Source organism: Talpa europaea (assembly GCF_964194135.1).
Source record: "Talpa europaea genome assembly, chromosome: 6".
Taxonomy (NCBI): Eukaryota; Metazoa; Chordata; class Mammalia; order Eulipotyphla; family Talpidae; genus Talpa; species Talpa europaea.
The window spans coordinates 75,587,019-75,659,107 of NC_140072.1; the positions used below are offsets into that span (position 1 = coordinate 75,587,019).

General features: G+C 39.7%; 1 protein-coding gene across 1 annotated transcript; it reads left to right on the forward strand.

Moving 5' to 3' along the window:
* Positions 1-4,368: 4,368 nt before the first annotated feature.
* On the forward strand, positions 4,369-34,070 carry FGF9 (fibroblast growth factor 9; the record flags this gene model as incomplete). Its single annotated transcript, XM_084235685.1, has 3 exons — positions 4,369-4,645; positions 14,232-14,335; positions 33,825-34,070. 3 exons carry the CDS (start codon positions 4,369-4,371, stop codon positions 34,068-34,070), a joined length of 627 nt encoding a protein of 208 aa, XP_084091811.1.
* Positions 34,071-72,089: the final 38,019 nt, after the last annotated feature.

Consider the following 72,089-nt stretch of genomic DNA (forward strand, 5'->3'; position numbering starts at 1 on the left):
AATAAATTTCAGGTACAATATTTCTATCCACTTATAAGTGGAGTTCAAATTTAGTCCATGGGGTCAGAACAAACTTCAACCTTCCCAAACCACTATCCTCTCTCCTACACTGTGTACAGTTTCCAAATGAAAGCCAATAAGTAAATGGAAGGGTTGTAAGTTTGGGTGGGGTTAATGCGGACACTGGAGATGGAGGGATAGAGGCCTGGTTGTACCTTTACTGTTGGAAGAAAGGGCAGAAAGAATTCTGTGGTGATTTGCATTTGGTGATCCTAGGAAACTGAAGAGGAGACATATGTTAATAAACAAATCTAGGGAGGTAAACAGGGTACCTTTTTCAAATGTCCACCTTAAATTTGGGGGGAAATTATAGCTTACAGGTCATTTTTACATACATGTATCACAAACTCTTTCACATCAATTCACCATAGCCCACGAGGGAAGGACCTGCAATCACAAGGTATAGGTGGGGGGATTGGGAAGGTGGGTCCAGGTCTGCTGACTTCTGTTGTAGTACTAATTCCTCTTCATCTTTCTTTCTACTTCCCTAGTCATTTATTCCCGTCTGGGTCTAAGCACCAAATTGTCAGTACAAAAGACAGATGACAAGCTGGAAGAAGGAAAAAAAAAAAAAGAGAGAGAGAGAGAGAGAAAGAGAGAGAATAAAATACTTTGAGACGAGATAGCCAAAGAGAAATTTGGGACTGAAATCAGTAATAGTATTTGCTGAAGGCCCATGGGTAGAAATCCCTGGGGAACAATATTAGGACAACTATAATAGCTTCTATGTCTTGTGGCCATTGTATGTTGCCTATTTTATATGCATTTTTCCTTTTTTCTCAACAATCTCCCAAGGTAGGTGTTTTGAGCCAATTACACCACCTGTCTCTAGAATCAAGGTCTCACTCCTCTTGGAGCTTCACATCTATATAATCTATTAATTGAAGAGTACTAGGAAAACATACCCTGGACATAGGCTTTCATGATCATGGTTGAGTTATGAGGCAATCTTGAGGACAACACTCATAGCCAGGGGGTGGGTCCAGAGAACTGTGATGTGATCAGTGACAATGTTTAAAAGGACAGTGTTTCTATTTGAGTAATTAAAAAAAAAACAAAAAACAACCATGATCAAACAGAAGCAGGGAGCGAATCCTGATTAAATTAAAGGGGGCAGGAAAATCGCCAAAGCTTCCCACAGCTACATTTAGGGATGCAGATGAAAAGAGATGGACTAAGGCAACTGCAGCGGAAAAGAGATGTCCAGGAGGAGGCTGCTTTTAATCGGTAAAGTGCTCTATCAGCTACTGAGCCCTCTCTCCCACAGCCGCAGAGCTTTTTAAAGTGACAGTCACGGGGCTGCAGGATTCGGAAGCGGAAATGGTCTTTGCTCATTGGCTGACAGTCTAAATTCAGACCAAAAGAATGTGGTTGGAGACAGCGGGTGGAAATTGTCCCAATCCGGTCTTCAGTGGAAATGTCCACGTGCTGCTCGTCTCTTTTTCTCGCCTCCCTCCCCCGCCAGTTTCTCCTTCAGGTTTTATAAAAAAGTAACCCAACCCGCCGCAATGTACCCAAGTGGTCCAGGAACGCCCCTGCTTAACCCTTCTGACCGTGTCCTTGGTGAACGCGAACTAGTTCTAGTGGTCTTCTTCTAGTGGTCTAGTGGTCTTCTTCCCCTTCTAGTGTCTCCCACTGAGCCCTTAATATTAACGTACCCTGTGGGTGATGGGACCGCTGCAGATTCCACAGGGCAGGGCTCTGGAGCTTCATAAACACGTGAGCAGGACGCACGGAGTCAGCCCTCGGACACCCAATGACCTGGGACTGCGGCAAAGGGGTGTGGGAAGGGAAAGAAAGGAGGTTCACCTCGTCCCTCTCCCCCCAGCCTCCAGCCCGAGCTCGCCTTCCACCGAGGGCGGAGTGGGGGTGGGGGGTGGCCGGGGAAGGTCGCTCCAGGTCGCCAGCACCCCCTGCGCCCAAGAAATCTGCAAATTCATTGCTCCTTTTCACCTTGCAGCCAAACCCTCCCGTCCCGAGTAGGTCCAGCCCCAGTTCTTCGCCTCCGGTCTCCAGCTGACTACTAAAGTAGATCAGACTTAACCCTCCCTCCTCCCCAAAAAGCTATGATTCCCTTTTCCACCGCAGAGGTACAGTCTCGGCTTCCGACTTCGCTTTTCACTCGCACGTCCTGCAGTACGGAGCTGTGCTCAAGTCTCGGCAACTTTCTCCATCTTGACCCGAGAGTCAGGCCACTTCTAAGACAATGTGAACAAAGAGACGCCGGGGAGAGAGGGCCCGCCGGCGGGCCGCGGGGCTAGCGGGTGTGCAGGGGCCGCGGCGCTCGGTGCCCGGCGCCGCAGGGGACCCGGGGTCCCGGTGCGGGCGGCAGGTCCCGGGCGTGGAACTAGCCGCCGCCGGACTCCGGGGCGGAACTGGCCCTGCGGCCTTTCTCCGTGTGGGGCGGCGGGTTTATTTGTCCCGGTCTCTGGCTGGGACCGAAGGCCACCGGCAGGGAACAGAAACCCGAGCCCAGGTGCTGGAGCTCAGGCGTCCACGCGTGGCCGCCCCCGGCGGAGCAGAAAGAAGTGGCCGCTACCCTGGGACGTCCCCCACCCCCGCGCCTGGCGTGGGGCTCCCCGGGCTCCGCGGCAGACTTCGGGCTGTGGAAGGAGACGCCGGCACTCGCCTTTTGTTCGTCAAGCCGAAGGAGAACGAGGGTTGGCACGGATCGCTCTGCATAGCGGGAGCCCACTGGGGTGGTCGCCGTCACTCTGGTTCTTCCCGGACGCGCGCGCGAGCAGAACTCAGAGTCCGCAGCTGTTCCCCGGCCTGTCCCCACCCCTCCCCCAGCACCGGCATCCGCACAGCGGCTGGCCGAACCCCGACTTCGGGGCGGGACCTAAGCACAGCCACAACCCAAAGATACCCATCAGTAAGGCCAGGACGGAACCCGAAAGGTGGCCGCATCCGTTTCAGCGTCCGCGCGCGAATATGGGGGGTGGGGGGACGGGAGAAGTGGGGGGGACAGGCGCCAGGGGGGGAGGGGGAGGGGGAGGGAGAATGAGCGTTCACATCTGCACATCCACCCGTTCTACCTGCAGCACAGTCTGGGCGTCTGTGTCGGGCAAAAGGAAAGAGAAAGTGCCACGTCCCGTACACGCTTTCGGCAACCCTCCTCCAAGTCTCAACTAAGTTTATTTCGCAACGCAGCATCCCAGAGCTCTGTGAAAACTAGATGCCAATTTCAGTTTGCACCTCCATCAGTGCATCCAACAAGATTCTAGGTTCCCCGCTACCATTTCGCAGAACTCCGTGTCTCGGGAGAATGTGGGCTTGTACCTCCTGCCTCTCGCGGGGCACCTTTCTTTGTGGAGAAGCGGCGCCCAGGCTGCTCCCCGGGAGGTCCCGCGCTCTGGCACGCGGCGCCCGGTCTGCCGCAGCGCGTCTCCCCGAGGGCGGGCGCTAGGACCGCGGGGAGCGCGGGCGGCCCGGCGCTACCTTAAACCCAGCCCAATGCCGCTGCCTGCGCCACTCTGCGCGCCGGCGGGGGCTGCGCAGGAGGAGCGCTCCGCCGGCTACAACGCTCCGCGAGCCGGCGCGGCAACACCTGTTCGCGGCAGCCCGGGAGGCACGCGAGCTCCGGGACGCGGCTCTCCTCGCTCGCCGCTCGCCGTCGTGCTAAGCCAATGGACATCTGCGGAGCCTCTGGAGAAATCTGGATACTAGCTTTGGACGCCTAAAGTTTTTTCTTCTTTTTGTTTTATTATTGTTATTATTATTTCTTTTTGGAGGGGGGATCGGGAGGCGAGATTTGTCGCTGCCACCATCGTGAGGTTTTTTTCCCCTTGAAGGATTCATGCTGATGTCTGCAGAGTCGGTTAGAGTAAAAACAGCGCATGCCTTCCTGGAGTCAGGATCCGTAAATTCTGACGTAGCCCGTGCATCTTAAAATCCCTATAATAACGCCTAGGCATTTAAGTTGCTATGGTCATTCTGATCTCAAACCAAATGGAGAAACTACGGATTTTTTTTCCTTATTACGGTCGGATGGGATGAAGACCTTCCTGCCTGCTAAGAGCTGGGGATCTATGTATAGAGATACATAGATATGTTTATCAATATGTCAGTGTGTGAGTATAAAGTGGTGGTTTCTTAGACTATCAGTGGTTTGACCTTGAACCTGCGCCAGTGAAGCAGCAGATTACTTTTATTTATACATTTAATGGATTGAAGAAAGGAACCTTTTTTTTTTTCTCTCTCTGCAACTGCAGTAAGGGAGGGGAGTTGGATATACCTCGCCTAATATCTCCTGGGTTGACACCATCATTATTGTTTATTCTTGTGCTCCAAAAGCCAAGTCCTCCAATGGCTCCCTTAGGTGAAGTTGGGAACTATTTCGGTGTGCAGGATGCGGTACCATTTGGGAATGTGCCGGTGTTGCCGGTGGACAGCCCGGTTTTGTTAAGTGACCACCTGGGTCAGTCCGAAGCAGGGGGCCTTCCCAGGGGACCCGCAGTCACGGACTTGGATCATTTAAAGGGGATTCTCAGGCGGAGACAGCTATACTGCAGGACTGGATTTCACTTAGAAATCTTCCCCAATGGTACTATCCAGGGAACCAGGAAAGACCACAGCAGATTTGGTAGGTATATCATTAACCCTTTAGTGTCCATGTAGTGACATATTCGGATTATAACTATCAAGGAGGTGGTGGCTGGGCGGGGAATGCGGGAAGGGATCGCTTCTTCTTTCTGTGTCTGTGTCTGTCTCTGTGTCTTGCCAGCTTGGAAAAAAAAAAAAAAAAAAGCCTCCGGAATTGCAGATCTGCTCTGGCACTGATGTAAGTCTATATTGAAAGGCTTTTTATTTTTTAAAAGGAGGGCACGGCTTATAAATATAACACAATTTCCTAGTTCTTTTGCATCAGATACACGGGAAGATCAGGTTTTGGAAGTTTCTTTTGAATGAACTGATTGCGAGATTTTAAAGCTTTAATCATTAACTACTGAGAACTTACAAATGCATTTTCCTGAAGCAATGGTTATCATCTCGTTTCCTGAAGGCAGTGGTTATCATCTGGTGCCCAAATGAAGTTTTTGTCCTTCCTTTCTCCCTAGTAAGTATATTGCTTGCCTTGTAAATTAAGCGTATTGTTTATTCCCACCTTAAGGGTCCGAAAGTCCAGCAGTAAAGGTTGCTGACTGACTGTTCTGGTAGGAGGAGGGCTAAAGTCATATTTTAGACTCCTTAAGCAGCAGGAGGGGGGTTGGTGGTGGCGGAGGAAATTACTTGAGAAGGGGCAGACGACTCATTAGGGGCGTTTGTCTTCTCAGTTATTAAGTTTTTTTTTTTTTTTTAAACCTGTGCGCTGTAATTTCTGTAGCATTCAGTTCTGTGCGGGTTTCCTGGATGGCTCTCTAGTGTGACCGTTTGAGCGTGTGCGCGTGCAAAAGCTGCGGGCTAATTTTAAAGGGCATTCCGAGGATTTTATTTCCCGAAGAGGGTATTTGTGACTCAGCACCGAGGGCTGCAAACCTGAGGGTGGTGACTCCGTCCACTTTAATGCCGCACACACAAGCCTGCTGGGCCACCCTGAGCCCACAGCACAAAGTCAGCGGAGCGCCATCCCAATGGGGGGTACTTTGTGTTTAACTGTTTTTTTTTTTTTTAACTTACCAAATAAATAAGTAAAGTAAAAGCGCCAGTTTGGGTAACCAGACTGTTGGAAGGAGTTAACTTCTCAGTGAATCCACCTGACAACACTTAAACTAGGTCGTAAAAACCAAAGTCCTGCGGTGATTTTTCTTCCTCATACTTTCATGCCAGATGTTAAACACAACCTAAACTATCAGGGAAACTTCGTGGGGCTTCAGATGATACCAGAAGGTGAGGAGGATTCAGGCCAGGGATGGGGATGGTCCCAGAAACTCGAGGCCCAGGATTTTCTCCCATTGCTCACATGACCCAAGTTGAATTTAGTACTGAAAAATTTTCCGGTTGTTTTCGCCGTCTTTTTTTTTTTTTTAAAGTTCTAGTTCTTTGCTTTGCAATTATTTAGTGGGAATCTAACTCGCCCTTCCCCGCAGAAGTAGATGCAGTCGGTTGTGCAAAGCGAAGACTAAACTTTGCTGAAGTGCTGTTCTTTCCGGCCGCTTTAAGGGCCGCCGCCGAGCCTAGCGTTCAGCTCCAGAACAACAGGCGGTGGGCGGTCGTGGGTGGGAGAGCGGCCGCGTCTCGGGCCCCCGGCGGCCGCCAGCTGGGCCTCGCGGCCGCGCCTTCCGAAGGCGGCGGCGTGGGCGGGCGGCCTACGTGCACCTCGCGGCCAGAACCCCAATCTTCCCGCGGCCGGCAGGTGCCGGCTCGGCGCCCCAGCGCCACGGCACCCTCGGCAGCCGCCCGGTCACCTCCGCGCGGTCCTAAAGGGCCCCGTGTCTGTCTCCCTCGGCCCGCCCGGCTCGGGTGTTCACTTCGGTGCCGAGGGCGCCGCTGGAGTCGGGGGGCGTGGGGGGAGGGGGAGGGAGGGCGGTGGCTGACCTGTTGGACCAATTAAGGAATCCTTTTTCTTTTTCTTCTTTTCTTTCTTTCTTTCTTTTTTTTTTTTTGGCCCAAGTTTAGCCCCCTTGCTTTCTCTTTGTGTGTGTGTGTGTGGCTCCGGCCGAGGTGACAGCCGACGCCCGGGGCAGCGCGGTCTTTTGGGGTGTGGGAGCCGCTGGGGGCGCGCGCCCGGGAGGCAGAGTCGGCAGCGGGCACCCGGGACGGGCTGCAGGTCGGACCCCTGACTTTCCCGCTCAGTCTTGCACCTTCTCCCTCTCTCTGAAGCAGGCAGCCGGGGCTCGGGAATCCGATGGGCTCTGCTCCGCCCGGGAGGTGCGTGGCAGACCCCGACCCGGCGAGGCCGGAGCCGCGGGGAAGGGGTGGGGGACAAAGGGCCGCGGAGGCGGGCGCGGGGGAGGCGGGCGGGGGGGAGCCGTGCTATTGTTAGCTGCCTCCGCTCGCGGAGCTCGAGGCCTGAGGTCTCGCTTTCCAGAGCGGAGTAAACCGCGCCGGCCTCTCCGGGGTGCGCGCCGGTGCGCGGTGGGGACTCAACGCTCAAGGGTCAGGGGCGGCTTCATTGTGTGAATGAGCCGAGCCCCGTCTTTGAGAGAGCACCTCAAAACCCCCAGCGCGGCACGACCGAGCTCAAGGAGATGATGGGATGTTCCAGTCCGGGCTCCTCCACGCGCCCCCGCCCCCCTTGGACTGTGTTTTTTTTTTTTTTTTTTTTTTTTTGTAATGCAGTCACCTTTAGGATAGGACGTTTGCTACCCGCAATCGAGTCAGTAAAAATCCAGTAACTCTGCCACCAGAGCGGACGATGATGCAGGGTGGGATGGTGGGGACCACGAGGGTGGGCCCAAGGGGCGCGTGCTTGGGTCTGCAGAGGGGGGCTTCTGGTACAGCCCCCCGTTAGAGACCACGAAACAAAATCTAGACCTCGCTCCCTCTCCTACCCCCCCAACCTGCGGGTTGGAGAAAGGTGTCGCCAAGGAAGTGACACCTCTGCTCCTTGGGCTCGCTAGGCACTGTCGCCCGGGTCGGTAGGTTAAGTGCTGGGTGGGAGGCGATCTAGGGGAGGAGGGCGAAAGCCTCGGCCAGGCTGAGGTTTGGGAGCGCCCAGCTTTGAGCTTGAGGGTCGCCCAGGAGTCGGTCACGGGGGACGGGGGAAGGGCGCGCCTGGCGCTCCGCTGAGCCGCTCGCCCTCCTCCGGCTGGGGCTGAGTGGGTGGCTTGTGCGCAGTGGGGGTGGGGAAGGAGGGTGAGGCAGGAGGGGTTATTTAAGTCTTTCATCCAGTTGCAGTGAGAAGCGGCCCCCGGGGTGACAGCAGTGCCACGGTCTCCCGCTGTTCCCGCTGCCGCAGGTCCCAATATTAGCAACCTCTGCAGCGCGAGTGAGTGCGGGGCGCCTCCTCCCCGGCTTTCGCAGCCCCGCCCGAAAGGAGGCATCGGCGGCGCTAGGACCCGGCGGCGCTGGGGGAGGCGGGGGAGGGCGGGCTCAGGTCGCAGGCGGAGGGGCTGGGGCTGCGGCTGCTCCTCGCACCTGGCGCGCCGGCTCCGGCCCCTTCTCCTTCAGTCCCTGGCCTTTCAGAACCGCGGCGTCCCTGCCATTGCCCCGGCTCCTCCCTGGAGATTCCGAGTACATCCTTGGGTTCTCTTCCGAGTCTCTAGAAAAGAGTAGCTGTGGGTAGGGGGTGGGAGGGGTTTACACCTTGATGCAAAATGAAGGTGAAATTTCTACCTGACATGAAAGGGCACAAGGAAATGTGCTGGAAAAATGATTCTTGCCGCCCCCATGCAGCCGCAGGTGACTGCAGCTGCTGGCAAGCGGCAAGCTTGGCGGTGACAAAGCAGCGGCAGTGCAGGGGACCTGGGGGGTGGGGGAGCCTCAGCGTTCCAGCAGGAGCTGCAGTGATGGCAACTTCGGTGGGACCTTCAGGGAGCCCTTTGTTTTTCCCTTTGGGGGTGGTAGTGTGGAGGTAAGATTCAGTATGGAACTGGGGTAGTGTCTCTGGATAATAGACTGGAGAAGCGAGATGTTTCGTTCATATTTTTTTCTCTTTGAAGCACTAGCTACATGGAAAAATAGAAGATCAATTGAGGAAATGGTAATATAGAATAGTAAAAAAGTGAACATTGGGCCTGATCTGCTGTTTAACTTGGCATGGGGAAAACTAAGGGATTGGCTCTGGGCTTGGTGGAAGATGAAGTACTTCTCCGCTGGCGTGCCTTTAGGCCTGGGGTCGTATATCTGAAGGGCAGGACTTCAACGGGATCCCAGATTTGCACCCAGACTGGGGTGTCCATTCATCGGGGCTAGATGTTAGGGGGAAGTTGTACTAGAGGGGAGAAGTTTGATAGATAATATGATTTTTTTTAAATGGAAGTTCATAAGTCTTTTTTTCCACAAAATAATCTGTTGTGTGTATCTGGCTTTTCAATATCTCACTAAGGGAAAGGAGCTGTGTAAGGAGCTGTTTTTAAAATTGGTTCAGATTCTTGAAAAATCGCTGGGCTTATAACTCTCATTTAGTTAGTCATTTCCTAAGTGAACGCAGATTTGCTTGAGTTGCTCTAGACTGGCACTTAACTCAGATGCAGACTCTGAGATGACTGATTTGTCATCCCTGGGGTGGGATCCTTTGGGTAAGCAGGGCCCTCTGTTGGGGGGGCGGTTAATCTATTTTAGAATGTCTCATGACATGCCTCACTCCACAGTCTGCACACATCCTTGTCTTCTGAAGAATGCAGCTCTGTTAAGTGTTGGGGGCTTTTAAGCTAAAGGGTTGTTTAACATGGATAGGAGTAGCACAGCTTTGCCCCCCTACTTTCCATGGCTGACCTTGTTATGGTATTGGACATGAGGCCTAATACAGAAGGGCTCTTAAGAGATTGACCAGCTTTGGGTGAATGGTTCATTTGAACAGAGCTCTAGGGCTGAACACTCATACCTGGTGAGTTTGGAACATTTTCCTGAAGTGGTCCCAGGAACTGACCTGGCCTCTAGTGAACCAGGGAAGACCCTGAAATTTATCGTATGCTGCAGGCCCCAGTAAACACATTCTTGTTAGAAACTGTAGGTTGCTGTGAAAGTGCAAAGCTCAATGAAACTAGTCACTGACTCCAGGACACCCATGTTACTGAATTACTGTGGGCCTTCCTGATTGAGGATGCTCAGGGTGTGTCTGTTCAAGAAGAGAGACCGGCTACCATGACACACATGTGAGGCCACAGTTTTAATTTACAACCCAACATTCCCTCTCTGCTTTTCATTTCCTTCCTTCCTTCCTTCCTTCCTTCCTTCCTTCCTTCCTTCCTTCCTTCCTTCCTTCCTTCCTTCCTTCCTTCCTTTTTCCTTCTTTCTCTTTTCCCATTGATTATTAAACATTTAAATGTTTGTATACACAGAAGCCTTCTCCTGGGCTATTACTGATCCAGCACCCTTCTGTGCTGCACACACATGGAAATGGATAGAAGACAAAAGTAGTGGGCCAGACTCAAGTGAGTACAGTTGGAAGCCCTTGTTGGTGCCAACACTGGTACAGAAAGAAGTCAGTTGACCTGGTTGAAGTTCGAGTTCATTGTGGGCAGGATGGTACCAGGAATGATATGGATTCTAACTTGGGTGGGGTGGCATCTTGTTGGCAGGTTGTCATGTTTTTCTGGCCCTACAATATTGACATCCTCTGCACTTGGGGGAATAGCTCTGACTTAAACTTTTGGAGGTTCTATTTGCCCTCAGATCATTGATGTAACCTTATAAAAGGTATGGTGATTGTTTTGAGGTACTCCTCTTCAAGGGGTTGCAGAGATATGGATGATGGTTTGAGATGAGAAAATTTTTCCACCTGGGTCACTACATAATTATTTTCATTCAGGAAACCTGCTCTCACTTCTCTTCCCAGACCTGAGTGACCACCCCCCACCAATCTTTGAACAATCACTATACCCTGAACATCTCCCACGCACAGTATTCACTACATACTTTATCTGTTTGTTTCTCTTTCATTCCACTCTTTCATTGAATGTTTCTCTTTCATTGAACTCTTTGAGGTTATAGGGCTTAGGTTGTATTTTAACTTTATATATTCGGCACATGGTACTTAGGTTATAATAGTCACTCAGCAATCATCTATTGATTTAATTAGTCAAGGCATGTGAGTTAGAGCTAATTTTTTGATGCCAGAAAAAGAAGCAAGATACATATCTTAATACTTGTATTTCCAAAACATATGATAATCATTTTCAACTTTTAAGTCAAACTCTTAACTCAAACTTTTAACAGAAAAAACTATGTGTGTGTTTTTTAAATACATACATATATATGTATATGTATTTCTGTGTTGTTCATTTTTGTACAATGTTTGATTTCTCCTCTTAGGTGTAATCTCCACAAAATTCCCACCACCAAGTCACCCATGAACTGTCATCATAGTCTCTCATGCTCTTCCCTCCTCTGTTTTGATCCCTCTCCCTTCCCCTCCGGTGATGAATGTTTCAAGTTGATAGTCTGCCTGCTAGACATTTTTTTCTTTCCTGATCCCTTGTTTGGATCCCCTTTATTCCTCCTATAAGTGAAACCATCTGATATTTTTCTCTTTTCTTCTGACTTATTTCACTGGGCCTAATCCCTTCCAGTTCCATCCATGTGGCTGCAAATGGCATGAGTTTATCTTTTTTGATTGGTGAATAATATTTTATTGTGTATGTATGCCACATCTTCTTGATCTAGTTATCTGTTTTGGCGCATTTATGTTGTTTCCATATCTAGCTATTAGAAGTAGTGATGCAATAAACATAGGCATTCAGGTTTCCTTTTGAATCAATGCTTTTGTGTCCTGTAGGTAGATTACTAGGAGTGGAATTGTTGGGTCATATGGTAGCTCCATTTTTAGCAGTTTGAGGGCTCTCCACACAGCTATGTGTTATTCATATGTGGACACTAATGAATTCCTTACACTAATTCTAGAATATGACCTCTATTATAGTGTGTTTCCAGGTAACTAAAAGAGATTTACAAAGCTATATTTGTTATCAGCAAGTATGTCTATATGTAGAGGAGATGCCCACCTTTCTAAGTCCCACATAATGTGAACTCACCAAGCTCACCCTGGTTTTCATTTCCTCTGCTGCCTCTAGTCCTACCCACTGGATCTGTGGGGTCTAATTTATATGACATTTTCTAGTTACCAGTAAGGGCATAACTATATAAAAACAGTACAGAACTCATGGTTTTATGAAAAGAGGTAAAATCAATGGTAAGATGTGCATAATAGTTATGATGTAGGTTTTGGAGTCTGTTTGGGGCAAATTATTTAACATCCGTAAGCCTCAATTTCCCCACTTATAAACTGGTGATTAAAATATTGTAATGCAAAAAATTTACAAAGACATAAAATGAGGGTACTTCAGTAATGAAAAGAATAAATGAAATAATGTAATGCCTAGAATTATTCTGAGGATTACATGAATGAAGGCCTCTCATTTGGCATGGATGAAATCTTCAAGGACTCTATTCTGCAGACCAGTCAAATGACTTTGTGACCTCACAAATTACCCATTTTTTGTTGGGCTTGGTGGACAATATTGGCTAATACTCATTATTGGTTTTCAGAGCTGCCATGTTTAGGGAAAATAGATCGTCAGAGGCCCTCTTAAGGGCAAGTAGATGCAAGTATCTTTTAGTTTCATGATTAAACCCATCTATATCATGGTAAATTAGATTATTCAGACCTCAGAGAAGATGAAATTTTACTGTCTCATTTTATAGTGAAAATTGGACTAATGAATTCCTTACACTAATTCTAAGAAATGACCTCTATTATAGTGTGTTTCCAGGTAACTAAAAGAGATATACATGCATATACCTCCTAATAGTAATAAAATGCTAGAAGTTTGATTATTTTTAATTGTAAGAATTAGGAATAATGTAATGAAATGAAGAGATTACATCAATAAGGGAGTGCATCGCCTGTGAAATGAAGCTCATGGAAATATTGCTTGTTTATCTTTCCATGTGCTTTGTGAGGTGGGAAAGGCCAGTAATAAATTGGCTTATCTTAGCTGTATTATTGTGGAGTCACAGATGATCAGATTCATAATATAAGTTGTAATTTCTTTTCTATTTTTTCCATTCACCAATTCACATTCTACTAAAATAAATAGAATTGTTGGTCCAAATAGATATTTTGTAACCGCTGAACATGAGATATTTGTTACATTTTATGCTTACAAAAGAGTTAGGAATACCCCTTTTATGAAGCTTTTGTTTTATTAGATGTATATAGCTCTTGTCTTCTTTTAATTGCAGCACAGTCTGCTTCGTGAGAGTTGGAAAATTAATTGTTTAAAAATCCATGTAGCTGTTTTTGGATTAGTTACGTGAGACTTGTATAGCACTCTATTAGCCTTAGTTTTGTTCTAAACTCTTAATTTTTGAAGATATTTAAAAAGAAGCTCAATATTTGCTATGTGCTAATACAAAGCCTACACAAAGTGTATAACATAATGAGAAAATAACTGAGCACAATAATATTAGTATTGTCCCAAACATATTATTGGATTATCATTTTAAAACAACAGTAGTTCGAGAAATTGAAGTTGCTTCTGTGTGGCCATAAAATTCTGGATTATTCCCAGTTTAGGTATTGTTATTCTTGTGAGGTAAGTTATGGTAAAGAAGAAAATAAAAGAGGATCATTTTGATTTGATTTTGGGATTCCATGTTTGTTTTAAATAAAGGACATTTTTAGAATCAGCATTTGTCCTCCAGAATATGATCTTACCGTTGTTGCTTAACATTTCTTTGAGGCTTAGATAGGTACAGCAAAAATCAACATTTTGCTTAAGCAGAAATATTTGGGATGTGTGTAGGCTATTTTAGTTTTCCAGATGGAGCACAATAAGTTATATAATAGAGATCTGGATAATTATCTGTATAAACCAATCAAGGACTTTGGTTAGCACCGCCTACTCTTATTTTGAAGGACATAAGATTATTCTCTGCATGGATCTTTTTTCTGACCTGCCCATACACGTGAATACTTAATTTTACATTTATAAAGTAGAATTAAGATTTCCCTTAAGTTAGGTCCTCCCTGGTGGTACAAGGGGTTAAGCACAGCACTATGAAGCAATCCGCAGCCTCTGCAGCAGGAGTCTGATTCCCTGGTTGAAGCATGAGTTCGATCCCCCCCAGGGAGCAACCCACATGGTGCAGCAGACCTCTCCTGACTCGGCCCGCTGCACCCCTCAGCAGTGTATTTGAGAGTCTGTCTGTTCTGCTCCCCACTCTGTCTCTGGTGAATCCTCTCACCCCTCTGCACCTCTGGCCTGTATCCCCAGCTCTTGTATGCATAAATCTTAAAAAAAAAAAAAGATTTCCCTTAAGTTAAACTCTTTTAGGTTAATGAGAATATGTATATTAGTTTATGTCACTTTTTAGCATATTGGGGTAAATACTAGCCATTTAAAAAAATGTTTGTTTTGTATTACGTTCATAAGTGTTTTTATGCTATTACGAGAGAGGTGCAAGATCACTTCTTTTAGGCAGTAGCTTTAAAAGAGAAGATACTTCTTTAATGTGAAATTATCCGACTTGGGACTGAGCATCCTCTCCAAAGCTCCTAGGGATGCTGAGCTCTAGTGAATACTCTGCTGTCTAACCTGTCCTTGCCTTCTTCCTTTGTCTCACAGGCATTCTGGAATTTATCAGTATAGCAGTGGGCCTGGTCAGCATTCGAGGCGTGGACAGTGGACTCTACCTCGGGATGAATGAGAAGGGGGAGCTGTATGGATCAGTAAGTGCCATGAGCACCTGTGCCAATCTTTCTGTCTCATCTCTGATTCCAACTGCATTTTCTCTAGATTATAAATAGCTCAGCATGAGCTGAGTCTATTTGGAAGGAAAGTGTAAGTTTTTACTTTTTTGAGGAAAATCATTTCCTTTTTATTAATAGATACTAGCCCTGGATACTAGCCCACAGTGACTAAGAACATGCTTTATTTATATGCCAAACCATTTTCATTATCAAGTAAATAAATTCACAAGTGTGAAAAATTCTATCTTGTATTGAATGGGAGTTATTTTTGAAATGAAATTATCTTCTCTTAAGCTTTGCCAAGCATTGTAATTAAAACTAGAAATAGACCATCCAGTGAGTATAAATCCTTTCTCTGCACTACATAAGGTTTTCTTTGTGCACAGAAATAAGGGAGATGGAAATTATTGTCAGATAGTTTTGTATGTGAATTCGTATAATTATTTATAAGTACTATGAGTTTCTTCTTTTTCCTTGTCTCACTTCCCTTCTCCACTGGATTGTAAGCTTCTAGGGGGAGGCAGGGAAGAAATGTTTATTGCTGTCTGCTAGGTGCCAGGCATTGTTTTTGGTGCTCAGGAACAGCAATGAATGAGACAAAGTCCTTGCTTCTGCTTTGGGAGGTGGGGACTGACTTAATATTTTTGTATCACTCATCAGTGCGAGCAGTTTCTAAGACACAGTAAGAACCTCATACATTTTTGCTAGAAATTTGAGAATGAATAATAGGTCAGTAATTGCTATATACTAACTTGAGTTTCCCACAAAAAACTTGGAGTGAAGTTAACATTTAGTTTTTCATCGCAAATAGTGGGCTCCAACAAGAATTTATCTATGTTAATTGTAATTTGTAAATCATAAGTTTGGTTAGAATCTAGAGTGAAGGTTACCTTCGTATAGAATCAGGAGAGAATTTTTTCTAACTGTACACCTCTGCTATTTTTGTACTAGTAAATACATGCACATACACATATACAAGGGCTGGAAGTAGTATCAATGTTTTACTTAGAAATTCCAGGTGACAATTGCTTACAGCCCATGAAATTTGAATATGGTACACACACACCATTTTTTATTTTATTTTATTTTTATATATATATTTCTTACATAATTATGTCTTGGTAAAACTTGCTCTAGATTGGGTGACTTGGTTAGATATTTAAGTCTTTTTTAAAAAGTCCCTCCTTGAGAAAAGTTTTTAACCATGGAATTGAGCTTAGTATTTTAAGCACAGTTCTTGATTTAGGTGAAGTTACTTTCTTCTTAAATTATTTTTGTCAGCTCCTTAATGTACAAAGATCCAAGATGTAAGGATGCATTTAAATTTACAAATATAAAGTGATTTTCTTCTTTTATCAGGTTTTCAACTTTTTTTCACTTTCAGTTCTGTACTATGGATTTAATTGATTGCAGTTTAACTAAATAAAATGTATCTTGTGTGTAGGGCAGTGTGTGACCTAGAATGGTCATTGTTTATTGCAGTCATCTTCAAGCTTTTTTTAAGCACATACCACCACCAAAGCAAAACATTTTTTGAATGTGGATATCAACTATACTTATTAAATTATTTTAATTGTATATCCAAAATATAATTTGTTATTTTATTTTTTGAGATATGTATTAAAGTTAAAATTCTGAAAGGATTTGATGAGTGAGTAAATACAAGTAGAGCCTATGCTGTTTGTTCCTTGCTCCTTGACCTTCCAAGTGCCCTCCTGGTGGAGCTATGGCCAGACCTTCAGATGAAGTCCCTGAATGGCAGTTTCCTCAGGTTTACTGGCTGACAGGGAGAGCAGGTGGAATTTTGTGTTCAGCAAAGTGGCTTTACTTTTATTGTTCCAGCTGAGCCTTGTCTTTCCATTTGGATTCTTTCAGTGCTTCCTTACCACTCCTCTACTCCGGATGCCTTCCAGCCTTTATCTTCCCTGGTCTGTAACACAGACTGGGGGCAGCATGGTGGCTCAGGAGGGGCCCTAAATGTAGACCCAGGGAGCACCAGGGACAGTACTGCCTGAATTGGTAGCCAGAGCAGCAGAGTGTCAGAGAAACCCATCTTGGTATGTTTTTTGGAAAGCCAGACAATTTTGGGATGTTTTCTATGAATCCTGTTTGTCTCTTTCAGGGCTTTTTGAATACACACACATACAGACGTCTCCCTTGCACTGGTCCACAGCTAACTGACATTCCAGTCACAGAACCCTAGCCAGACACAAGGAAAAAATATGAGAAAAGGCAAAAATAGCTCTTCAAAACTCTTGTACCTTCTGTGCTTGAGAAATGTATACCTGCTCGAGTGAAGAGTATTCTCTGACTTGTAAACTACTTGGAAGAAAGTAGGACAAGGAATGCGTTTCCATATTGTGAGTTCCTTTGTGGGAAAATATCTCAAGCGGCTTCTCTGCATCCTGCTTCTCCCGTCTCCAATCCATTCTCCACACTGATGGGAGAATTACCTTTCAAAATCCAGATATGAGTGTCCCATCTCAGCTAAGATCCCTTCAAATGCGTGCCTTTGAAGGCTAATTCCTGCATTCTTTAGCAGAGCATTTGATACTTTTTATAGACCACTTTGCTTGGATCTGGTTAGTCAGTATCATCTATAGCTTCTTTCCTGTGTAATTCTAGTTCATCTACTTGTGTTCTCTAAACGTGCAGTCCGACTTATCTATGTGGGCAAGTTAGTCCCTCTGTCTGGCATGCTGTTCTATCCCTCTCTATATGGTGAAGCAGTGTTCTTTCTTCAATGAATTCAGTGATTCAATGAGAGACAGTATTGCCTCTTCTGCAAAACCTTCACTGCACTCCTAACTTGAACCCTGGTTATTCTGATTCACATTACTTGTGTTTTCCTCTGCATCCTGGTAATGCTTTGTTTATATATTCACCATTATACAAATAACCATGCAGTTTATAGTACAGTTAATTGTATTTCTGTATTCATTATTGCATTAAAGGGTATGAACTGCGTATGTCTATTTAATGATGCCTAACATATAGCAGTGGTCCTTGCACAATGTAAGTGCTCAATGAATGTTTGATGAACTGAAATGAATGAAACATTTATTTTTATGCTCATTGATCATATCAGTGTGAAACTACTGCTGGTGCGATCAGTATATACTTAGGAATCTGCTGGAGAGAATTTTTATCTTACATTCCCATGTTGAATTGAACTGTGTATGATGTGTTGCTCTGTGTATCCAGTCCCAGAGGCATGTGGCTGTGACTGGAGAACAAGACTGTATAATGACAAGAGCAAGGTCAGGGGTCAGGAGACTAGAACTCTGCTTATGCCTCTGCTATCAGTGAGGAGCCAGGCTCTTCTATTTATCTACAAAATCAAGAGCTTGAACTTAGATATCTGGAAGTTCTCTTCCTATTCTGGATTGCGAGAATTTATGGTTTGGGTTTTTTAGGCTTTACTCTTGAGTCTTGTCTGCCCAATCCATGATATTCTCTATGTGCACACAAAATGTATATGCAGCGAGATCTCTTTGCTTCTTGTTTAGTGAAATAGAAAGAAACTAACTAGACAGATTGTTTTCTCTTTGGTCCTCACCTCACACAGCTGGAAAGAAGGTGAGGGTGGGATCTGTGACCCCCGCTGTCTAGGAATCTCATTTTCCATTGGGATTATGGTTCTCAGACTTGGCATGGCAACAGGAATAAGGAGTGACAGAAATAGGACATTTTTGTTGTAAGGAGACTGAGAAAAGGAAAGAAAAGAAAAAGTTAATGAATCTATTATTCAACATGTGACAAATTGTAACTTAAAGAACTTTTATCTGTGTGAAATTGTGTAAAACTCAGTAAACTACCTCCTACAATTTGGTCACGTAGGTTGAAAAATGAGAAATCCTCATATAAGCTTCAAGTCTTTCCCTTGACCCTAATGTCAGTCTGTTCTCTTGAGTAATAAAAATAAAGTCCTAAGAAAAGAAAGTGGTGGTTTTATTTCAAAATATTGGGAACATTTAATATATTCAAGGGGAGTATTGAAAAGACATCTCATCATGAAAGAAAGTAAATAGAAGATTCGGGCATAGTAATCACAAGATAAATGAGTTTGTAAATGTAGGAAAATTAATTTAAAGTGTGTATTGCTATTTTGGCATTACTTTTGGCTTTTCATCTATGCAGATTTTTTGTTTCTAAGTTTATCTTGGGAGTAGATCTAAAAGGTTGGGGCTAAATGTGGTATTATTTCTTTAGAAAAAAATATGATTCTGATACCTATTAGAATATAGAAACACTATATTGATAATGTGTATCATGATTTAATTTAAGGAAAGCCTGAATTATTCTGACTCTGGAGTAGAGTATGCTTATTGTATTCATGTGTTAATTCATCTATGCATACATTCATTCATTTGCTTATTCACAAACATTTATACCTACTATGTGCCTAGCACCATGTTCAGCGCATTACAATGCACACATATTTAAAAATCTGGTAGGAGAAATACAGTTATCCAATGCAGTGTGAAATGCAGTATTTTAGAAGAACACAGAAATATCTTGGAGGCCCAGAAAACTGGTTTAATGACTGTTGACAAAATTGGGTGGTAAAATTTAAACTGTGTCTTGAGGGATGAGCAAGAGCTCAGAAAAGGAAGGACAGATAAGTTAGGACACATAAAACTTCAAATGTAAAGACTGGAATATACTGCCTGGGTGAAATACAGAGTATGTCAGGTCTCTCTCCCTCCCCTCCTCCCTTCCTTCTTCCTGCACCCGCCCACATACACACTTGGCTAGAGAATTTGAGTATTAGTTTACATTTGTCATTTTTGTTCTTATCGAAGAGTGTAGAGGTAAGACTCATTTCCTTTTTGATTGTTAATCTAAATTATTTGAATATAATTAAGATACTTTAGAATACCAAGTATAATTGATGATTATATACATCTCATTAAAAAAGAATGCCATGAAAAAATAATCTCCTTTATAAGAAGCTTGCATTTAACTAAAGATACTTGACCTTTTCATTAAAAAAGGTAGAATTACTAAAATTATAATGATACAGGAAAGTAGTTCATGGAATCTGCAAAAATGACATGAAAGGATTACACAGTGTTTGGTCTGTACTCTTTGTTTTAGTACTTTATTTTGCCCAGAACTTTAATTCCTGTTGATCTTTCCCATTAGATTTTTTGTTTTTTGAAATAGAGTCTCTGTCTTAATTTCTTTCTGCTCTTAAGGGCCCAGCAGGGTATATAGTGCAGCAGGCATATGAATGCTTTGTGTGTATCAGTGTAGTCAATAACCTAGATAGGATGGATTTTGATTATATTTTTAATAAACTTAAGATTAAACACATTGGTTGGGTTGTCCCTGCTAGGTAGAGCTGTGCTGAGTGAGCCAGAGCATATCCTTGCCTGGGCTACGTGGGGGAGGTCTTGTAGATCACCTGTCCCAGAATCAATATATCAACCTCTTTAAAAAGAAAACAGACAAGTTTTCTTTAAAAATGTTTTCTTTAAATGTTTCTTTAAAAAGGAAACAAAGCAAAAACAGACAATTATAAATCAGAGACATACTACAGGGGAGGAGGAGGGAGAGGGATCAGAGGGAGGGAGGGAGGAGGACAGGGGACTAAGGTGATGGTGCATGATGGTGCACGGGTGCATTGGTGAAGGAAACTCTATGGGGATTACACCTGAGGGGGTGGGGGGAAGCAAATATTATTTAAAAATGAAAAATGATGTAAAAAATAAAAGATAAAGGGATTTTAAAATTAAATTATCCATAGTGTATTACTCCCTATAAATACACATACAATAAAAAAAAAATAAAAAGAAAATAAAGTAACTCAGATTCTTGGAACACCATATTAACATAAATTATTTTTATTGTGTTATGTGGATATGTATAAGCACACTATACTTCTTGGCAACTGCAATTCAAACCCTACTATATTAAAATTAACACTCAACTATAAGACAAATAACATCCAAATTGGCACGATCAATGTAACATCATGAATGAAGTGCTCCTCAGAGGCAAAAATACTGCTTCTCTGTCAGTGTGGCCCCAAGACTGTGGCTCAGCTTTGCTCAGCACACCTGCTCTTCAGAGCAGCTTGGGAAACAGTTTCCCAACTTCCTTTCCTAATTATTGGGAAACCAGATGTTGTTATCTGGTCTTCACTGGTGTTCCAGGTACATCTTTTTTTTTTGTTTTCCTGTTAGCCCTGAAAGTGTTTTATGCACAAATGTATTCTTGGGGGGCAGTATATGGTTATAGATGGTCATCCAGAGGATCTAGATTAGCCTTAAAAGGATTCCTTTACATTTTCACAAAAAGACAAAGTAAAAATGTTTTTATTGCCCGCCCCCTGCTCCCCCCCACCCCCCAGCTTCTTTGTTTTCCAGGCATACCCAGTTACCAGTTTTGAAAATATCATGGTCAGTGTGAAGTCCTGGCCAGGAGGGTCAGGCTGCATTGGAGAGGTACTTTGGTCCTGGCAGTATATTAGAGGCCTCCTTCTCTCCATTGGGCATTTTTTAATGGCAATTGTGAGGAACTTTTGACTTGTGAGTAGCATGAACTTGTGTGATTGTGGAACAAAATACCATACCAAATAGCAGGAACTGCTAAACTTAGTGTTTTGTAATTGTGATGTGTCAGCTCAGGTTACTTTGATGGTAGACATTCAGACATTTTCTATATATCGAATCTCCAAAGAATAATTCATATAAAAGGCATGAACATGGTCATTTATTTAGTTATCTACTTGATAGCAGGCACGATCTACAAGTGGATGGTTTTAAACAGATATTTGGGGATAGAGCATTGCCTTCTATAGCATGTATACATGTGTGCCAATTTTCAAAGACTCAAGTAATAATTCTTTGGTGGTGGAGAGGGCAGTGTCTTAGAAGAGAATCTTCTATATTATTTGACTTACTTCATCCTTGTTTTAGAGACAGGAGAGTGATATTTTAGTGGCTTAATGACTTACCTAAGGTCATATAGATAGTAAATGACAAATCCAATTTAAATGTAGAGGAATTAATAAATCTTGCTGATACTATACATAAGAATGACCATCTACTTTTATGAATAAGAAATATACATATACCTTCTAATCGGAGTTAACCAGATATTAGACCAGAATTTTAGCATATTTTTCACTGATACGATTTTGGAACATACTTTTGAACATTTCTTTCTAGTAGCCTAGTTTTTGTTTAGTGATTCATTTGGTTCCTTAGCATCTATACTGCTATTCATTTTTGAGTGGTAAATCATCTTTAAAAACTCCATCTTTTTTTTAAAATAAAACATAAATTTTATTAGAAATGCATCTCAATGACATGGGTATAAGTTGGGATTTTTTTCTGAATTAGGTCGTGTATCCATAGGAAAAAAAAAACTTCATCTTTTTATTTATCATTAATTTATGTTGTTTAGAAGGGTAGGTACATTTACTAATTGTCTGAGGCATGTTTAAAACATCCCAGAACACAGGCATGGAGAATCTACAGTTTTGGAAGGGATTTAGTTTTAATCATTAACTGCTCAGTAACCACATTCCCATCTGGGATGAGAGGAGGAAGGAAGATGACTCTAGCTACTGGTAACAGGCTCAGGGATGGTGTTTCTTTAGGCTCAAGAATCTTCCTCATGACAGGTGCAGCTTTTACACGCCATGCCAGCTCTTCTTTCCTACCCTGGGTTTTCCTGTTTCCCTGGTCTGCATTGCTGCACTTTCTGAAATCTCCTTATGGCAGTAGAATGATGAAAGCTTGAGAGATGGTTTTGGGAAGTCGCAAGTCAGGGGCTTAATAAAGCCGTGTCTGTGGTAGACCCTCCCCTTGCACCTTGTTCTTCAGTGTCTTGAATGGAATTCCCTTTCTTAAGGGTCAGTTCTGTGAAGGCAGGGACTAGTGACTTAGACTAGTGAAGGCAGGGACTAGTGACTTACTACTGCCAGTCCTTAGAAGGTGTCCTACTGCACTGTGCTAGGTAAGTATTGTGTGTGAAGCATTGTCAGTGACATCCCAGATCACCTAGTCACCTATTTCTTCCTTTCTTCTCTTTGTCTTTTCCTTCTTTTTTACCTTCTCTTCTTCCTTTCATTCTCTTTCTCTTCCTCTTCTCCTTCTCCTCCCCTTCTTCTCCCTCTCCCTCCTGCCCCCCCCCCCAAAAAAAAGAAGACCATGCAGATCCTGGCGTATGAGCTTCTAATTTATAAGTAGGAATTGACATTTAGAGAGTTGACATTTAGACCAGAGTTGTTCTTGCTCATTTTGAATATAAAGCTACCTTTTTGGTAAAAACTTATAAAGCCCACATGATAGTAATCACATTTGTTTCTTTTGAATGAAAAAATACATTATGACAAAAAGTCCTGGATTTTATTGAGAATTTAGGATGGATCTGTTCATATGTACATTTGAAAAGAGCAGCATGTCTTTGTGGTGAATATTTCATTTGTGAAGTTAACTGACAATGCTGGTTCCTAGTTCTGAGCCTTGCTAGACACATTAGCTTGTAAGTTGGGGGTTGTGAGGACAGCCAGCAGGAGGCAACCTGAGTGACAGCAAATGCACAAACACACTATGCCTCCGAGCTGTCCAGGCTCTTCTTCGCTCTCCATTCCAAGCCCCTGGGCTCTTGGGCTCTCTCTTCCTCCTTCCTCCCTCCTGTCCTTTATTCCCCCCTTTCCAGTGTTGCCTCTTTTTTTTTTTTTTTTTTCAGAATATATTGTTAGTCCTGTACAACCTGAGCTCCTCCAGCTGATGTCTCTTTCTTAATTTGTTTTTGAGTTTCCAAGCTTCCTGCTTCTCTTTGAAGAATAACAGTCTCCCTGAGTTCCTTCAGTTAATGTCTGTGGCCGCCCAGTTCAGAATATGTAGAATTAGGGAGTATTCTGTTGGTCTGCTGCTCACGCCTTCCCCTCCTTCCCTTGCTTGCTCCCTTCTTTGTTCTTCCACCTACTACCACTGGCACACTCACTCACTCTCTGTTCACTCACACACAGTTTTGCCTTTACAAAGTGAACAAACATTATTGGTGCCATCTACAACTGATATGTGTGTAGTACATGATGAAAATACAGGCAGTCCTCATTATTTGCAGATTGTGTACTTGTGAAGTTGGCCTACTGGCTAAAATTTGCTTTTAACCTCAGAACCATTCCTCATGGCACTCTTGTGGTCATTTGCAGATGTGCATAGAGAAGCAAAAAATGTCAGTTACCTGGTGGGCATGTTCCCGAAAGAGGCCCAACAGACAACACCGCTCTTCTGGTCTCGGCTCGCAGTGTAAACAGATGTTCTTTTGGGGATCTATTCAGTGTCATATTATTATTGGTGATTTTGCTGTTTAAACCCCAACCACAGTGCTGGTATTTCTCAATGCAAAGAAGGCTGTGATGTGCCTTAAGGAGAAAAGTACATGTGTTAGGGCGAGCTTTGTTCAGGTATGAGTTATAGTGCTGGAGGCTGTGAGTTCACGTTAATGAATCAACAGTATTTTCACACACACACACACACAGAAATACACCCAAACAGGTTATATTGTGATCATTTGACAAAAATACTAGAAGGAGAGCCTCATAGGAACCTAACCCTGCTTGTCCCTGAGGAGCAGTGGTTCAGTATTGCTAATTCAATGTTCACAGCTACTCTATAGGTAGAACAGAACTACTGAGAATGGACAGTTCACACAAATGCAAATAGTACTTCCTTTCCTGGGTAATCTTAGAACTATTCAAGAAGAACTTGCAACTTTGTTGGCGGAGTGAGACCTGCAAACCAAGAATTATAATTTGCTGTGATTAATGTTATAATAGAATTACGTACAAAAAAAGGCTCAGAGAGTTTGGAGGAGGGAACTTAATTGCAGGGGTAGGAGAGAATGTCAGGATAATTCACAGAGGAGATGGAGAAAAATAGGCAGGTGATCTCAGCCAACTATCTTGTGAAGGCAACTTTGCTACAGGGTTTGGAAACACTGAGGCTGCTGGATGTATCCCCATGTTGTTATTGTTATTTCTACCCTTGTGGAAGCCCTGTCTCTGCTTAGGTTCTCCCAGCTGATGCCAGAAGTATTGATATATTGTTGACATTTGGAGGGTCCTCCCCTGTCAGCATCATTAGCTACTAAGGGATGTTGCTGCAGAGTGGTTTGGTATTATTTGAGCCTCACAAAGAATGCCAGCATCGCTGGAGCCGGATAGAAGCCACTGCCCTGGGGAGTACTCCAGCAGTGGTCTGGCTGCCTCTTTCCTCCTGCCTCCTCCCACGCCTAGGACTGACTCATAGGTGCAAAGACATCATTTATCAGGCTGTTGACCTGGTGCACCTCAGCAGCATCCTGATAGGCAGCTGAGAAAAAATGTCTGCATTCTCTACACCCCTGCTGCAGAGGGCTCCCCCTAAGGATTGAAAGGTTATAGCGTTAAGTGTAGAGACAGAGAGCTGTCTTCCTTCATCCTTGGTATAAATGCTTAACATCCTGACATAAGCTGGCGCCTTCCCTTCTTAATCTTTTTTTTTTTTTTGGTTGTTGTTGTTCTTATAATTCTTCATTGAAATCTGTTGTGGTTTGCTTTTCCTTTGCAATGAAGTGCCTAAAGCTCAATGCAGTATTCTAAGAATAGATCTGCCAAGGTCAGGCCAAAGACGTCTCTTTCCCTAAGGTGCATAATGTGTTTCCTTTGCTGAAGCATGGAATGATTTTTGCCTCTTTAACTGCCACACGGCATTCTACCTTCTCACATAATTATGGTCTACTCTCGGCTTTCTATATCTTTCTGTTCTCCTCTCTGCCTTCCTCTCTCATTCTTTCCTCCTTGTGAGTGAAAATACTGTTTCCTCCTTGTGTGTGAAAATACTGTTGATTCATTAACATGAACTCACAGCTCCGGCACTATGTCTATCTTTCAAGTTGATTTTCAGTATCTATATTTTGATGGAATATTCAAGACTTGCAATTCTGAATAGTTTGAACTTGGAGAAGAAGCATGGAGTGGTGGGGACACAGGGAACACAGCTCTGTGGATTCTGAAACTTACTGCGCTGTAATTCTGACACATGGTTATCGAAAGCCGCAGCATAGCATTGCCGGGAGGATTTGAGGAGACGATGCCTATAAAGCAATCAGCACAATGCTTGGTTTACGCTGGCTGCTTAGTTCGGCTTATTCTCTTAGCAGTCTTCATGGATGAGCATGGCAATGTGGAAAGGTTGAATGGGAGATGCATGGAAATTGTGTTACCTGCAAGTTTGAAATCTGAAATTAAGATTGATAACATCGACTATGAAAGGAAATAAAAATCTTCAGATCAAAATATGGCATCCCTTGAATTCTTCTTTAAACTATTAACTATAAGCCTTAAGCTTTGTAAACTTATCAAACTAGTTTCATTTACTCGTTATTTTATCCACCATGTTAATAGAATTTATCAGGGATTTAGTTTCTTTCATGGTGATGATGATGCCGCTGCTGCTGCTACTGCTGCTGATTTTTAATGTTCACATATCCATGAACTCACTGGGATGTCACAGCACCAGAATGTCTGCAGTCAGATCTGCCTTTTCAAGGTTTGGGTGCTCCTTTGAGAAAAGGTCCATGTCAGCATATGAATTTGGTGTCTTGGGGGAATGACTAATTAAGTGTTGTCAGGAGCCCTCTCAGTACTGGAGTGGGCTGTCAGTGCTCTAGCAGAGAGGGGTCCTGAGAGAATCAAGCACAGTCTTGTATCATGTAAGTGTTACAGAGACAGAGGGATGGTAGCAACTGCCTCCTTCTAAGAGAGCAAGGGCATTTCTATACACAATCTGGGGACTGAGAGATTTTGATTTTAGAGAAATCAGGGCTGACATTGGTATACCATCTGGAGCTAAGAAGTGGGAACCCAAGGAATGGGGAGGATGCAGACACAAGCTTCCTCTGCCTTGTGATGCGCTTGACACTTCTCTGTGGGTGGGGATGGGGCTGCAGAGGAGACATGATCTTTGGCTGGGGGAGGGTGGTGTTTGAGAAGTCCAAGAGGCTGTTACTATTTCATTTTAGAGTTGTTTTTTATTTTCCTTGTGTGCAAGTCTGGTTTTCCCTTCAGGTTTGAGCACAATGACATTGTTAACATTTTGTTTTCTTATGAAATTTGGTGTCACATATCGGGAAGTTTTCTCCTAGGGCAGATTATGGTGTTGGGTTTGTTGGTCAGGCAGACATTTGATAATGAGCCATGCTTATTGAGGCCAACATTGGGAAGAGAATGGTGCCAGTCCCCAAGTGCAAGGAATTATGGGTAAGTCACACTTAAGAGGGCATTGTCCCTGTCCTTTATCAGGAAAGGGAAAGAAGTGGATCCTTGTGCCGAAGTGGCTGTCTTCTGCACCAATTCTGTCTCCTTGAAAGAGCAACCTCATTTCCTTGGCTGCTTCTGAGCATTATTTCTGGCTGCATTTCTGTGGCCCTGCCCCCTCTCCAGTGGCATCTGATATAGTACATTTTACTTGATTTTCTTTCCTATTTCCCAATCCTGCTGCTTTCTTTTTCCGTTGTCTGATCAGTATGTTCTTCCAGAGTTGTTATGGATAGTTCTGCTCTCCATATTTTCATGTCCCAAGTCTGACTCATTAGAATTCTAAGGTGACTCAACTCCCCATAATATATGGAAATCGAGGCCCAAGTGGTCAGTCAATCCACCCACAGTTGCCACCTTTTGTTGCGTGTATTTGTGGAAGGCTGGCATTCATGTACCAAAAGAAATTCTGTGAATCTCTTAGTTCTTCAAAAATTGTCTTTGGACTTACTAGATTTGTTAATCTTTCAGTTTTTCTAATTTTATTTCTATTAAGCAAGTACTGAATTTAACCTGTTTTCTTTACCATAGAAAATTTTTGGTACATCTTTCTTTTTCTGTTCTTTCCCTGTAGTATATCCAATGATTATAAAACAAAGCAGCTGGATGCAGTTGTTTTTGTGTGCTATCATTTCTGAATCCCTTATTTCCTTAATTTCACCTCCCAGCCTCTTAGCTTTCTACACTTTTTTCCATTATCAGTCTGCATTCTTCAGGGGCATTCTATTCTCACTTTATACAGAGAATAAAATTTAGTTTGAAGTTTCATCCTTCTTTGCATATCTTTAATGTGCATTTTAAGTGGTCTTCTAAGGATATATTACTCTTATCAGATAATTGTCTATGGTAAGAAATGTCACATTTGGTTTCTTTTTAATTTTGTGTTCTAAGACCCTAAAAGACATATTGTGAATTCTTCCTGCAGGGTTCTTTATGAAAGAATTAAATGTTCATTGGCCACACATTTACACAAATGAAAATAGTTCTCATAATCAATTTTGAATTTCCCAAATTTGAATTCTGTTATTCCTTGAGCAAGATTTTCTTTCCCTGTGGCACTGTGTCTCTGAAAATATATTGAGAGTTTATGAGCTAATGTACAAATGTCCATATCCGTAGACATCTACATTGTCTAGTATTTCCTGTAGTACATTTGGCAAGTGCTGCTGTCCTTGGGAGTATGGTTGGTGCCACATTTTGGAAGAGCACGCAGGATGGGAGATGTCTATTTGTGCCCCTACATTAGGACTGGGACTCTCACCTATGTGTCTCTGAATACCTGAGTAAATAGCTTGTGGAGAGAAGGTGTCTTCTGTTTTTTGTTTTTGGAGCAGCGGAGAAATTGTAGGCATGCTTAATTTGAAACGGTGCCCTTTTGCTTCATTTTATTTACATTGACTAGACACCATTGATTCAATTGTTTTCTCAATTCGAGTGGCAATTTTGATGATCAGAATCATAGGTATAAAAGCAGACCCATCTGGAACAAGGGTGGGGAGGCTTTAAAAATTTTGAGAAATAGACCTAAGGTGTGGCATACTGAGAGGTTTGAGTCTGAATTGAACTTATAATAAAATAAGTAGTGTCCTCATTCTGGTTCTCTCTGTGTTTGTTGCTTTCTATCTATTTGGGGACTTCTCCCAGGAGAGAAGAGTTAAAAGAACTGGCTTCTTATTAATGGTCCTTTAGTCATTATATTTAATCACCCCAATCCTTGCAACAACTCCCATTAAGACTTTACTGCTAGATTATTAATGAGGAAGAGTACATCTGTATGAGTAATTGTGGTTAGGGGAGGTTTTAAATACCATGACTATAATAAACAGTAGATTTGAGAATGAGTGATTGCATCAAATCATTAACTTATAAAATGTTTCGGAACTCTACACTCAAGTCAGTTTCTGTATAGTCACTGACCTTCACTCTCTGTGTTGTGGTAGTTTATGTAAGTAGCTTGAGCAACCCATTAAACTAAATAAATACAATCATTTTGGTAGTGTAGTTAAAGCTATACTGTATATGTTTATATACATATAAACATGGAAATAAAGTTTGAGAATAGCAGGATGACATAAGTATGTGTTTTCAATGAAAATTGGTGCATCTGGAATTTTGGAAAATTCTGATTTCAGTTTTTAAATGGGTATAGGTACAAATTGGATATAATAATGCCCATGTGGATTATACATTTTCCAACTGTCAAATATTTTAAATTACTGTCTCTATAAATTTATGTCTTATAATATTTCTACACATTCTCTGGGGTGTACTATAATTTTCACATTGTTATCTCATTCTTTGGCTTAATAGGATTAGTAAACGTTTTGAAGTTTTAATTTCAGTTTTTCCCACTGCTCAGAATTTGATGATATAAAATGAAAAGAGGTTTCCATAGTTGCTAACATTCACCAGATTTTGTTCCAAAGCATAGGCTTTAGTAGACTTTTGAATTAAATCCACATTCTCCATCCAAGCCTAGTGATATAATCCAACAGTTCAAAGATAGGTATGCCATAAACAGCTATAGTTAAATAATCTAAAAAAAAATTAAAACATGGAAATACAATAAAATAAGAATTGATCACTTTATAGTGGAATACTCTATAAACTGTCTGCATTGGAAACATGTGGTAAGTTTTAAAATGTCTGAGTTCTATAATTCTTAAGTGTATAGTTTATGAAAGTAGAAACATTTTTTTCCTTCCTCTGCATATATGTGAGAATACTGGCTAGTGTATTTTTTACAGTCCCAATTTGCATTCATTTACTTATTTTTGATTTAGTAAAATCAACTTAGAACACAAATACATAGCAAGTATACTCAAGTAAATAGTTTAATCATTATGTACAAAAGTATGAACATAGTTATTAATTCTATAAATCTTGCTACTTTATCTCTAAAATAAAAATCACACATTAGCATAATCCCATATAAGAGGAAGACATTATCTGAAAGCATGGTAGAGATAATTAATAGGGTCTTTAATTTTTAAAGCATGTAGTTTATGAGAGCTTTGTTTTACCAACTGTGTAATAATTACAGAAGCTAAAATATACCAGTGACTGCCCTGTATGTCTTCACAATCTCATTTAACTTGTTCCCTCAAGTTGTACAACTCTCCTATGTATGGGACAATTAAATGCTTAACCATCAAAAAGAAGCCTGGCTGTAGGTTATACTGTTTTTATTTTATTTATTTATTTTTAAAGTGAATTTTTATCATCATTTTTTTAATATTTATTTTTTATTTACGCAATAGCTGGGGTACAGCCCAGAGGCCTGGGAGGGTGAGAGGATTCACCAGAGACAGAGTGGCGAGCAGAACAGGCAGACAGACAAAAAGTACTGCTGAGGGGGGCAGCGGGCAAGAGAGGAGAGGTCTGCTGTGCCATGTGGGAATCCCTGGCCGGCCAGGAATCAAACCTGTGCTGCAGAGTCTGCAGACAGCTTCGCAGTGCTGTGCTCAACCTGGGGAGGCCCAGTTATACTGTTTTTAATGGAATAATTCACTTTATTTTCTGGGTTGCCTAGAAATTTGTGTTATGTGTGTATATGCAGAGCCCTAACAGCCTGCCAGGGGAGTGAACGATGTTCACTTGGCAGTGAAAAGGCCAGTTCAGTAGTTTATTCAATATTTTAAAAGTTTTTTTTTTTTATTTTATATAACAAAACCAAACCCTAATCCAAAGCATGTAAAATGAGATTCTCCTCTTAAATACTGAAAATAAATTAGTCTTCCATTTTTAGGGTGTAATATCCCTACCCCTGTATTATTATTTTTTTAAAGATTTATTCATTTATACAAGAACTGGGTACAGGCCAGATGTGCAGGAGGGTGAGAGGATTTACCAGAGACAGAGCAGGGAACAGAACAGGCAGACTGATGAAATACACTGCTGAGGGAGCAGTGGACGAGACAGGAGAGGTCTGCTGCACCATGTGGGATTCTCACAGGCCGGCCGGGATCAAACCCACGCTGCAGAGGCTGCGGACAGCTTCACAGTATGGCATTCAACCACCTGCGCCACCAGGGAGGCCCCCCCTGTATTATTTTGTTCATGCTGTTTTCTTTTCCTGTTCACCCACTCCTACAAAATGAATAGTGTGTTTAAAAAAAAAAAATCATTTAGAGGTAAAGAAGAAAGGAAGCACAAAGGACTTCAAGGAAAAGAGTGACTGCCCTGAATTCCTGGACATAGGGTGTAAGTCCTAGCCCTTTCCTGGTGTGACCCTCCCAAGTACCTGGCCCTTTAGAAAGGACATCATTAAAGTCTCATTGGATAAGATGGTCTGGAGGACTCACACTGCTTAGTGAAAAGTGAAAAAAAAAACAGAATAGGCCAGTCTCGGGGGTGCTGTGTCTCCAGTAGGAAACCTCTTGCTCTAGTGGCTTCATTATGGTAATAATAAGGTCCTGTGGCATAGAGTAGGGGCAGATCATTTCACATCTGGGCCTCACTATCCTAGGAAAGGTGGCACTCGATTTGTTCCCATTCTGTGAGGTTATGATGTTGACCTAATGTCAATAGCCACCCCTGTTTATTGAGGGCTTCCTCTATGCTGCGCTATATTCTCTCATTGCATATTTGTAATAGTCCTGTCTCAAGATATTTATTACTACCTGTGTTTAACAGACTTGGAGAAATTATATAAGTAATTGTAAATGATTTCCATGGAATGAGGGGCAAAGCTAGAGTGTGTACTGGCCTTTTCCTCCAAAGCATGATTTTCACCCCACGTAACAGGGCTATTTTCTGCTGAGACTCCCTTGTATACATTTTCAATCCAAAAAAGGCTACTAGGCTATACATACGATTTGTATACAAAGCAAATATAAACTGGTGGATAACTCATAGATCCAAAAGAAGGAGGAAATATTCTTGTTTTAAAGTTAAAGTCTGTCTGGTGATATGATTTCCTGCTGAGAAAAAGAAAGCTTAATCTGAGTTAATTTTCCATGTCTCTTGTATAACTAAAGGATAAAGGACTCAGTATACAATACAATTCTTTAGCTTGGTCCATTTTATTAAAAAGAAATTAATGTAATTTGTTGAGAAAACTTATTTAATAACAGCAGACCCAACTAGACATTTTTAGCCAGAAATTATCTAATCTGAGAGGAATGTATTTATTATACAGATAGAAGTAATGACTAAAATAGCCATTAATGTCTTCAACACACACTTTCCATTTGGTCAGTTTTAATAGAGATGAAAGCAAAAGCAAAATTGCATCAGCCTCATCTCCCAGTGCAAAGAAATGTAGGGGTTGTGTTTCCTCAGAAGAATGGACCTCTAGGTTTACATGTAGAGGGAGGTGAAGGGGTGAAGGGATGACTCTTCACTTCTTTCTTCAAGGGAGAGCACCCCAAATGGGAGCAGTGTAGTTGAGTGGGAAGCCATGGATAACATCTTGCTTCCTGCATTTCATTGTGTCCTATAAAATCTGCATGAGCAGTTTTGAGTTTGCCCATCATGGCTGAATTGCATTGGCTTTTCTTTCGTTCAACCCATTTAGCAAAAAGTTGTTCAATGAGATAATATTTTATTACAGTGTTTCTTGATCACCCTGAAGAGTACCTTTTAGGAAGTGAGCACCTTTGTGCTCTGTTGAGTGGGATTGAGCCTTCAGTTCATTAAAGAAGAGATGTAGAGGAGCTGGCTTTCATTGGGCTATTGATTTTGTCAAATTCTCTCCCGTCTCTCCTCCTCTGCTCTCCTGACTTATTCCACAGCATTTGGAGATGATGGATTCTGCCAGTTGATATGTATGAATTCAGTGTGTTACCTTGTGTTCTCAAGTGTGTGCATGTAAAAAGGATGCCTCTATTTTGGTGATGTGTAGTTAGTTGTCTGTCCCCTGGGTTTGAGTGGCAGAATGGTGGAACACCAGATGCCCTTAAGCTATTCTCCTGCTTTAACACATGCATGGAAATGTATTTGTGTGTGCTTATTTATGTGAAGTATCAGGTGGGCAAGAAAAGGGAATATTTTAAAATCATTTAAGTGTTTATTTATTTATTTTTTTACAAGTGCTATCCAGGAAGGTAATGATTTGAAAAGTTTCACAGAGTGGAAAGGCCATTAAATCCCGTTGTCCTGTCTCTCCAGGGGCTACTTAGAAGCATGTGCTGGGGCTTAGAGTGTGTTTGTGATTTTCAGATGTGATGTGGACCTTGTTCCTGGTCATTACTGCTTAGAGACATACATCTCTAGGAGCCCCAGGGTGTGGGGTTAGCTTGGAACCCAGGTTCCTGAGGCTCAGGTGGAGGGAGAAGTGGAGCACATGTATGGAAATGTGGACCTTTGTTGCCTTGGGAATATGGTAATAAATACTGCTGCTCTCTTGTGGCTGTGTGCCTGAGAATGTTGCATTTTAAATTGGAGAGGGATGTTTCTTCTATTTAGATACAAGGCATTAGGAGCGCTAGACTATTTGTTTTTACATCTTTGTTCTCAGGAAGACTCACTCAGGCTTCATACAAGCATTTCATCTTAAAATGAGGATTGAGAATTATATTCATGCAAACCTTCCCCACCCCCCCCCAGGTCTGTTAAAAAAACAAAAAAAAACAAAACATTTCCAGACATTCTGGATCAGGATTTTAAAGGGTTGGAGACTGCAAATCCACATTAAAAAAAGTTTCCTACGTGAGTCTTCTGCACACCTAAATTTGAGCATATTTTACAGAAAAATAACCCCTCCCCCCAGCTTAAAAGGGCAGATAGTATCCAACACAGAAGCACTTTATAAAAATTAGGTTAAAGATGAAGTGATTAGTTGAACCTTCAGCTTCTGCAAAGACTGTCCCTCTCAGGAAGGGCACTATCCTAATTGCTGTAGTAAAAATGAGAACAAATCATTCTATTAGTTCTCCTTCGCCTGTGTGACTCATTCAAATAATTGGCATGTGGAAAAGATCAAGTGGAGAACATTTAGAATCTTTTATGCTCTGATCATTATGAATAAAAAATCAGAATGTAGTTAAATTTATAGAGTTAAGCAGTTTTTACAAAATGGGTCAACATGAGTTAAAATAGGTATTTTCTCACCAGCTATATTGTGTAGATATTAAATATTGCTTTAAACACAGAAAAAGGGTAATTTTGTAAAAAATACTTACTTGCTTTATTTTTTTTTAACAGGAAAAACTAACCCAAGAGTGTGTATTCAGAGAACAGTTTGAAGAAAACTGGTATAATACCTACTCATCCAATCTATACAAACACGTGGACACTGGAAGGCGATACTATGTAGCGTTAAATAAAGACGGGACCCCAAGAGAAGGAACGAGGACTAAACGGCACCAGAAATTCACACATTTTTTACCTAGACCGGTGGACCCCGACAAAGTACCCGAACTATATAAGGATATTCTAAGCCAAAGTTGACAAAGACAATTTCTTCACTTGAGCCCTTAAAAAAGTAACCACTATAAAGGTTTCATGCGGTGGGTTCTTATTGATTAGCAGTGTCATCACATCAGCTCCACTGTTGCCAAACTTTGTCGCATGCATAATGTACGAGATGGAGGCTTGAATGGGAACATGCTGATTTTGTTCTGCACTTAGAGGCTTGACCTCCTGGAGGCCTGCTGAGGCCCACAGGCTTGATTAATTGTGAGAAGAGCAGGGGGAGACCGGGAGCGTGTGAGTGTGCGAGTGGATGGGTAGCAGGGGAGAGTGGAGAGCAGCAAAAGCAGAGAGGACTACGGCCTGATGCATGCTGGGAAATAGACACGCTTTTACATTTTTGATCAGTTGTACTTCATCCTATACAGCACAGCTGCCATACTTCGACTCATCAGGATCTGGCTGGTGGCCTGCTCAAGGGCACGCTGCATTTTCAACGGCATGGAGGGTGCAGTCTTACTTAAAAGACTTTTTCAGTTAATTCTTGCTGGTGTCATCCCAGTGAATTTAAAGCAAAGACCTCTTAGTAAAAGAAAAAGTTAAATTTATTTATAGAAATTCCAAAGGCAACATTTTATTTATTTTATATATTTATTTATTATATAGAGTTTATTTTTAATGAAATATGTACAGGCCAGATAGGCATTTTGGAAGCTTTAGGCTCTGTAAGCATTAAATGGCAAAGTCTGCTATGAACCTGTGGTAAATTCATGCAAGAAAATATAACGGTGCATGGATATGAGAAATTCTAATGACCCTAATGTACTAAAGGTGACAATCTCTTTTGTGCCCGTATTATTGTAAACTTATGCACATCATTCATGACACTGAGTATTCACTCTTCAGACTGCTTGTTTCATAGCTTATCCCAGAGGATTAAAGATAAACTGGGTCTCAAACTTTTATTCTGTGTCTGTTATATTTCCTCTCTCATAGTGACTTACTCCATCATTGTAACTTCACTGTTGGAAAGTATAAGGGTTGGTATATATCCTACTTGTTTAAATTCACTGCAGAATATACCAAAGCTCAAAAATAACTGTGCTTTTATTTTAGCTGATCGCCAGAACAATAGGACTAACATCAAACATTGTACTGATTTAGAATTCTCAAAAAGGAAGAAAGAAACTTACATAAGCACAGATTTTTTTTTTTTTAAAGGACAAGAATCAGATTAATAGGATCATTCTGGAAAACTTTTTGTGCCCTTGTCTATCAAATATGAAGTTATACAAGTACCATAAGGGTCAATACAACATTTTTTATAGAAAATTGCTTTTGGTGTGAATTGTCATAATACATGGTATTAGCACCCTTCAAGAAAAACTTGCAAAGTGAAACCAGTAAATCTTCATCAACAATGACAATGAGGGGGAAAGCATTATATTTGTTGACTGTGTTTTGTTTTTTAAAATGGTCTTCTCAAGAGCTCAATTTTTTTAGGGGGGGGTTACTATATAGAATATCTTTTACAAAGCTTTTATAATATTTTATGCGGACAAGCAGAATACTTATTTCTTTAGTAGCAATAATTTTGGAACTTGCCCTTGGGCAAGGGAGACTATTTCTTATTATATATTAAGGAGAAAAGAGCCAAATTCTTAAAGCAATATTTAAAAAAGGAATTTATAACAAATTCTCATACCACATATAACTCTAGCCAGTTATGTTGGGAAATTGAAAGTGACAGTTAAAAAATGTGTTGGGATTTATGTAACTAATTTTAAAATTTAATACTCCAACTTTGTTTTGCTCTGATGCACATTCTCTATGAAAAATAAAAGTATGTCACTGGTGAGTTAAAACGTTTGAAGTAGAAGTGCATGACTTCTTGCTGTGAGCACACGTGGCCCTTCTATGGTCCAACTTGGAGAATGTAGCAGAATCTTCCTGCTGATGTGCATTATGGAAAAAATAAGTTTAGCATTTTGAATTAAGAAATACTTGGGGGGGAGGGGACAGAAGCAATGTAAAATAGTTGATTTATGATAAAGGTCAGAACGTCCTCTTCATTTATTTTCTTGGATTTTAAAAAGCTTTCTAAACAGAAACTACATTTAATTCCAAGATATACTATTCTTATTTATTATTTAACCCTTTGCTGCTGCTAAAATGTGCACATATTCAGGCTTTAGTTTTTCCAAAAGGCATTTAATAATTTTGGCTGAAAAATATTAAACATCTAAACCACAGGGAAGAATCAATTTTCTAGGATGTCATAGGTACAATATTTAGCACTGAAGAAACTGATTTTAGGAGCTAGCCAAAAGTAATCTTAAAGTAGCGAGATGCTAAATGATCAGCCTAAAAGAAAGCAAACAATTTGTGAAAAAGATTCTCCATTCATTTCTAGGAAATGCTACTTTAACATCTACTTTTGGAGTTACTTTGTTCCGGTAACTTTTATTTGAAAAAGCAAAAAACAGAATGTTATATGTTTTTGGCAACTGATACAATAAACTGTAATGGTCTGTAAATAAATAATTGACTTATGCAATTTATGTAAATAAGTGTCCTGGGAAAGTAGATGGCTCAGGGTTTCAGTGTGGGCATTGTCCTATTGGGCAGTAGAGCGATTGTCCCCAACTCATTGGTATGAATCTGATTTTTGCCATAAGAGACCCAAAGCCCATTGGATGGCGACCCTGAGCCACCATGGAATGACAGATGCTCGACAGCCAAACCACTCACTTGCACCTTGGTCAAAGACTTAACAGGCATGGACTGAACCACCTTCCCATCATCATGTGAATGTCCCCAGGCCGTGTCTATGGACACGCCAGGTCAGTGTTGGGGAACCTGTCCCTGCCAGGTCCTGTTTTGTAGATAAATGACTGGCTTCAGTTTATGGTTGTTTTTATTCTATTTCATCTCGTTAACACTACAACATTGTTTTATTTACTTGATAATCTGTAATTGTATGTAAATACATACAGGATCATGTAATTTGTGTAAATACATAATTACAGACTTTTGAAAACTGGTATTTTTTACTTGATGTCCATTTTGGAGCTGCTTCAGATTATGTGCCTACATGAACCAATGGAATTTTAAAAACATGCTCTCCACTCTTACAGCTGTTGCGTGTGTGTTGGGGGGATAAGGGGTTGTGGGGGATGGAGAAGGAGGAACAATACATCCCGATGTCCTTTCTTTTCAGTATGAGATAAAAAAGGAAGTAATCTTTTGGGATAAAGATTTATGGACTTGCAGCCAGCAAAACATGGTGTATGTGCATATTTTCGTGGATGGGTAAATGGACAAAAGTATATAATTTGAGGTCAAATTCTGTTTGCTGCATCACTTGACCTTCAAATGTGCCAACTTTGGATTTACTGTCTGTGGTCACTTGTAGAAAAAAAAAAATGAAATGGAGGGGGTGAGGTAAGCTGCCATATGAATTAGAAAGATGTTAGCCACCAAGCCCCTTGCAAGATTATGTTGTGTATGTATGTTATATACACCATATAATACCCATATGTATCCATGGCCATTTCACATTTTAAAACCAACACTTTATTGTTAAAAGTGGAATGGGGCCAGATACATAACAATAAACTCTGACTACCTCCTTTAGTATATAGCCCACAACCCTGGGGTTCAGTTTTGTAGAGGGGCTGGGTCAGATATGGTAAAAAAGGTACAAACAGTGGCTTGGAGTGTGATTTCTACATTTTATGTTCAGTGAGTCTTGGGGATTGCCCCCTTAAGTCTACAAGAATTTTTGAAGGTCACTTTTCTTTACCAAGGGAGAGACATGTGGAAAAAGAAAGAGATTCTATAATATTCTTTGAGAAGAAAGTGAAATTATTTTCTGAATGTATTTTCTTCTTCATGCTTCTGTAGCAGTTGTCAGGTTGACAGACATCTGCTTGGAGGCTGGATGGTTATTGTGATGACCACGAAGGCGGCATATAAAACATCGAGAAGTTCCTTTGCTATTTAGATTAATAGCAAAAGAAAAAAATCTTACTTAGACTTCTCATTATTTCAGCTTATATCTTAGCAAAACATCTTTGAAGCTTAATTTTAATTAAAAGAATTTGTAAGCATACCAAATATCTCAATAGCTCTTGGCAAGCTGTGCGTGTAACTGGCTCTGGCTCTTTTTCCTGTTCCCTTTTGAGCACCCCTCTAATTATGTTTGCGGTTTAAAAATGATTCCCATTTTTATTAGTGGGCTTAGCTAGGAACACTTAATACCAGGAACTAAGGAGTTAAAAAGTGTAAAGGGGACATTTGGAGCTGAACAACTGGTTCTGCCATCCTCCAAGTGGGGAAGGGCATTATCTACAATGTTCATGGCCCAGCTTGGAAAAATTATTTTTAAAAGCACTAATGCAGGCTTTTCCCTAACCATTTTGTGGGATGTTGCAAAACATTCTGCAAGCTCCACCTGGCTGTTGCCTCTGGCTTCTAGTGTATGCATATGTACAGGGCTGGTAAATGACAGGTTTGTTGAGATTTCTGTTTCTGACTAATAAGAAAGGGCTTTTCCTAGTTTGTGAAAATATTAAAATTATAACTGCCTTTTCAGAAGGAAGTGATACTCCAAATGTCTCTTTATTCCAGGGTTGACCAATTCCCCTCTTTCTTTCCCTCCATCTATTCCTATTTTTCTTTGCCTCACTCTCCCTCCTTTCATCACGTTATTGTGTGGATGGCACACACAGAGCTTAAACAAACAGACATTTGGGTATATCATGAACACTGTAATAGGAGGGGATTGGGGCCTGTGGGACATAAAATATGTCCAGTGCAGACTATGAGGGCCCTATAGCTAAGGTGAAGTGCACAGGATGAGAGCTCTAGCCTCTGGTGTTCTAAATGTGTCAGAAGAGAATTTGTGCTTGGAGAATTTGGGCTCCTCTTTCCTTTTGCTGTTTCCTGGATGGCCATTCCTGTGCCTGCGGCTGTCAGAAGTGCTGGTGGATAGGCTGACAGAAGTCTTGAGAATCCTGCCCAGTGTGGAGGGGCACTGGTTCATGGTAATAGGCAGAACCAGTCTTTGAGTCAGTCCAGCTCTTTGCCCCGCACTTACTGAGTCAGCGTGCTCATGTTTATTCTTGGTTTCTATCCAGAGGAGGTGACACCATTAATTTTTGTCAATATCACTCTAACTTTCCCTCTCACATTTACCTTATGTCACAGGGAAATCCACAATATAATAGCAATGAAGAAATATAGGGTAATAAAAGGTGAAACTATAACAATATTTAAAATATTGACTTCATTCTTTCAACAAAATGTTTGAGCAATTGCTATGCCACATGGGACAATATGAAGACATATTAGAGAAAAATATGGATATATTCTGATCTTGTTACTTAAATACTGGGCTGGGTTTTATGCCAATGATTATATGAACATGCAGTACCTGCTTAAGATACTGTAGCATGGGTATTCCCACATTTAAGACAATTAGGTCAGTGTTGGCAATTTCCCATGAATTTAATCTATTTACAGCTATGTATTCAATTTATATTAATATCTAAGAATTCAGTTAGAAGCAGCCCCATTAAATTTTGTTGTTTTAAGTAGGATCGCAATTTAAAAAGTGTCCTCAAATTTTATAATAGAGGTTCTTTCAGTAGATGAGATCTTTCTTGGCGGTAAATAAGTTTCCTTTGAAAATGAGAATAGCGACTAGCCCAATTTTCCCTCCTTGGGAAGAGCTACGACAAAAGGCAATGGAATTCTGAGAATTTGTTGAGATTTATGAGTTATTTTAAGGGTCTCAAAACTTGGAGAAGCTAAGAAAATAATTAAGGAAACTTTGGAAAACACCAATTTCCCATAGATCCTAACTCATTGAAATATAAATGTGCATGTGAGTATAGTTCTAAAACCAGATAAATGAAATTATACTTCTTGATTAGAGGAATAAAACTTTTCATTTTGTTTTCACCAGAATTACAAATCTGTGGTTATTCAGCTTCTGGGTTTCACGTGACTTGCTTTGATTTTGTTTTCTAGTTATAGTGGTAGTATGACTTCCAACTTTCTTGGGTATTCTCTCCCTATCACACATTTAAAGAGCAGACATGTTTAGGTGCATGTTACAGAATATTACTGACCAAATGTGACAGATCATTTACAGAATTTCTCCAGAGAGTTTTATGGTCATAAATTTGCCATAAGAAATGAGTACTAATTGAACTAAAGCACTAGGGCATATTGATGAGATAAGAAACTCTCCATCCTTCAGAAGATTCACTGACTGTACTGGGATGGATAAAACCTAAGGGTAGAACATTTCCATGATGTTGCCATTTACCCAGGGACTCATGTGCCATCTCTAGATAAAATTGAGTTATGAATGACTTTTTGGTAAGTGGGTACACAATTAGAAATCGAAATATTTCTTTCGATGATATGCTTCAAAGAAACAACTTTAAATTTTGTGTTGTATCCAGGGTACCTATACATATGCTTGTTTCTTCCATCTGTCATATTTATATGCAAGATGGTTAAATTTTACTATTCTTACTTCAGGATTTTCATTTGGTTCCTGATATAAAATGCGTATTTATTTAAATATATAGATTATTAAGCAGAAGAGTTCATTAACAATGATTGCCATTGAATTAATGGATTAACCTTCCTGAAAATACAGTCTAATTTTACCTAGCTCATATACATGAGCCATGGCCCCATTCTGGGTTCCATGTGGTGCTAAATATGTTTTCAAATGCATCAGTACCTTGAAATGGGCAATTTGCATCTCAAATGAGTTGTCTTATGTTCTAACTCAATGATTGCTGTAGACACGTGGGTCATAAGACTTTTTCAAATCACAGAAAACTAAAATAGGAAAACTAAAACTAAAATAGAAATAATAAATATATTGCGGTTTGGGCAAATAAAATTTTTTTTTTGTAGCCATGGATCATATTTGGTGTCTTTTTTAAAAAAGCAAAGTCTTAGAAATTGGTTAAATATTGAATTTTGAGTAAACTCATGATTTTTCAAAATGTCCACAATGCCCAGTGGATGGTTTAGACCTGACCAAACTTAAGTGAAAAAAACATTGAATTGAAACTCATTAATTTATTTAGTAAGCAATTATTGATATATTCTGTATTATGAAGTAGAATTGTTAAGATTTATTTCCATATACAATGTAAATATCTATTGACCCATTTGACTTATGCCTACCCCTTGTGGAAATGAACTAATTGTCATAAGATTTTCTTATCTTCTCCCTCATACAAAATACCACTTCTTTCTGGAGAAGAGGCCTTGGATGTGGCTTAAAGCAGAGTAACATTATTTAAAGCAGGTACTGTACAGGTACTTTACAGTACCTGCTTTAAATAATGGAATTCTGCCAGTCGTAGGTCTTCTTTTGGTTCCCAAAGGAATTCCTTTTGGTTTAATTTTGAATTGAAAAGTGTCTCTGAAAAATCACACATGCATAAAGTCTAAATGATGTAATTTAGCATTCTTTTGGGCATGTTTTACAATCATTAACCTATATTTTTAGTTCAGAGCAGCAGTTAAGTTTCAAAATTCCTGTGTGACTGTTTTTATCTCAGAAACATGTGATGACTTGTCATGAGGCTATCTTATTTGGGAACCACACCCAAAGGTTTTGAGTACTCAAGTAACTATATTAAGGAGTATGTGATAAATGTATGAATGGTTTATAAATACTTTGATTATGTACTGCCCTCTAAAAGGGGACTGTGTACCGGTTAGTAAATGAGTATAAGGAAACTGCATGAGGATAAGGACAAAGCCACCTAAAAAGGTGAGAGGTAACAGCACTCGGAGTTTCCAAAAAAAAGGGTCAGGGCCTCCCCTGGTGGCACAGTGGTTGAGTGCTGGGTTGTGAAGCTGGCCGCAGCCTCTGCAGTGCCAGTTCAATCCCTGGTCTTTGGCAGGGGTCCCAAATGGCGTGCAGACCTCTCCTACCGCCAGCCCGCTGCTCCCCTCAGCAGTGTACTTTGTTGGTCTGCCTGTTCTGCTCTCTGCTCTGGCTCTGGTGAGTTCTTTCACCCTCCCGTGCTTCTGACTGTACCCAGTGCTTGTATAAATAAATAAAAATTAAAAAAAATTAAAAAACAAACAAACAAAAAAGGGTCAGGAAAAAATGACTCTTCCTACCAGACAAACTAAAAACTCTCAATGTTCACAGAGCATTAGGTAGAGTGCATAGAAAGATCTTGCAGCAGTTGTGGAGAATAATTAGCTTTAGGCTGAACACTGTTCTAATCCTAGCTAACATATTTAAAAAGCAGTACCAAAGCGCATCAAACTATTTTCAGTTAACTTCGTACCAGGACAAAATTCAATAATATGTATGTAAATAAAAAATATCGAGGGAGTCTGGCAAGGCAGCAGCAGAGTGAAGATGCTGGGTTTGCCTCCTCCATATATTTATAACCAAATTGTACCTAAACAAAAATGACGTCCTCTGAATGACAAATGGATGACAATCATATACAACAAGAGCAATGGCATGGTGTGAAGGGGTAGGGAAAACTTTAATTAAACTGTATTTGGAGTAATATTGGGGCAGTATAACCCATGAGAGAGAGGGGCTACTGCAATGCAGAGCCTTTTCACTGTTGTTAACTCAATGGCTCTCACATTGGGGCCTTCAAAACCAGGGGACTAATGTAAAAGGGAGTGCACAGAGTTGGTGTGCAGGATGGACAGTGAACCACCAGAAAACTACAGGGGTAAGGGTGCAGAGTTGTAACTGTTGGCTTGAGCCTGTGGCTCCCAACTAGCAACAATTGGAGTCTGACTTGGTGGGGAAGGGCTGCATTAGATAACCTGTGTTTCCTTACAAAAAAAGGTTATTGCAGCCTGAGGCTGTGTTATGCAAAACATCTGTCTATCCCAACACAAGGCCAAAGCCAAGATAACAAACAAATGGCATATTATCATTAACTAGAGTTTAAAGCACCTGGATCTTAATCTAAGCAAGCAGGGGAGGGTAAGTCTCTATTACTAGAAAGGCAAAGACACCAAATCCTGGTCTGAGACATTGTCTTCAACTATAATCCGCTCCCCTCCTGGTACTACAACTATTATTCAACCGCAACTTAGAGGCTGACGCTGGCATGAATTTGTTCCAGACACTTAGGCGGAGGAGTTGGCCTAAGGGAGAGGGTCATGTGGCGCCCCACCACCAAGCTTGGGTACCCACAGCACTTCCAGAAATATGAACTCTACGTGCTCACTGGAGGGAACTTTCAGTCCACTTATGCCCCCTCCATATTATCCTCTACCAGCATCTGCCCTGGCCATTTGAACAAGTGCAGAGGCTCCAGTCCATGAAGTAATAGACAAATAAAGATCCTGAATTAAAAAAAATGTAGGGTTATACCCAGTAACATAAAGACCAAGTATAAAGCCAATGTATTAAGCAAAAAAAGGAAGCTTATCACAGCCCATAAAAACCAAAATTAAGAGAATGAAGAACATACTGAAGTGCTGAAGCAAAAACAAACAAAAACCTGAGGGAAGTTTCAGACCAACAGAACTGTAGATGACACCTGAGGAAGAGTTTAAAGTAACAGTTATAGCCATTCTTTAAAATAATGGATGATAAAAAGCAGGAACACAATAAAGATAAAATATGAGGTTTGCTACAAATAGAATTAATGGAACTAAAAATACTATAACTGAATTAAAAATATGATGAGGGTCTTGACAGTAGGCAATCAGAAGTAATGGTTAGAATCAGTGAACTTGAATGCACAATGGTGGACAACACATAAATACAACAACAAAAAGAAAAAGAATAAAAATTTGTAAGAGCTCGTTAGAACAATTTAAAGAGGAATAATATGCTGTAGAGTAAATAGATGGTAAGGCTTTTATGCTTGGGAGTGTGGGCTTGGGATATGCATGCCTGACTGTGGACACCTGGAGTTTGGTGTGGGCCTGTGTAAGTGGGCACACTTGAGCAGAGAGTCTGAGGCTATAAGACAAGGAAGGTACAAGAAAAGAAACTATACACCAAGTGTTCATGTGTGTGTGTATTTGATGTGAAATATATATATGTGTGTATATATATATATACACACATACACTATACTTATATATATAGTGTGTATATGTGTGTATATATATAGTGTGTATATATGTGTATATATGTGTGTGTGTATATATATATATAGTGTGTATATGTATATAATTTAACATATTATAAGGATCTTACATCATGACCAAGTGGGATTTATCTCAGGGATTCAATGATGGCTTAACATACATGTCAATTAATATAACACATTCTATGAAAAAAAGAAAGGCTAAAATCATATGATAACGTCACTAGAGGCAGAGAAAGAATTAGACAAAATACAGCACCCATTTATGATAAAAACTTAACAAAATGGGAATGAAAGGACCCTACCTCAGCACAATAAAGTCCATATGGCAAAAACCTACGGTTAATAGAATACTTAATGTTGAAAAACTGAAAGCTTTCATTTTAAGATCAAGAATAAAAAATGAATGCCCACTGTCACAACTTCTGTTTAAGTTAATATTAGGGGTTTTAGCTAGAGCAATCAGATAACAAGAAGAGATAAAAGGAATCCAGATTGGAAAAGAAGTAAGACTATCATTATTTGCAAATGATATTATAACCCATATAGAAAACCCTAGATTCTACCAAAAAGGTATTTGAAAAAAATAAATGAATATAGCAAAGTGGCAGGTTACAAAATCAACATACAAAAATCAGTTGAACTTTTATATGTAAATAATGAATGAGAGGAAAAAGAAATTTCGAAGATAATGCCATTTACAACAGCTAAGAAGAATCAAATGCCTAGAATTAGAACAAGACAGAAAGGGATAGAAAGCTATTCTATGCTCATGGAAGGAAGAATCAAATATGAGCATTTGCAATTGCCATTAAAATCCCAATGATATTCTTTAAGGAAACAGAACAAATTTAGAACAAAAACATTACAAATTGAAGAAAAATATTAGAATTTATATGGAACCATAACAGGTTCTAAATAGGTAAAGCAATTCTGAGAACAAAGAAAAGTCATCATTTTACCAGACTTATTACTATAAAACAACAGTAATGAAAACAATATGGTACTGGAAGAAAAATGACATATAAGTCAAAAGAACAAAATCAAAATCCCAGAAATATATCTATGCATGTATCAATACTTATGATAAATGACCACAGTCACACAATGGAGAGAGCAGAGTACCTTTAACAAATGGTGCTGGACTGCTCTGTATATGAGAATAAAGTTGGATCACTCTAATTCCATGCACAAAAAAACAAATCTCAAAATGAATTAAAGTCTTAGATATTAGACCCACAGCAATAAAATACATGAAAGAAAACACTGTTGGTATGTTTCATGATGTCAGTAATAATGTTGTTTTTTGAGAAATGATCTACAGCAAGGGAAATAAAATAAAAAACAAACAATTGGGATTACCTCAAATTAAAAAGCTCCTATATAGTAAAAGAAAAATTAAGTTTGTTAAAAAGGCATCCTATGATTTTGGGAGAAAATGTTCACATTATGTAATTGACAAAGGGTTAATATTGAACATATACAAAAATTTTATTCAATTTAATGACAAAGAGCCAGAAACCCAATTAATAAATCAGCACCAGATCTGAATGGACAATTCACCAAAGAAGATATGTTATTACATATGTTCAATACTTCTTTTATAAGGAGATGTAGGTCAAAACTACAATGAAATATCATTTCACACCCACATAAGGGCACATTTTAAGAAAAAACCCAACAAGCTTTGCGCAGTGGCAGTATCGTAGCCAATGAGGTTTATCCGAGGCGCGATTATTGCTAATTGAAAGAACCCAACAACAAGTATGAAAGAAGATGTGGATAAAGTGGTTCCTTAATACATAATTGGTAGAAGGTAAACTGGTAGTCATTTTGTAAAGTGATCTGGAGTAACCTTCAAAAACTGAAATCCTATTATCACCCAACAATTGCATTTGTGGACATATATCTGAAGAACATGAAACCCTCAGTAAAAAAAATTATATGCTTTAAAATATTTTTCACAATATTATTTACAATAGCTAGAAAATGGAAGCAATATTAGTGCTCACTCATGGAGGATTGCATTAAGAAGTAGCGGTATATACACACAGTGGAATCCTATTCAACTATAAAAAAAAAATAACGTGTTGCTAATCACAGCAAAATGGAAGGAAATAGAGGGAATCATGTGTAATAAAGTCAGAAGAACAAAGAAAAATATTGGATGTTGACATATATATAAGTATATGTAACTATAATTATAGTTATAATTATAGTTATATATATAATATATATATATATATATAAACTAAAGCAAGGAATTATAATGGAGAATCCATAAAGCAAAATACCTAGAAAAACTAATGGGCACTAATAAATCAATGAGATTTCTGAGGTTAAAAAGGTAGGGGAAGAGGTTAGGTCAAAGGGGAAGGTGGTAGGGAGACCACTTTGAAAAAAAAGAAAACAAAAAAGAAAACAAAGAGGATTTGATAGAGGAAAAACTTGTGGTACAGACACATCACCAGCATTGGCCAAACTATGGGAGCTTTGGAGCAAATGTGATCCACTGTAACTGTGCTGAACTGGGTTGAATGAGCAATCTTTGTAACTCCACCTTTATTAGTCATGGCATGTGGGTGTACCTTTATGTTAGGTGACTCTCTCACTCTAATTTTTTTTTTAAATCTGATTCAACATACATTTTCCAGCAAAAGGGCAATATATAGGAAGAGTTGACATCCTCACTTCATTGCTACAGAAACAAACACAATACAGGAAAAACATGAAAAATAAGTGTAATGCACTGATTCTATTTTCCTGCATGCAAAACTTGGCATTAGCTCCAAAGTAAAAGAAAACAAGGCTGGGACTGAAATAAAAATACATACATGGAATATGACCATCAGTGAAATTTACTTATAGACTTATCCAACAAAAAGTAACCAACAGAAAGTGAAATTGTAGATGTCCATTCATTAAATACATAATTTCATTTCCTTTTTTTCTCTTTTTTAAAGAAATCTTCTCTTTCCAAAGTCAATAGCTTTGTGAATGTGCCTTATTGCTGAAAGTCTTCCTATTTTTGTTGAGTTGAGGTGGACCCTAAATGGGCCAACAGCTGGAGACTGGTGGAAAAAAATCCAGTGCTCAGCAAGATAAAATACACAGTATCTATCATCAAATAAAAAATCACTAGACTTTCAAAGAGACAGGAGAATACAATTCAGAGAGAGAAAATAATTCACTGAATTAAACTTGACCCAGAACTGCCAAAGATGTTAAAATGAGTAGAAAAATAAATTGAAACAGCTGCTACAACTACATTCTATATGTTTAAAAAGTTTGAAACATGGAAGACATAAGAAAAAAATCCAAATTTGACTTCTAGAGATGAAAAATATAATGTGCGAGATTAAAAAAAAATTGAATGGAATTAATGGTGGTTTAGACCTTGCAAAAGGAAGATGTATACACTTAAAATAATAGCAAAGCAAACTCTCTAAAATGCAGGACATATATAAACAGGAATTCAAAGAGTTTGAATAGAGAATCAGTGAGCTGTGGGAAAATGTCAGGTATCTCGATACACATCTATTAGGAGTCCACAAAAGAAAAAAGAGGAGACAAAAATATTTGCATAAATAATGGTCAGAAATTTTCTAATGTGATTATTATAAACACACAGATCCAAGATTCTCAATGAACCTAAAATATAAGCATGAAAAAGAAAACCTATGATAAGTCATATAATCAAATTGATGACAACCAGGGATAAGTGAAAATCTCAAAAGTTAAACTGCTAACTTAATAATTGAAAGTTCATAGCAGTGGTTTCCTATATTAAAAGAGATAAAAGTTCTCAAATCAGTTGTCTCAACTTCCATCATAAGAAACTAGAAAAAGAGGAAATAAATAAAAAGTAAGCAGCCTGTATTGATTTCTCATGTCTAAAGTGTGTTCTCGTTTGTCCCCAAGCCATGGACTCCCTGGGTGTAGTATCTAATTGTTAGATCATCCTCTAGGGAGTAAATCAAGGAAACTACTCTATTACAATATTGGTCTTTCTCTCTAAATGAAACTTTTTAGATTATATAGATAAGTTCCTTGAAAAACAAACTACTAAATCTCAAAGCTGACTCAAGAAGAAAAAGATAAATGAATAGCTTTATTTTATTAAAATAAATAATATTAGCCCTAGTTAATAATTTACTATTAAACATTAACATTTAATTAACATTATATATCTATACAACTCTATAAATACCAATATTAATTACATAATTTATAATTAAGTTAATACTTAAAAGTAACTCCATAAGTAAACTTCAAGGCTCAGCAGCATCACTGTTAAATTCTACCAAAGATTTAAGGAAAACAGAAATACCATATTAACATAAACTCAGGGAATATTTAAAAATTTATTTTATGATTTAAAGTAGAGAAAGACATGGCAAGAAGGAAGGATGAGAACAAATAGCTCTCACAGACATAAATAACTTTAAATATAATTTTAGCAAATTGAACATAACATATAAAAAAGATAAAAAAGAGATGCTATAGCATGTCCAAGTGGGATTCAGTTGAAGAAAGCAAGACTGATTTACGGACTGACAGTGAAGCAATGAAGTTTATCTTTTTTTTATAACAAATTTTATTTTTATATTCCCCATACAATTGCAACCCCCTTATTTTACCCCAATCCCTCCCCTCCTGCCCCCTACCCCTCATTGAGTGTCTCTGGTTCATAGTTTTTTGTTGATTTTGATTTTCAGTTTCTTATAGTTATTCATTTTTCTGGTCCCTTATTTAAGTTTTCTAGATTCCTGCTATGAGTGAGACCATCCGGTATTTTTCTTTTTCTTTCTGGCTTATTTCGCTGAGCATGATCCCTTCCAGCGCCATCCATGTTGCTGCAAATTGCATGTATTTATCTTTTTTGAATGCTGAGTAATATTCCATGGTGTATATGTACCACATCTTCTTGATCCAGTCATCTATTTTTGGGCATTTGGGTTGTTTCCAAAGCTTAGCTATTGTAAATAGAACAGACATACAGACCAATGGAATCGAATAGAAAATCCAGAAATAAACCCACAGATGTATGGTCAACTAATCTTTGACAAAGGAGCAAAGACTATGCATTGGAGCAAAGAAAGTTTGTTCAATAAATGGTGCTGGGAAAACTGGGTCGCTACATGCAAAAGAATGAAGCTTGACCACTACCTCACACCATACACAAAAATCAACTCAAAATGGATTAAAGAACTAGACATAAGACCTGAAACCATAAAATACATAGAAGGAAATATAGGTGAAACACTACGTGATATTCACATCAAAGACATCTTTACAGACACATCACCCAAAGCAGTGATAGTGAAGGCCAAGATAAACAGCTGGGACTACATCAAATTAAAAAGCTTCTGCACAGCAAAAGAGACAATAACAAAAATAAAGAGAAACCCCACCAACTGGGAGAACATTTTTGCACACAACACTAATGATAAAGGACTGATCACAAAAATCTGCAAAGAGCTGATGAAACTCAACAACAACAAAGAAAATAATCCAGTCAAAAAATGGGCAGAAGAGCTAAAAAGAAACTTCTCTGAAGAGGAAATGCAAATGAAGTTTATCTTATTACTAAACCAAAAAGAAGATATTTTCACTTCAATAAATACTGAAAAAACTTTTGCTAAAATTAAAATAATTCCTCATGAAATCCTTAGTAAATCAGGACTAGAAAGAAATTTTCTCAATCTGGTAAAAGGTGTCTAAAAATATACATATGAGTATTATATTTACAAAGGCGGAGTGATTTACTCTAAAATTCAGGAATAAGAGAAGGATGCCCAACGTTACCACTCCTATTCAGTATTGTACTGGAGATTCTAACCAGTGAAATAAGGTGAGAGAGAGAAACAGAAGTCACTGAGATAGGAAAGTAAAAAGGAAGACTGTCCTTATTTTGTAGACCATATGATCATCTTATGTAGAAAGTTTGCTCACATTTACAGAAAATCTAGTAGAATTAAAAATGATTTTAGTGAGGTTGCAAGGTGCAAGAGCAACATACAAAAACAATTGTACTTCCACATACTCATAATGAACAATCAGATCATTCCTTATGAAAATAACATTTAACATTAGGGATAAACATAACAAAAGATGCTAAACATCAGTAGTTTCAGAGCATAAAACATGGTTGAGTTAAATTAAAAAAGGATTTTTTTAAAATTAGAAATTAACAAACTGATTCTAAAATTCACTTGGAAAAGTTGAGGATGTAGAGTAACCAAATAACTGAAAAAGAACAAAGATGGAGAACTAACACTGAATTTAAAAGTTACTATGAAGCAACTGTAATTAAAACTGTGGAGGCATAAAGACAGACAAATGGATCAATGGAACAGAATACAAAGTCCATAATAGACCCATATACATAGACACCTAATTTAAAAGTATATTTATTACACTTTATTTTGTCTTGAAAAACTATACCCATAGACTAAAATGTAATTTAGCAATAGAGTCACTGAAGCTGATTTGACATGCTAAATTTGCTATTTTTATTTCTATGCTTTAAAAAATAGATTTTATTATTTTAAGAGCAATTTTATGTTTATAGCAAAGTGGAAGGAAAAGTACGTAGATTTCCTATATACTTCCTATCCACACACATAGTTTCATCCCGCCATTATCAACAACACTACCAAGAATTGTACATCTGTTATAATTGATGAAAAAAATCATTGTACACATCATAATCACCCTAAGTTCATAAGTTAGATTACTGTTCACTTTCGGTGGGGTGCATTCATTATGGGGTTCCGCAAATGTATGAAATGTGTTCATCATTAAAGTATCATAGAGAGCATTTCATTGCACCAAAAACCCTGTGTACTCTCCCTAATCATCCCTCCATCACTCAAATCCCTGGCAATCACTGGTATTTTTATTCTCTCCTTTTCCAGTACATCAAAGAGTTGGAATCATTCAGTAAGTAGCCCTTCAGATTGATCATCTTTCACTTAATAATATGTACGGAATTTTCTTCCATATCTTTTCATGGCTTCTTAATTCATTTTTCTTTTAGCATTGAATGATGTTTCTTTGTCTGGATGTGCCACAGTTTATTTATCCATTCACCTAGTTAAGGGTATCTTGGTTGCTTCCAAGTTTTGAAAATTATGAACAAAGATGCTGCAAACATCTCTGCGCAAGTTTCTGTGCGGACATACTTTTTTAACTCCTTTGAGTAAATACCAAGAAGTGTGCTTGCTCAGTCATCTAGTAAGAGTTAAAATTAATATGAGTGAAATTTTTAAAAATTGACCATTGAAAATGTTGGTAATGATTTGGGGGGGACTGGAACTCTCATACATAGCTGATGGGAATGTAGAATTGTACAACCTTTTGGAAAAACATTTTGGTGTCAAACATATGTCAAAGGTATGTCAAACATATGTCAAAGGTATGCCAAACATACAATCTAGCCATTCTATCCCCAAGTATGCATCCAACAAAAATTGATTTCTGTTTATGCACCTTATAACCCATATGTAAAGATATATGAAGCTTTTAAAATAATACCCAAAGACTGGGAAAAACCCAAAGTATACTGCAGGTGAATGAATAAATAATTGTTCATCTATGCAATGGAGTATTGCTCAACAACAAAAAAACAAATTACTAAAACAATTTGATGAATCTCAAAATAATTGTGCTAAATGAAAGAAATGAGACAAAGAAGTATATATTCATATGTTTCCATTTAAATAAAATTTTACATAAGATTAATATAGTATTACAGTTGCCTGGAGGGTGAGTAGGACAGGTACGGGTAATTGAAGAGATCAAGGGGCATAAGGAGCCTTTCAGGAATGATGGATATAATAATGATCTTCACTTTTTGGATGTATAAATATGTCAAACACATCAAATCATATATTTTGTGCAGCTTATTGTATTCTTGTTTTACAATAAAATTTCCAGAAATATTATGTAAAGTGATTGCAAACAATATCTATCTTCCAGAGTTGTCACACAGAAAAAAATGACATAATGGTTGCTAGAGCAGTTCTGGTATATTAGGAATCCAAATACAGGTTAGGTTCCTTAACTACAACTGTAGCCTGATGTTTTTCCCTCCAGGGAGAGCTCCTCAAATTTGCTAAATAGCAGGCAGAGAGAATTCAGAGGGAGGGAAACAGTATTTGGATATTTGCCCTTGATTACCATTTTCTAGACCTTACTCTTTCAACTGTAGTATCTTCTAGAGAGGCAGATGAATTTGGGGAGGAGGGAGAACATTCCTTGACTGGTGATGAATGAAACAATCACCCCCTGCTCCCCATTCTAAACTAAACTATCATGTAGACAAACACACTTTTCATAGAAGAGAGTTACTTGACTTACAACATGCAATAAAGACGTGGAAGCAAAACAAAAAGACAACAAGAAAATCTAGACATATGTAAGGTCATATAGAAAAACTTTTTGGTATGCTTTGTAATCATTAGTTCTATATTTTTAGGTCAGAACAGCAGTTAAGTTTCAAAATTCCAGTTTAGCTGTTTTTATCTCAGAAACACGTGGCAGCTTGTCACGAGGCTAAATTGGGAACCACACCCGATGGTTTTGAGCACACTCAAGGCACTATATTAAGGGCTATGTGACAAATGTAGGAACAAATTATAAACCTATTCAATAAGCTACTGCCTTCTAGAAAAGGCTGAACATTTTGAAGCATATGCCAGAATTCAGACTAAGCTGTGAAGTTCATGAGAGATTAGAGGAAAGAATTAATGCAATGACTGAATTACTAATTCTTGGTACTGTAGAGCTTTATATTTAAGGTATGACATGAAGGTCAAGACTGTATGTTTGTAGATTAATGGTTTGAAAACAAGTTTTATATAAAGGAGACAAGGTTCAATTAAAGCTTCATTTTTGTTTTCTACAACTAGAATGAGAACTTTTGGAAGTAAATACACCAGCTATGGTTTCTCACAATAGAAATTAGGCTGTTTTGTGCCTTGAGGTATATAGTATTGTGTTTACACTAAATAGGAGTTTCATGGGCTTAAAAATTATTACACATTCCAACTGTACTACCTAACTATTTAAAAAGGATATTGAATTAATTGAAATATCAATTGGTTATATTGGTGTCAATTTACATTTGGATAACAGCAGTTTATGAACAATATTTATTTTCATTTCTCGTGGGGTGGAAGATCAATGAGATTGATCCATATTTTAAGAATAGTGGAAGATACCATTAGGGTCATTATTTGACACTTACTTAATGCCCATTCGCTATCAAGCTATTTAAGCACAGTGTTTAAAACACAGATGTTATAACTAGGCAACCTGGATTTGAATTCCATAGCCACCATTTCTTCTAACTTTGTAACCAGGGATGAAATAATGTATATCTTTGTGCCTTAGCTTGGTCCTCAATCCCAAACTCCAAGGCATTGTTGTCAGGAGTAAATAAGTGAAGACTGATAAAGCATTTTTAATAAGGTCTGACACACTGCAAGCACTCATCAGATCTTGGCCACCCTAACCTCCCTTATATTAATATCTGGGTCCTTAAAATGCCACAAGAAGGAACTATTATTACTCTTTTATAGAAAACAGACTAGCTAGTTCATATTATATCTGTGCTTGAGCTTAAGTTTTTTCCTAGGCTGCATTATAACACAAGAGATTAAAATTTCCATTTTTTGATAAATGTAACATTTTTATTGAATTGCAAGGGGTTTCTGTGAGCTATTTTTGACTCTGTTTTGGTAGTCTAACTGAATAGTCCATAATGTCCTTTGCAAGTTGTTGTTACTCTTGCACTGGAAAGCAGGGAACAGGAATACTCTCACTTAGCTTCCAGAGAGCTGAACTGATGGCCTAGTGTTATTAGTTGCTCTTTTATTTTTAAATTGGAGAAAAATGGAAGCTATACAAGCAAAGTGACTTGAATTGGTTCAATTTCCATTGGGAGTAAGAAACAGTACACTTTAGAAGAATGTCTAATTCTTTATGTATTCCAGTAACATGCCTTCTTTCTATTCAATCTTCTGAGTCTCCTCACTTCACTTCCATGCAGAGGAGACCTGGCTAGATAGGCAGTCCAGGAATCCTGAGACAGCACCAGTTTGGATTAAGCTTATCACTGGGCTGTCCATTGAAGACCAGTCTTCCATTCTGTCAGTGAGTGGGCTGGTAGCCCATGGTTATCCAGTTAGAGAATGAATTTCCTAAGCTCTCTTGCAGCTGAGGCAATGGATTAATTTAGAGCTTTGGAATGCAGGCAGAAGAGACTTAATGCATTTTTAGACCTGCACTTCAACATCACAATTCACTCCCTCATCTTTCTCTTTGGAACTCATATGATCTTGCAACTCAACTTTGACCACGCAGAGAAGCCCAATGTCTTTGAGGCTTGTGGAATAGTTACATATGAGAGGGAATAAAGCTGGGTTTCTCAAATATGCTTGTACAGCTCTCTGAGCTGTTACGAGAGAAATAAAAAAGATTGCATTATCAATATTATATTAGCTCTCTTGCTAACATCTTTGCTTCTTCCCTAAGATAGATTCCTTATGTTTTCCATTGCTAGCTTTCTGCTGGATCTTTCACAACAATTTTGTCCACTTTATTTTATTTTATTTTTTTTTTAATTTTCTAGAGGCATGTCTTATTTATTTATTTATTTATTATTTATTTGTTTGTTTGTTTGGTTTATACATGCACTGGGTACAGTCAGAAGCGCGGGAGGGTGAGAGAATTCACCAGAGCCAGAGCAGGGAGCAGAGCAGGCAGAAGGACCGAAGCACACTGCTGAGGGGAGCAGCGGGCGGCAGGAGAGGTCTGCTCGCCATGTGGGACCCTCCTCCGGTGGCCGGGGAGCAGCCGGGGATCGAACCGGCTGCAGAGGCTGCAGGCAGCTTCGCAACCCAGCGCTCAACCGCTGCGCCACCGGGGAGGCCCCCAATTTTGTCCACTTTAAATGAGTATCAAATTCTAAAACAAAACCAGACAATAGTTGATAAACTATGTTGCCATCTACATTCATTGAGAGAGAATTTGTTCATAAAAAAATGACTATGCAATTTTTGGTCATTCCATTGTTTATTTTTTTGCCCCAGGCTTTTACTTTTGAGTAAAGCCACCTTGTTAGGAAATCTTTGCTAGATACATCATTATGCATTCTCCCTGGCATAGAATTCAGTGGTTTATTGCTAGAGGTCACAGCTGCAATATGACTTTTGAAACTATTGCAGAGATTATCTAGAGAAAACTAAAAATACATATATAAGGTGTCCATCACTAGGAAAGTGTGGTGGTGAAGTGCATGATTGTCTTAGTATTATTACATCTACCCAAACTTAATAAAAATCAGCTCAGAAGATTCTGTAACTATATTGCACCAATTTCAGAAGATGCACAGACTCATATTCTACCACCCCTATAACTAAAAAAAAAAAAAAGATAGCCAAAAATCTTTCTATTTTATTGCTATGTATTGGTCCTGAGTTGCTACTACATTGCTTGCCTTAATAACTTGTCTCTTTGGAATTAACAAAGAACACATGAATGGTGACAATCTCTGGCAGGTGGGAGGCTATTAGGTGCTAGCAGAATGGGAGAAAGCAACTTTGTAGGTGACTGAACCAGCACAAAGAAGGCTGGAGCAACAGTAGATCACAGTGATTCAAGAACCTTTTCTCTGCTTTCCTACATGTGCCTCCCTCAAGCATGACAAACTCTAGGGAGTTCATGAAGAGGCCTATGAGATGTTCTCTGCTTTTCTGTCCTTTCTAGGTGGAAAAGAATTTGGAATTGTCTTGACTTGGGACCTATCTGAAATTTTAATTTACCACCAGGCATTAGCAAACCTCTCTCTTGACCTTATGACTTGTATATCCAAATCCCCATTTCTATTTACTGTCTCATTGGTACTTCAAACTCAGTGTGTTCAAAATGGAACCTATTTTACTCCCAAATTCTGCTCTGCCCACTGAGAGTACCAACTTAGAGGTGACATCACCATTCCCACAAGTCCCCAGCAGGAAACTTCGAAGTTCAGATATCTGCCCCCCACACACATTCAACCTTCCATTTCACAATCACCAAATCATTTTCCAGTCATTTCTTCTCTCTGCTCCTTCCACAGACCTAGGCCAGACCCTCCCCCATCATTTCAACGTACTGCAGCCGCTGATCTGTACTTCCTACCTCAAACCGCGGCTCACCCTCTCCATCCTTCACAGAGTTGCCAGAATGGTACAGGTGTGCAATGGTACAGGTGTGCAGATCCCTGGGGCTTGCTTGCTGTGCTTGAGAATATTGTAGATTTTAGAAAGGCTAAATGCCATACATCCCATATAATATACAATACCCCAGCAATATTTGAGGACCCCCTTATGTTCAAGACAATATTTCTGCTCAGAAAAATTTATCACAATAAGTGCTTAAATGCATAAAGCAAACCATAACTTCAGACCAGTGTAGGCCAGGTTTTATGGCCATAAATTTAGGTTGGGTGGAATTTTGTCACCGAAAGTATTAAGAATCAACTTTTCAGGAACTTGTTTAGTTTCCAGTTGTACATGTTCTGTTACACTTCCCTGTCCACTGAACAGACTTTTATAGCCCACTTAGCTTGCAGGACAAATTAACTAATATTACTTCCCCACTCACCAACACCTGGACTTGCTGCACTTCCTCAGGGTTAACATTTGATTCTCCTTCCTTTTCTGACTCAGCATCCCTGAAATGCTTCGGGGTCCCCAAATATTCCTTTTTTAGAACTGGAAGGGGACATTTTATTTCACTAAAAATAAGAAAATATTCTAAAAATACAACTGTACAGCATTTTTTAGTATTATGTTAGAATTGAAATTAAACCGGTAAATACAATAATGCTGTAGAGAGAATACTGAGGAGATGGATAACCTTGATTTGATTCATTGCATATTAATATATATTTTCTTCCTTGAAAAGGGGACATATGCACATATATATGTATATATACACATATATTTCCATAGAACTTTCACAAAAATAAATCATGTGGTTAGTCAAAATAAAAGTCTTAAGTTCTAAGATGTAGAGAGTTTACAGGTAACATTCATCATACTCTAATAAAATTAATTGGAAATTAAGAAATACAGAATGAGATATATTAAAGAGTACATTAAAGGAGTGTTCTAGTACTTTTGGGCTTCAAAACAAAATACCACAAACTGGGTGACTTATGAACAACAGTAATTTATTTCTCATCATTCTAGAGTTTGGGATATTTAGGATTAGGGGACCAGCTTGACTGCATCTGGGGAGACCTGTCTTCCTGGAGGCCTTCAGGAGAGGAGCTATGTCCTCACAGGGTAGGAGGGGCTGAGGCTCTCCCTGGAGCCTTTCTTATAAAACTCTAACCCCATTAATCCTGATGATTTAAGTACCTCCTATAGTCCCCAGTAATATCACTTCTGAGGGTTCTGATTTCCACATATGAACTTTGGGGGTACACAAACATTCAAACCAACCTTGAAGAAGAATGGAAATGCCCAGAGGCATTGGAAAAGCAAATGATACTAAAACCATGAATTCTAGAAAAACTGAACTCAGAGGAAAATGTGTTCCCTTTAATGATGGAAACAGAAAGGTGAAAGTAAATGAATTAGGTACTTATCTTGACTCCAGTGCCTTTGTTCAAACTATCCCTTTTGCCTGGAGGGCTCCCTGATCCCCTTCCGGGCAGGTTCTTAGAATGGATTCAGATTGTCTTTCCTTCAGGATCTTCAGCCACAAGCCAGCACCTTTCCCCTGACTACTTACATAGCACATTGTGCTGAAATGGTTTGTTTTTGTACCCTAGACTCCAAGGGCAATTTTGAGTCTTGTTTACCTAGTATTCTCACTGCCTACCAAGTGCCTGGGGCCTGGGCAGCATTCAGCAAATTTATTGAGTAAATTGAAAAAAAAAAAAAAAAAAGGACTCCCTCTCTCCTAGTTTTCTCCCTGGAATGTATTTACTGTGGGAGTTAATGGAAGAATTGGGATTCCATAGATGAACTTTAGGCTTTGCAGTTAGCTTTTTCAGAAATAAATTTATGCATCAAGGACTATCTGGACGTTGTCTCCAAACTTCATAACCTCAATGTAGAAGTATTGGCTAACAAAGAAGATCCTCCCCTCCCCTCACCACAAATCTCAATGAATCAGTGCTCTGTAGCTTTGATGAGCTGGTGCAGAGAAATCTGGGCAGTGGATAAGTGTGCCCAGAAGGCAGCAGAGAGGTATGGGCAGGCAGGTAGGCTTGCAGATGGTCACATGGTCTTAATCTCAGCTCCACTGCTTACTGGAATCTGTTAATTAACTTAGTTCCTTCATTTGTAAATAACGTAACACACTAAAAATACCATGGTACCTGGTAAGCTCACTAAGTTTGTATTAGAATTATCTCCACAGTATTGGCTGTTGAGTTGAGGGGGGTGAGTCACTCCATCAAGCCTGCAAGTGGCTGTGATGAACTAAAGGGTGGTTTCCTCTATTATATCTCAGTGGACATATTACACCAGATATAGCGACAATGATTTTGCTATTCAAAATTATTAAAAAAATGCTCTTGTATTCCTGGAAATGTGTGGACATGTGTCCGGGCTGGGATATCTCTGCCCATGCCGAGGCTGAAGTCCTATGGGAAGGCAGGCTGGGAGTGAGCCGGGCTCAATAGCGGCCAGGTAGAGCTACTAAAAATAGTCAGAGAATTTACTTTTTCAATATTAATAAATTAGAGTGACTTCAAGGTTTTATACATGTCATAATATCACTCATTTAGTTGCATTTTGATAAGCACTTTTTAATGATAGAAAGAATAGGACAGAAATATATTTGTGTGTGGAAAATTGGCACACACATGAACTGGTTTGGAAAAAAAAAGTTCAGAATTATTGAATATGAGACATTAAGTGGCCCTTCTAACCACAAGAGTGAGCAAAACAAATGCATTTCTGCTCTCATTGTTTTCAGTGTGAAGCGTGGTGGGGGGAGGAATGATGATATACATTGATAATATCACAGACATTTAGGCTGGAAACCAAAATGATTTAGAAAAAAAAATAGCATTTCCTCCTGCTGAATTGGAACATCACTCCTTAGTATCTTAAATTTTTTAGCTTCTCTCTCTCTATTCACTGGTCCCCCCCCCCCGCCCCCAACTTTCACAGTGTTATTCATAAATTGTCCTTTTCCTTCATCTTACCCTCATTACCTGGGGTTGTGCCTCCTTGTACCATGCTAAATAACTCTTCCTGTGGGTGTTTACATGTTTCCATTATTTATAGGCTGCTATGTTTTCCCCTTTGCTCCTCACCAGTCACCACCCAGACGTGCTGTACATAGTTAGTTATTTTAATCTTTCCTAGTAAATCAATTCTCCCAACCTCCCCATCATTTTTATTACTCTTCTCTGAACTCCCTTCAGTTTTCTACATCTTTATGGTATTGAAGTGCTGGGAATTTAATGTAATTTTCCAGGTGGGGTTTGACTCTCACCTCTATCTCTGCTCATGAAACCATTGGGAACAAAGCCCAAAACTGCATTAGCCCCTTTGCTGCTGTATCAGCTTTACTAACTCATATCTAATTTGCTTTTCACCATCACCCTGCCAGCTCTTTCTCACAGTCTTAGTGGTTGCTTGATGGGTACAACGGGCTTTGGTATTTCTATAATGGTTTTGCTAGCTTCTAGCTCTTAGTCAGAAATCAGCACCAAAAAATCAGAGGAAGAAAAATTGAGAAAAAAGTCCTAGAAAGAAAACCTAGCAAACCTAGTAATATAATCAGTGGTGGTGAGCATATCCTCTGTGTATTAGAGATTGTACTATGAGACATATTTATATATTTTAGTCAGTGTTCATAATATTTTGGTGAATATTAAGTAAGAATGGGGAAGTCACTCAGCTGGTTGTACTACACTTGGGTTTGAATCTGAGCCAGCTTGTCCACGAAGCCTTTGCTTTTAGAAACCTGTGCTTCTAATAAGGGGAAAGAAGGGGCAAATAGTGATGCTGAGTGCTGCATGGAACACACAGGTGGTAAAGAGGGCTGGAAAGAAGTAGAGTTTTGAAGACAAAACTCCAGGCACCTCTACTTATCTCAGAGTCTGGGGAGGAGGGGAAGAAGGAGGGGGCAAAACGGGGGAGGGAAGGGCACAAGGGACTATAGGAATGGTTCATAGGTGCTGTGGTGGTGGGAGAATTATGGGGACTATGCCTTACAGGGAGAAATCAAATATTGTCCAAAAATAAAAATGATGTAAGCAAACAATAAACAAAAAATTAATTAAAATTATTGGATTAAAAATAATGAAATAAAAATAAATGTACAAGCATACTCATTTCATCAGATTGTAATGTAAGAAATGGAAGCAACTTCAATAAAGATCAATAGGGGGTTTTTAAGTAAATTCCAGAAATGGTCATATATACAGTATTGTGAAGTTTACTTTCAAGTGCCAAAATGGAAGATTTTCAAATAAATATTTTTAAGAAAAAATAGAACAGCAGGAATAGTACGTTTCATACATGCAAAAAAAAAGTAGGTGGTGTGTGTTTATGTAAGTACCCAAAATTTCTATAATGAGGTCCAAGAACCTATTAATTTTACCTCCAGATGATTGGACTGGGCATTGGGATTGAAGAAGATATTTATCTTTATTTTACTGCCTTAAGTGCTTGCATTTGCAAAAAAAAAAAAAAAATCATGTGCATTTATTGCTGTTATAATAAACAATTACATTAAAAAAAGAAGTAGAATTTTAGCATTTGCTCATGGAGGAATCATAAGCACTGTCTTGGCTTCATTTTCTTTTTCTGATGGAATGTGGTTCCTCAGAGGATATGTGAGTAAAGGTTCTGTATAAGTGAATAAAGGTTAAATTCCTGGAGGTAGTAGGGACTCAACAAAGTACTCACTTCCCTCCTCTCTCAACTCTGACCTAGAAGCAGAATCCAGAACACAGTCAGACAGACACTAACAAAACAGTTCTTTCAAAAGTCACATTCCGAGGGATGGAATTATCTGAGAATGTTTCTAAAAGGAGCTCTAATCTGAAGTGTATCTTAATGGCCAGTTTTCAACTCTCAGGTGTGAACTGCTGCTTGACACCTCCCCCTCGTGTTTCCTTCTTTTTTTTTTTTAAGTCAAAGTCAAAATTGAGTATTTGAACATTATTTCTCCTGATACAATGTAAACCTTGATCAGGTGCATATGGAAAATTGAGTTTGATAGGGAAAATTAGGGTGCAAATGATATATTTAGTGTCACAAGTCTGGTTTGCTTTGAGAAAAAGTGAAGTCTGTGTATAGGAACGACTACTGTGTTAGAAAGCATTGCTGGGCCCCCTCCCTCCCTCAATCAATCCTTAAAGACTTACAATGCAGTAGCTGATGTTGTCAAAAATGTACAGTTATTGGAGTCATGTAGATCTTGAACCTGGGCAGAGTCATTATTTAGTTTTGTTAATTGGGCAAGTCATTTAACTTATTTGATCTGAATTTTTCTCATCTTTAAATTAGAATGTCTGCCAATGAGATTTTGTAGAGTGTAAGTTAAATATATCCTTCAGAGAGCTTGATATTTGAGCAGGTGCTTCACAATGTTGGTTTTTCTCTTATGTTTATCTCTCTCTCTTATTTATCATTATAACTAATATAGTGTATGGCTTGCCAGATGAGCCACATATCAGTGAATACTCCTACATTATTTACTCCATGTTCAGAACTGCATACTATTAACCACCACCAATCATCACCACCAAAACCACCATTAACATCATCATCATCATCACCACCGCCCAGTAAAAATCACTATAACCATGACCATCATCACCAACATCACCACTATCATTCCCATTGCCTCTGTCATGATCCCCACCACCATCCCCACTCTGTCATCACCGGCACCGCCACCACTGCCATTACTAGCAACACTTACTGAGCACTCATTGTGTGCCAGGCATTTATAGACATGTTCTTATTTATGTTTCACAATTATCCTTCAAAATTAGTTCTGTTATTGTTGTAGAGCAACCCCGATACAAAACGGGTGCCATTATTATTTCTACTTTTGAAAACAAGACTACTGATGCTTGGAGAGATTAAATAACATATTCAAGGTCATATAGGACACGAGAGATAAAAGGAAACATTAGCCATGAGCCCTGCCCTGAGGAAGTATAGGATCTATTGGGATGCAAAATTTAAGCAAATGCAAAACTGGTGACCTTGAGGACATTCTGTAATAAGTGACAAATTGCTGCTGATGTTCAGGAAACAGGGATTGGTGAAGGTCACAGTGTAGATTAAATTCTTTTGTTTAGTGGAATTAACACTTATTCAGGTTCCCTTAAGTATCATATAGCTCTACATGGGAAACAGGAATTCCAGGCAATCATTCCAAATTTATAGGAATCCAGGAAAAGTATACAGAGTTCTTAGGGAAAACAGAAATTGATTTAGACCTATCCCCATAGAAACTGGACTTGGGAGATTGCTTTGGATCTAAGGCTGCTCTAATTTAAACAGGGCAATCTTGTGGCCTGGTAGCTACAGGAATTCTGGCTTCTTCTATAAGAGACTCCTAATATAATCTGATCACTTGCTGATGCTTTTACTCCTGCCCCTATAAATATTCAACCTCTTGCTATAGCTCTTTTTCTATCTTTTCAGACTTCTAAAAGGGGGTCTCATTGGTTTACCTGCACCTCAACATCCTCATTTATGCAGAATTTTTGCACCTGGCAAACTCATTGGCCATTAACCTGCCTGTTAACTTTGTGGTCTAGCTGAGGAGCCCATGCTGATCCAGTCAGCCTTGACCAAAGGATCTTAGTCATATAAAACATGATCACCAATGCAGATGCAGCCTCTTACGATATCTTTGTCACCAGCATTGGCCTTACAAAGGTGTCCCTCACTAGGAGCTCTAGCTGTAGCAGGCATCCTGCCTGACCTATGAACTTCAGCTGGTGAAACCTCTGTAAAGGAGTGGAATTTGATGGGCAGAGTTTCAAAAGGGATATTCCAGTTTGGGGGAAAATATCTTAGAAAATGCATGAAGTTGGACTGAAATGAGATTTTAGTAGAAAGGACATAAGAGGACATAAGGAGAAGTACAGCAGGAATAAGGTTAGTTATGTTGAACTGATCAGGGGCCTTACAATCAGGCAGAAACATTTGCACAATTTTTGTGAGGCACTAAGTAGCCATTAGGGGCTTATAGTGCAATAGTGATTTAGAAATGGCATCTAAGTAGGACCAGTGTAGCAGAAATATGAAGCTCAGCCAGAATAGATACAATCAGAGTTAATTAAGGATTCCCATAAAGAGGTGGTCACATTCATCTAGAGTCATGGCCAGAAAACAGGAAAATAGGATTCCTTTTCAGAGAGATTTTAGTTTCATTTGTTTAGGCATCTTTTAAGATTTCTAGTCTTCTTCTGGACTCAGTCAATTAACATGCTCATATGATACTCTGTTTATTAGATAACCCACACAGTCCAGTTTGAACAACAAAAGACCTATTTGAATGAATTCAAATCATAGATTAGGTTGGTAATGAGTAACAAGTTGTTTTAAAAATAGTGATTTTGTTCACTGAATTCACCTGCTTGCTAAATTCCTGAACGGAATGTCCATACTTCTTGTTAGCATATTTTCCATTTTATTTTTTACATTTTCTTCTAAGAACTTCATTCTCCATTTTTGCAGAACTCACCTCAATCTTTGCTCTTTAATTTTAAGTGTTCTTACATGATGCTGGCTGAAAACCACCAAACCCGATTCTCTATGTTCCTTCTAGAAAACACAGTGAACTGAAAACAAATGAATTTGATTAACTTTTCTTTAAAAAAGGACTTCATAGTCTATAAAAGGTTCCTTAACAAGCAAAATGTGAGTAGCAAACAATGCATACCAATGATGATTTTTCTTTCTCTGCGCCAACATGAATCACTTGATTTTCTATTGTGATTTGAATGCATTCACTGTATTAAAAAAATAGAAGATGTTCATGATGAGAAAATTCACCTTTACTCCATGTATTTCAATTGTTATGAAATAAATACTCTGCCAATTAAACCAAGATACACAAGAACATTTGTAAGATATCTCCTATATTTAAAGATGTGAAAATTAAATGTGTATGTAAAGCAACCAACCCAGTGAGAGCCTTGAACCTAGGCCAAAGTCTAATCCTAATACCACCTAATCCTATGGCTAGCCCATTCTTAACCCTAATCAACTCTTACCTTCTCTCCCACTGCCTTTATTCAATTGAGCACTCAGTTCTAATATTATTGTAAAAAATGTTCATGTTGGAGATGATTTTCCAACTGTCTTTGTTAGCTTGAGCTGTTGTAACAAATTGCTATAGACTGGATGTTTTTTAACAACAAGCTTTTACTTCTCACAGTTATGAAGACCGAAAGTCCAAGATCAAGGTGGCAGCAGACCTGTCTGGTAAGAGTCCTCACTCTGGTTTGCAGGCAGCCAGCTTCTCCACTTCTTATTGTGTCTTCACCTGGAGGAGAAAACGGAGGAAGCAAAATCTTTAGTGTCTCTTTTTATAAGGGGATGAGGCCTTCACTCTCATAACCTAATTACCAAATTGCTTTCCAAAGATCCTGCCTCCTACAACCATCAATATATGTGGTTCAGATGTTTAAGCTTATAGCCCAAACACCAACTGTGCTGTAGCCACGTCTTCATGGGGATCTATATCCTACGTTATCTGGACTCTTATAACAGCCTATTATTTTGTTACCCTGCCTCTGACTCTCTCACTTCTATCCTTCCACACTGAAGTCATTTATCTTTTAAAATTAAAATTTCAATTTCTTTCCTTTACCTGGAAGGCACTCGCCCTTCCCCCACTCTGTCCATCCTCTGTCTGGCAAAGATCCAGCTCACATGTCACTTCTGTGACTTCTTTTGTAATGATATGGATACATTTTTATTGCTCTATCCGTTTGTGCTCCCATTAATATTTTGTTCAAAAATGAGTTTCATGGTGTGGTGTTGGGTGGAGATGAGAGCTAGGGTGTGTGTAGGGTCAATGTTGGTAACAGATGAGAATGAAAATGATTCAGCTCATGTTCTGACTAGTAGAATTCTGAAGTGATTGTTGAGAACAAAATGCATGGTTACTAAAAGACTCAGATGTGAACAAGGAGGTTCCGTAAATCCTAGAAGGTCAGGTATAAGAATGCATGCCTAGTTGAAAGACTAATGAGATTAGTTCACCTATTTGGTTCTTTCTGGGGCTGGTTTTCTGGTATCTTTATATTCATCAGCTCTGGGTACAAAGCAGGAGTGGGCAAACTATAGCCCATAGGTTAAATCTGGTTGCTGACTGTTTTTGTAAATAAATTCTATTGGAAAACAGACATGCTCATTTGCTTATGTATTTTCTGTGGCTGCTTTTATACTACAATGACTGCAGCAAGTAGTTGTAACAGAGGCTACATGACCTGCAAAGTCTAAACACACTTACTCTCTGACTCTTTGCTGAAAATATTAGCTGATCACTGATGTCAGACATCTCAGAGGCACCATTCCATGGCAACTGTCACTGAAGCAGTCATTTCATGTCCCCACTTAAAAAAAAGTGAAAGATGCTTAGTTGATAAAGTAAGTTGAAAGTAGCACATAAATAAGAAAAATGGAAAAAACAGTAAAATCAAAGTACTGGTTAAAAACAACAAATCCAAGGACCAAGCCAAGGTCTTTGTGTGAATTAATCCCTTTAAAAGTGCTAGAAATACACTCTGTCTGCAGGACTCAATGGAAGAATCAGGGGTTTTGAAAGATGAGGGAGTCATGGGTAGCAGACCTGGTACCTGAAGGGGGAGCTTGTTTTGTAACCAGTGGCGACCAGCTCTTTAACATTTTTCCTTTCTTGAGCTCCTGTCCTTTCCCCCCTGCTAGCCCTGTGCTCATGGGGCAGGAGACTAATCCCTAGCCTGTGACATGGACACTCTCTCCTTTGTTCCAATCTGTGCTCACCCTCAGCACTAAACTGTGCTTAAGAAATCTAAGACAGGGCCTCCCTGGTGTTGCAGCGGTTAAGTGCTGGATTGCGAAGCTGCCCACAGCCTCTGCAGTGCCGGTTAGTTCCCCGCCATCAGGTTAGAGTCCCACATGGTGCCCAGACCTCTCCTGCCGCCCGCTGCTCCCCTCAGCAGTGTACTTCATCAGTCTGCCTGCTCTGCTCTCCGCTCTGACTCTGGTGAATTCTCTCACCCTCCTGCACTTCTGACTGTACCCAGTGCTTGTATAAATAAATAAATAAATAAATAATAAATAAATAAATAAATCCTTTTTTTTTTTTTTAAAGAAATCTAAGACAGGGTAGTTGGGATGACAGAGGCTGGAGTCAGAGCCTCTGTCTTCAGAGACGACACAAGCCTCCCTTCCAGCCTGCTGAAGCTGCACTGCTTCTGAGAGAACAGATGTCACTAGGAGAGAGGCAAATGTGGGTTCATTTGGAAGTGAGCATTTGACTCCCTGATGGGCTCAGTCCCAGAGTAGCCTGGGACATAGAGAGGATATTTCTGTCTTCCCAACTCCTTTCTTTGCTCTTTATATCTAAATGACATCTTTTGTCAAAGCTTTCTGACCAGAAGAAGTAATGGGGGTTCTCAGGTAAGCATCTCACAGACACAAAGACCAGCCCCCTGGATAACCTGACAGTGTGGCTTGCATCCAACAGGGCCATATGTCATGTAATCCTAACCTCAACCCTCTGCCAAGACAAGCTATTCTTATTGTTATTCAGAGATAGGTTCCAAAAGAAAAATCTAAAAGGATTTGTGGAACTTAGATGCAGTGGGGGCTATGCCCAAATTTGAAGTTATAAAATGTGCTTCTGATCAAATATGAAGTCAATGGCTCACTGATCAAGTGATTAATCCAGGCTGTCATTGGCTAAGGGTTGATTGGGAAGATACAAGGCAAAGGGAAAGCCATGGGCAGAGAGTGGGTAATTTGATGCAATTGTTTAATCCCTGGATTTGGGGGGTGATATGGCTCTAATACATGACAAAGAGGTGACTCTGCCAGCTGGTAAATCAAATAATGACTCCAGCTCAATACATGTACACAGAGTCTGCCCACAAAACCTTGTTTGCCCTCAACAGTCCTAGAAGGGGACTCTGCATATGCTCCTCAGCAAATCGTTGTTCTCTTGTGGGTAATTTTCCCCCTCAATTCAATTAAACAAATTATGTCATGGACTTACTCTATTCAGTTTGCAGAGGGAGGCAATGGTTGGGCATGATGTTGGCTGTGTGTATTAGAATAAATACAATGCAAGAGAAAGTGAGAGAGGAATAAATAAAATGTTTATGGGACTTACAGAGAGAAATCCTGTACTACTGGGGGGGGTAAAAAATGATTTTTTTGGAAGTGAAATATGAGATTCGAGATGGGTTTTGAGAGAGAGAGGTAGAATTTCAACAAGAGAAAAGCAATCCAGGTGTAGTATGAAAAGAGGTAGAGGGAGGAAACTAGACATAGTGAGGAACAACATGTAGCTTAGTTTGAATAATGGACGGGATATGTTTAAGGGAATTCGAGGAGGTATGTTAGGTGGGATCTATATTATTATAGTTAGGATTAGGTTTGGCTGAGAGCGGCAGAAAACAAATAAATTATAACTATGTTCACAGAAGATACAAATATGTAAAGTCCAGTCGTTCCTAGGGCCTGCACGGTACTATTGTGTCAGGGAGGCAGGTTCCACTCTTATTACTCCACAGTGTGGCTCTTGAGAATATAACCCAAGACTGTGACATCATAGTGACTGTGACATCATATTCCAGACATCAGGATGGAAAAAGGAACAAAAAAGAATGGGGGTAAAAAACATATGTATCCTATCTCTTAGAGAAGGTTCCCAGAAACTACTACATAGATCTTTATGCTTATTCCATTTGTTGGAAACTTAGTTACATTGTCACACCTAGCAGCAAGATATGCTGGGAAATATACTCTTTATTTTAGAGAGCTATCCTTGTTCCCAGAAAATTAATAGAATTTATAAAGGAGGAGGAGAAAATGGATATTAAAGCACAATGGTAGTATCTACCCTAGATTATGCAAGATTTTAAATGCCAGGTTGAGAAGGTTATTCTAAAGTTTAAAGGTTATAGGAAGCTGTGAAACATTTAAATAGGGTATTTATGTGAAAAAGAATATTTTTAGAAATTAATCCATGAGTAGTACAAAATGGATAAGCATGGGGAGAAAAAGATGGGAGATCAATATGTCTATCACAATATTGTAGTAGAGAATTAATGGTGACAATGAAAATACAAATGAGGCTGTTAACTCAAGACCCATTGAAAAGATAATACAGCAGAGCTAGTCAGATGAGAGAAAAGTGAAGAAAAATCTGAAGATGATGTGGATGTTTCAGACATGGCTGCCTAGGAGAATGGGAATAACAATATTTGAATTGTAGCCTAATAAGGAAAGCTGGTTTAGGGAAGATTATGGTGGGGTTTGAATATGTTAATTGAGGTTCTAGTGAGACTTTCAGTGAGGGTTAAATGAACTTGCAGCGTGAAGTTGAATTTGCAGATCTATAAAGATGTAGTAAATTAGTTGTGCGTGGGCCACCTTATACTTTTAAGTGCAGTCTGTTTGCTCTGTATGGGGTTAACTGGCACAATGAAAAAAATGAATTAGTTGTGAATTGTTTATAAAAATCTGCATTTCTGAATTCTTTTGAAAAATCTTAAGATTTGAAATCATCAAGCTCTCATTCTTATAAGACAACCCTCTGCTAGATATGAGGGGGATATATGTGCTCTCCCCTTTGCTACAGTCCCTGCCACTCCCTAGTAACTCTAGTGCTTAATGTTATATTTATTTTTATTACCTACTTGACCACTGTAGATATTTGGGTGTTCCAACCCTATTCTAAAAAATGATGTCAAGGCCACGGATACCTATTTGGGAGCCATGATTTTGGAGGGAAAGAGTCAAAACTTTTTTGATTTTTTTTTTTTCCCCCGAGATGAGGTAGAGCTATGAAGGGGGAAAGAATAGAAAGAGATGAGGTCTAGAAACACAGGCCCATCCTATATTTATGAATTGGAAGGGCAAGTGGAGACCATAATATAGATCTGGAGGGAGAGTATCACAGAGATAGGAGAAAATCCAGAGCAGTATCACATCATAGAAACCAAAAGAGAGAAAGATTTCAAGATGGAAATAAGCCAGTGTCAAACGCTGCAAAAGGAAGGAGGGAAATGAATTCCAGCCAAAGGTCATTTGCTTGGAGATTAGAACGTCTGAAGAATTTTAGTGGAATAGTGAGGGCAGAAGTCAAATTGAAATACTGCTTTGATGTTCATAACAATCTGAGTTTATCTTCACAAAGATATTGGGGTGCCGAAGAGGGCAGGGCACATCTATGGTTGGCCTTGCTCTCCATTTCTTACTCCTGGTTAGAGTCCCAGGTGGAGAGTAGACAGGAGGGGGGCAGACTGCTTTCCGGGAGGAAGGGACTGCTTATATTCCACCTCTGTTCCTTCCACTTCTTTAAATATTTTACCTGATTTAATTATCATCAAAACCTTGGAATTATGACTTTTAACAGATGAAGAAACTAAAGCTTATAGAGGTTATGTGATTTAAGAGTAACAAAGCTGATGAATTAGGATTCCCTGTTCTTTTGATACATTAGATAATTATGTTGTTTTAGAGGAGAACTGAGGTACCACTTTGCTCTCTGTGATTTAGATTTTTGCATCCAGACCCAACATCTAATGATCCTATTGTCATTTCTAATCTATACGTGCTCGAAACAATGGCATTGGCACCAATGTGCACAGTGCACAGAGCCCTCGCATGCAGTTGGGGTCACCAGCCTGCTTTCCTGAAGTCATCATCTTCCAGACCAAGAGAAAGCCTGGAGAAATATGTAACAATCATTCCTAAGGTCAATAGAAGACCTTTCACAATACTTTTTAGTACTGTTACATTCAATAGCTATGTATTGTGCTAATTGTACTCTGAAATGCTTAAAAGACAGTTTTAAAGCAAAAATAACTTATTTTGAATGGCTTAGGAGTACTAAAACAGTACCAAAACAATATTAAAACACTGCCAAAAGATGGTGCCAAGTTGGGGCACAGGTCACAGTCTGTGGGTTCTCACTCATGTGCTCAATTGCTCAATTTGAATGGTTCAGGGAAAAACTACAATGGGGTTTATTTAAGGAACAGGAAAGTGGGGAGACAAAAGACTAAGGCCACAAGTGTTTTGTTGTCTCACCCCAGAGAGTGTTCAGTGTCCAGTAGTCCCAAACAAAGGCTGCATGTAGTAGTGTCCAGTAGTCTCAAGCAAAGGCAAGATGGTGCTGTCCCATCAATGAGGGCCTCAAGCTGATGGCACCTGGTAAATAGTGGACCAGGATTCAACTCTCAGTGGCAGCTGGAGGTGCTCACAGTGGGGCCACTGAGGTGACACCACAGTAGCCCACAGCAACAGTCTGAAGGTCGGGTTCAACAGCAGCAGAGGCAATAGCAGCGAGAGGCAGTGCTGCAAGATCAGAATGGTGGAACAAGGTGGTTGGACATAGAATTCTGGTCACCTGTTAGCAGTGCTGTTTAGCACTGGTGAGTAGTGTTGGTTAGCATTGGTCACTAGAACATGGTGACAGAGGCACCAGTGTTATAGCTCTTCGTATGAATCAAAAGCCAACAGCTCTTTGAGACACTGAGCTGCGATATCAGAGGCAGGGCCAGAGGCAGGTCTACCGGGGTCTGTAGCTCCATGGAGGTCTTGAAGTCTATGAAGGTCTGGAAGTTGGTGGAGGTCTTGGAGTCCCACCGAGATTGTCTGCTTGATGCTTCTTCTCAGAGCTAGTTTGCTGAGTCATTCTTCTCTCTTTGAAGGCCATCTCCTGCATGCTTCTATCCTCATTTAGGCAGTCTGCTGAATGAATTCAGCTGACTCCTTACTCTGCTTATATTATCTTCAGGGTCCCCACCCTGCAATACTGATTGAAATGTGTTTTCCATATGCTTAATGAGCTCAAGTCCTAGACAGACAGCTGGAGAACTTGATCATGATAGGTCCATTTATTATCCTGGTGGCAGGTTTAAAAGGGAAAAGCTGGGGTTTACGCAGGCTTGTCCTGCCTTGAAGTCAGAGCAGGTTCACGGGCCTGAAGGCTCTGAGGAGCCATGGCCTGAGTCAGCCTCAGTGGGGTCAGAAGCACACTGCACCTGGTGCTCCTTCAAGCGGGCCAGGTATAATCATGCAAGAAGGGGGTCCCAGCTGCTGCAGAGTGGTCTCCACAGGGAGCCTGCCATGTTGGCCCAACAAACCTGGCATACCCTGGAGGGATCAAGCCTTAGGTATCTGCTTTCAGTATTTAACACATGAAAGGCCTTTGCTTTGTCCCAATTACACTAAAGCTCTTCAGATTCGGTTTGTTTCTGAAAATTGCGTGCCATGAATAATATTCACATTATCACCATGAAAAATGAAAATGACCCATGTGAATGCTCTCAATTTATGGACTGGATTTACTTCATTATGATCTTTCAGCATAGGTCAGAATACTTAATCCCACAGTGGGAGAAAGAAGATAGAAAAGGCATGAGTAGCAGCAGGAAGGCACAGAGCAGGATCTCTGATCTGAGAAGACGTGTGTAGGGTAAGGTAAAAGGTATCAGGCTTTTCTGCCCTCCCACCATTAGGATAGATGAAGGAACCCTGAGGTCCTGAATGCATGCCTGATGGCGGGCACCTGGAACAGGGTGTGGGCATAGATAGATGGGCTTCACCTGGGCTGAGACTGGGCTTTTAAGGGTGGCGTCACGGGGACGGCAGCAGAAGCCGAAAGAGAAGCCAAGAAGCAGAAGCAGAAGCAGAGATCACCGGAGAGCCTAGATAGA